The 66,534-nt window shown below is 53.8% G+C and overlaps 1 protein-coding gene and 2 long non-coding RNA genes across 4 annotated transcripts; 1 reads left to right on the top strand and 2 right to left on the bottom strand.

Annotated features, from left to right (window-relative positions):
* Positions 1 to 24,566: 24,566 nt before the first annotated feature.
* On the bottom strand, positions 24,567 to 32,611 carry LOC309850377. The gene is made up of 3 exons (XR_014304216.1): positions 30,582 to 32,611; positions 29,042 to 29,088; positions 24,567 to 24,965 (listed from the first exon to the last, which is right to left on the bottom strand). It is a non-coding gene; the product is annotated as an uncharacterized lncRNA (long non-coding RNA).
* A 6,250-nt stretch (positions 32,612 to 38,861) lies between these two features.
* LOC309850378 lies at positions 38,862 to 41,555 on the top strand. Its single transcript, XR_014304217.1, has 2 exons — positions 38,862 to 40,406; positions 40,966 to 41,555. It is a non-coding gene; the product is annotated as an uncharacterized lncRNA (long non-coding RNA).
* Positions 40,982 to 47,516, bottom strand: LOC309850371 (low affinity immunoglobulin gamma Fc region receptor III-A). 2 transcript variants are annotated; one of them, XM_082704218.1, is made up of 5 exons: positions 47,396 to 47,516; positions 46,778 to 46,798; positions 46,177 to 46,431; positions 43,108 to 43,362; positions 40,982 to 42,364 (listed from the first exon to the last, which is right to left on the bottom strand). In XM_082704218.1, the coding sequence occupies exons 1-5, from the start codon at positions 47,433 to 47,435 to the stop codon at positions 42,186 to 42,188; spliced, it is 750 nt and encodes a 249-aa protein (XP_082560344.1). In that variant the 5' UTR covers positions 47,436 to 47,516; the 3' UTR covers positions 40,982 to 42,185. The 2 variants fall into 2 exon arrangements, with proteins under 2 accessions (XP_082560344.1, XP_082560345.1); XM_082704219.1 differs by lacking the exon at positions 46,778 to 46,798.
* Positions 47,517 to 66,534: the final 19,018 nt, after the last annotated feature.

Below are 66,534 nucleotides of genomic sequence, written 5' to 3'. Positions count from 1 at the left end.
GGAAGCGCGGCGGAGTGGGAAGCACACGGGGGCCAAGTAGGGCAGAGGAAGGATACAGAGCCGCAGGGAGCGGGGTGTGTGTGTAGGGGGGAGGCTGTCCGGGGTGCGCCCTAGAGAGTTTGTGAGGGCCCCTGCGGGAGAATGGGATGTATCAGGGTGGCAAGTTCATGGCTCCTGGTTGTGCCAAGAGCAGAACCTTGGAGCCATGGGTGGAGTGATGCCGGGAGCGAGCAAGTGTGGCGAAAGGCGTGGAGGTGGGGCGTGGCGCCCGCTTGGGCGAGCTGAGCTGCGGGGTGGGTGGGTGTGTGGTGGGGCGGCGGCAGGGCCGGAAGGGAAGCGGGGTGCTGAGGGTCCTGAAGAGAAAAGGGGCAAGGAGAGCGTGTGTCGGGCCAGGGGCCAGGGGCCAGGGTCCTTGGGGAGTGGGTAGAATTTGCGCCCAGGGGGAGCCAAGTGGAGAGGAAGGGAAGGGGCGTCGGGGCAGAGGCAGGGGCGGGACTTCGCGGAAGGAGCGGAGCTGGCTGAGGCCAGCGGGCTCGAGCCTGGGAGAGAGGAAGCCGGGAGCGCGCGGGCGCGGGAGCGGGAGCGGGCGCGCGTACCCTTATGCGCGCTGTAGCCGCTGGGCCAAAAGGGGACGACGGCGTGCTGCATGGGCCGGGAATCGAACCCGGGCCTCCCGCGTGGCAGGCGAGAATTCTACCACTGAACCACCCATGCGCCGATGGTGGTACTCAACCGACGGCTCCAAACACCGGTCCGGTCCAGAGCCAGAGCCAGCGCCAGAACCGGAGCCGGAGCCAAGCCAGGACCAGGACCAGGGCCAGGGCCGGGGCCGGGGCCGGGGCCGGGGCCGGGGTCAGGACCAGGGCCAGCGCCTGCGCCTGCGCCTGCGCCAGCGCCAGTCGCGTGAGCATCCCGCTCCGCTGGTGCAGGAGGCAGCCGGGCGGTCCGGAGAGGAGGCTGCACGCACGTCTAGAGCGCTTGGGAGCGGCCGCCGCGGAGGAGACGGGCGGAGCGAGGCACAGGCGCACGGAGGCGGACTAGGCTCCTCCTGCGTTTTCTCCCTGGTCCAGGGCCGCCGCCAGACGCTGCCCTGCCGGGGTCTCCCGCGGAAGCCAGGAGCCGGAGGAAGCCGGGCCAGAGCCCCAACCCCACCCAGCGCGGGCGATCATCTGGGGCAGGTGCAGCGGAGCGCTGCCGTTCCCTTAGGCAGCTACTCTCCGCCCGTCCCTTTAAAGGCCCTTTGGCGGATGGCTTTCCCGCCCGGGCCGTGTGGGCGCGATCCCGCGGCGCTGGGGAACGGAGCGGGCCGTGTGTGCGCACCTGGGGTGCCGTGGGTCGGCGGGAGTGTGGGTGGGGGTGTGTGGGTGGTGGGGTGGGTGTCTGCGGGGGCTCGTGCGCGCCGCCCGCGTGTCGTCTGTAGGACATGGAGGCCCCCGAGCGCCGCCGGCGCCGCTGAGTACCGCTGAGGCCAGGAGAGCGAAGCGAGGTGTCTGAGCTCTGGCCCGCAGCTCTCCCTGGGGGTCCAACTCGGGCCGGTGGTGGAGAGGCAGGAGCGCTCGGCGGAGCGGCTGCTGGCTAGCTGGCGGACAGGGAGCGCGTTGAGGGAGCGCGCTGGGGTCTTCGGGTTGTGGCCGGGCGGGCCGGGCCTGGGGCGCCCAGGTGGGAGGCCTGGGGATGCAGGGCTTCCTTCCGTCCCGCCCTCAGGGGAGCAATAATGCCGGGTTGGTCTCCTTAGGCCAGGCCCACCGACGGCAGGGCCGCGTGGTGGGCCGGCCAGCAGGTGGCTGGGCCACCGGGGTCCCCGGCCGGAGGCAGGCAGGTGTGGCCAGGGTAAGGCGTCCAGGTGGAAGAGGCTCGTGGGCAGCGCGGGCCTCCTGAGTGGGGAGAGGCGAGAAGGGAGAGGGGGCCGTGCGGAAAGGACAGGGGGCCCCACCGGCTGCTCCCGGTGGCGGAAGCGCACGGCTCTGAGAGCCAGGCACTGTTCATGCGGGCACGAGCCTGCGGGAGAACCGAGGTCGGCGGGCGGAGGGCTTTCGGCACTGGTCTGCAGGGGCCGGTGGGAGGGACTAGAACCCAGCCCTCGGAAAGCACGTGAGGAGGGAGGTGCTGCCAAGCTGCCCGGGCCTGCGGGTGTGGGATCCGGTGGGAAAGGCGCGCGCGCGAGTGGGTGGAGGAGGGCGTGTGCGCGCAAAGCCTGTGGTGCGGAGGGTCGAGGTGTCGTAGCTCCGCCCTGGGCCCCTGGCAAGGACAGGGCTTGCCGTAGGGCGGGGTCGGGGCCCGCTGGGGTCCCGTGCCCCGGTAGGGCAGGGCAAAAGGTGGGCTTGTCAGGAGTGGGATTCGAACCCACGCCTCCAGGGGAGACTGCGACCTGAACGCAGCGCCTTAGACCGCTCGGCCATCCTGACGACGGGGCTGAGCGCGTCGCCGCTCGCCTGGCTGGGACCCGGCGCCAAGGCTGCCGCAGGCTGGCGGCGGTGTGTGTGCGCCAGCCAGGGGACGCGCGCCGCCGCCCAGCGGGAGGGAGCACAGCCCGCCGACTCGCCTGGCGCCGCCGCCGCCGCCGCCGCCGCCGTCCTCGCACTGCCCCGACCGCGCACCCAGAGGGCGGCGTCGGGCCTGCCTCTCTGGCCGTTCCCCGCCCCGCGCCCCCGTGCCCGCTCCTCCCCCTCGCCCTCCTCGGCCTCTGCCCTTCCCGGGCGCCCGTCCTCTCGGTCGCAGCCTCGCTTGTCCCGTGGGGTGGCTTCTCCCCGCGCGATCCCCGCCTGCCAGGCCAGAGGCCGCGGCGCCCTGGGAGTATTGGGCGGGCGTCTGGGTGCGGGGTCCGCCCCGAGTCGGGCAGGGGGGCTGCTGGGATGGCGGACGACGTTGGTTTGGGGTCGGGTCCGGTGCGGCAGGCGGCGGGCGCCCGTGGACAGCAGGGCGTCGAGGGCAGGGGTAGGCGTGGGCAGGCAGGCGGAGAGCGGTCGGTCGGCCGGATGGCCGCCGCCGTCCTCGTTAGTATAGTGGTGAGTATCCCCGCCTGTCACGCGGGAGACCGGGGTTCGATTCCCCGACGGGGAGGCGAGACGTCCTTTTTGGTCGCCGCGTGCGCCGCCCGCGCTCTCTGCGAACGCTTGCCCCGCCAGCGCGCTTGTCCTCCTTCCTCCAGCGTGCGGCCAGAGGCCGCCAGCGCCACACGGCCGGCCGGCCTGCAACCGTCCACCACCGCCACCCTTTTGCCTTCCTCAGCGTCGGGGCCGCGCGCCTGCGGGCTCGCCACAGCCCAGCCAGGGCCTTCCGTCGTCCCCAGGGCGCCTGACGAGTGGCCGGTCGCCCGGGGCTCCCCGGTGATTCGACGCTGCCCGGTCCGACTGGGGCGGGGCGTGGGACGGATGGAGGGGACCGGACGGGGCGGGACACGGCGCGGTGAGGCGAGGCGAGGCGAGGCGAGGCGGGGCGCGGGGGACGAGTGGGCCGCGGGTGTGTTGGGCCCTCCGTGGGCGCGGGATGTGGCCTTCCCCAGCACCCTGTGGAGATGGCCCAGTGGGAGCGCGTGGCCGGAGGGACGCGGATCTCGGAGGACGGGTTTCCCGGCCGGCAAAAGGGGGGTGGGTGGCGGCGGTGGGACCAGGAGAGGCCGGGCGGTGCCAGCGCCCCCCAGAGGCGGTTGGCAGGCGGGCGGGCCCACGGAGCCGCCCAGCCGCGTGGGGCTGGCGCGGGTGGGACGGCGGGCGGCCGCTGCCGGCCCGTGCAGCAGCGCGGCACTGTGGATGGGCGGGTCGTCGGGGCATGGCCGAGGCGTGCTGGGCGGCGGAGGCGGTGGCCAGAGGCGGTGACCAGAGAGGGTGCAGGCGCCGGGGCCGAACCCTGGGCGGGCGTCTGGGGGCAGCCCGGGCCGTGCAGCGTTGGTGGTATAGTGGTGAGCATAGCTGCCTTCCAAGCAGTTGACCCGGGTTCGATTCCCGGCCAACGCAGCTGGCCAACCTTTTGCGCGTCTCCAGGACCCCGGTGGCCAGGCCCCGTGGCAGCCGGGAGCCCGGAGCGCGGGAGGCCGGCGTGCTGAGGTGCTGAGGACGGAACGGGTCCCCAGGTCGAGTGGCGGTGGGAGGGGAGGAGGCGCGCAGCGTTTTGAGGGCGCTGCCGGCGGGGCAGGTGGATGGGCAGCGCGGGCGGGTGGCTTTCGGTGGCCAGGCAGGGGCCTTGGAGCCCAAGCAGAGGCGCGTGGGTGGTATGGAGGCCCCGGGTCCAGGGGGTGCGGGCCAGGCGGGACAGCCGACGCTCCCTGGTGGTCTAGTGGTTAGGATTCGGCGCTCTCACCGCCGCGGCCCGGGTTCGATTCCCGGTCAGGGAAGCCTTTCTTCTTCCTCTCGGCCTACCCAGCTCGGCAGCGCTTCGGCACACGCCCCCTTTTAGCCCAAGCTCCATGGCTTCTCCCTGGCCCCGTGGCCAGGGCAGGGCGCCCGCACCAGGCCAGCCGCCCCGTCCAGCCCAAGCCTTGCCCTGTCGCCAACGCCGGACCAAGCCTTTTGGCCTCGCAGGTGGGCTGGGACGTCCGCGCCCCCCCTTCCCCCTTCGGCCACCACCCCAGAGGCCGCGACCACCTCCGTCCCCACGGAGGGGCCACCAACAGACGCCCCGACGGCCGAGCACCACAGAGGCTTGGACTCTCCCGCGGCAGCGGGGCCGCCCGTGACGAGCGACCCCTTGCAGCTGCATCCTGAGGTGCTAGTTGGCGGCGTCAGTGCCTTGAAGTGGAGGGGGCGGTGGGAGTGGGAGTCGGGTCACCTGCTGGAGCCCCTGGTCGCCTCCCTCCCCGGCCCCCGCCCCTCGGGCCAGCCACCGCTGGGGCCGGCTTCCCCACCACCGGGCACCCCGGGGTTGGCGGCGTCTCCCCGGCACCTGCGGTGGTGGGTCACCTGGGTGGCGAGCTCCATCGGGGATGGGAGGAGAGAGGCGCACCGCGGCGCCCGGCACGTGGAGTGGGCAAAGCGAATGTGGGCGCATCCCGGGAGCCCAACCCCCGGGCAGTGGAGGTTGGAGAGCGGGGAGGTGCAGAAGGCCGCCGGGGAGAACCCAACAGCCTAGCCGCCTCGAGGGGGTGGAGGCCCACCGGACACACGCAGGGTGGCCTTGGGGCCAACACGCCCTTCGAATGGCGTCCCCAGTCGCCTGAGTCCAAGGCAAAGTGGCAAGCGTGTTCCCCGCAACGCCTCCCTTCCCCTCCAGCCCTCGACCTCTCTGGCCTTCCGAGGGGCGCCTCAAGGCACACCTAGCCCGCATCTCCTCTGCCCCTCTCTCCACCCCGGGCCCGGGGTGTCCTCTCGTCCGGGTGCTCCTCCGGCTCCGACACAGAGCACAGTCTCCTTCCCGCCAGCACCCGCACCCCCCCGTCCGCGGAGGGTTGGCCGTCTGCTCAGGGATGGTCTCCCTACAGAGCCCCAGCGGACAGCCCGTGCGCCGCCCCCAGCTGCCGCGGACGCCCACCCCCGCAGGACCGGGACGTGGTCGGAGCAGCGGTGGGAAGGAGCCCCTGTGGGCGTCCAGATGCTTCCCGTGATCCCAGCAAGGCCCGTCAGCAGCCTCGCGTGGGGGTGGGTGTGCGGGAGTGGGGGTCGAGTCGGCAGAGGTGGGGGAATGGGGCAGGATGCAGCTGTTGGCTGCCCTGGGTGGCCTCCCACGGGGGGAAAAGGATCCCAGAAAGAGGGGAGGTCCGGGGGCAGCAAGGGTGTGTGTGTGTCGGTGGGGGAGGTGCGGGGCGAGGAGTGGTGGGTGTGCTGGGACCCTGCGGAGACTGCGGCTGGCCACTCGGGCCGGGTCTCCGCAGAGGCTCGGGCAGGCAGGGGCCCCTTGCCCAGCACCTTGCCTGGCACGTGTGTGCACCTGTGCGGGAGGATGACATGGGAGGGACGGGAGGGCAAAGAAGGGGAGTGCGCCTGAGGATCCCGTGAGAGGCGGAGACTGACGGCCGCTGGCCTTGAGTGTGAGAGCTGGGTAGGGGGTACAAGGGTCGGGGTACGGGGTGGGGGCGGGACGGGTGGAGCCCGGAGGCTGGCAGGAGCACCACGCGGCGGCGAGTGGTGGGGAGTGGGCCCCGGTGCTGTGCGAGAAAGCTGGTGGGCCCCCGTGGTGGGAGAGGACCGAGGCGGAGGAGGTGTGGGGAGCGGCGAAGACCGCTCTGCTTTGGCTGTGCTGTGCTGTGCTGTGCTGTGCCGTGCTGTGCCGTGCTGCGTGGGGGCGTGGGGCCAATGGGTGGTGTACGAGGGGCGTGGGTGGGAAGCAGGCAGGCCGGCGGGCAGGCGGGCAAGGGCAACCGAGAGAGAGGGAGTGGACCGGGTCTCGGACCGGGCCTAGCGGGGGTCGGGCCGTGGGGGGCTGCCTTGGGTCCAGGCCCCGCCGGGGAGATCGCAACCGCCTGTCATCCGGTCGGCCAGTCACGTGTCAGGGGTCGTCCTGGGGTTGGGGTTCCGAGAGGCCAAAGGGACCAAGGCGACGCTGGATCTTTTTCCCTTTCTCCCCTGAGAAGGACTTGGCTAGGAGGGGGCGCGGAGCCCGGGGACAGGCGTGGGGCTCTTGGGGCAGGAGGGGCTGGTGTCGGTGGAGGCGCAGGCTGCCCTGGTCCTTGTGTCGCTGGGGGTGGACGACTGGGTGCTGCCACCGCTGCTGGTGAGGATGGTGGTGGTGGACCTCTGCCATCCATCGGTGAGGGTCCCCGGGCTGCTGTGGTGGGTGGTGGTGTCGGTGGTCTTGCCGGCGGCGGCGATTTCGGCGGTGGCGGGAACGGACATCGGTCCTGTGTGCCATGCTGTCCGTGCCGGGGGCGTGGTGGTGGTGGAGGAGGAGGAGGACTTCGGTGCTTCTGGCAACGAAGCCCATGCTGGCCCACGGGTGGTGGGCTCGGTCGTGCCGCTGATGGCGGCGGGGACGGTGAAGCACGTCAGTGCTGTGGGCGCTGGTGCCGGAGCCAGTGTGGCGACAGTGGACTAGGTCCTGTCGCCGCTGTTCCTGGGGATGGGTGGTGGACTCGGTGGGGCGCGGGGTGGCCGTACTGACCGTGGAGGACTTGGGCGCCGTTGGCAATGATGCCCGCGGCGATACGCTGGAGGTGGACGTGGTACTCTTGGTGATGGCGTCGGTGACAGTGGCGGTGATGGGGAAGGACTTGAGCGCTGTTGGCCACGGAGCTCGTGGCGGTGGACTTGGTCCTGCTGGTGGTGGCGGCGGCGGCGGCGGCGGCCGCAGGGGTTCTGGTGCTGGTGCTGGTGCCGGCAGTGGTCCAGGCGCCGCTATGCTGGTGGGCTTGGTGGCGCAGCTGCTGCCGCCAGGGCTGCTGCTATTGCCAAGAGGGGAAGGTTGGCGGTGGTGGAGGGGGAGCTTGGTGCTGGCGGTGGTCTTAGCGTTGGAAGCGCGGCGGAGTGGGAAGCACACGGGGGCCAAGTAGGGCAGAGGAAGGATACAGAGCGCAGGGAGCGGGGTGTGTGTGTAGGGGGGAGGCTGTCCGGGGTGCGCCCTAGAGAGTTTGTGAGGGCCCCTGTGGGAGAATGGGATGTATCAGGGTGGCAAGTTCATGGCTCCTGGTTGTGCCAAGAGCAGAACCTTGGAGCCATGGGTGGAGTGATGCCGGGAGCGAGCAAGTGTGGCGAAAGGCGTGGAGGTGGGGCGTGGCGCCCGCTTGGGCGAGCTGAGCTGCGGGGTGGGTGGGTGTGTGGTGGGGCGGCGGCAGGGCCGGAAGGGAAGCGGGGTGCTGAGGGTCCTGAAGAGAAAAGGGGCAAGGAGAGCGTGTGTCGGGCCAGGGGCCAGGGTCCTTGGGGAGTGGGTAGAATTTGCGCCCAGGGGGAGCCAAGTGGAGAGGAAGGGAAGGGGCGTCGGGGCAGAGGCAGGGGCGGGACTTCGCGGAAGGAGCGGAGCTGGCTGAGGCCAGCGGGCTCGAGCCTGGGAGAGAGGAAGCCGGGAGCGCGCGGGCGCGCGTACCCTCATGCGCGCTGTAGCCGCTGGGCCAAAAGGGGACGACGGCGTGCTGCATGGGCCGGGAATCGAACCCGGGCCTCCCGCGTGGCAGGCGAGAATTCTACCACTGAACCACCCATGCGCCGATGGTGGTACTCAACCGACGGCTCCAAACACCGGTCCGGTCCAGAGCCAGAGCCAGCGCCAGAACCGGAGCCGGAGCCAAGCCAGGACCAGGACCAGGGCCAGGGCCAGGGCCGGGGCCGGGGCCGGGGCCGGGGCCGGGGTCAGGACCAGGGCCAGCGCCTGCGCCTGCGCCAGCGCCAGTCGCGTGAGCATCCCGCTCCGCTGGTGCAGGAGGCAGCCGGGCGGTCCGGAGAGGAGGCTGCACGCACGTCTAGAGCGCTTGGGAGCGGCCGCCGCGGCGGAGACGGGCGGAGCGAGGCACAGGCGCACGGAGGCGGACTAGGCTCCTCCTGCGTTTTCTCCCTGGTCCAGGGCCGCCGCCAGACGCTGCCCTGCCGGGGTCTCCCGCGGAAGCCAGGAGCCGGAGGAAGCCGGGCCAGAGCCCCAACCCCACCCAGCGCGGGCGATCATCTGGGGCAGGTGCAGCGGAGCGCTGCCGTTCCCTTAGGCAGCTACTCTCCGCCCGTCCCTTTAAAGGCCCTTTGGCGGATGGCTTTCCCGCCCGGGCCGTGTGGGCGCGATCCCGCGGCGCTGGGGAACGGAGCGGGCCGTGTGTGCGCACCTGGGGTGCCGTGGGTCGGCGGGAGTGTGGGTGGGGGTGTGTGGGTGGTGGGGTGGGTGTCTGCGGGGGCTCGTGCGCGCCGCCCGCGTGTCGTCTGTAGGACATGGAGGCCCCCGAGCGCCGCCGGCGCCGCTGAGTACCGCTGAGGCCAGGAGAGCGAAGCGAGGTGTCTGAGCTCTGGCCCGCAGCTCTCCCTGGGGGTCCAACTCGGGCCGGTGGTGGAGAGGCAGGAGCGCTCGGCGGAGCGGCTGCTGGCTAGCTGGCGGACAGGGAGCGCGTTGAGGGAGCGCGCTGGGGTCTTCGGGTTGTGGCCGGGCGGGCCGGGCCTGGGGCGCCCAGGTGGGAGGCCTGGGGATGCAGGGCTTCCTTCCGTCCCGCCCTCAGGGGAGCAATAATGCCGGGTTGGTCTCCTTAGGCCAGGCCCACCGACGGCAGGGCCGCGTGGTGGGCCGGCCAGCAGGTGGCTGGGCCACCGGGGTCCCCGGCCGGAGGCAGGCAGGTGTGGCCAGGGTAAGGCGTCCAGGTGGAAGAGGCTCGTGGGCAGCGCGGGCCTCCTGAGTGGGGAGAGGCGAGAAGGGAGAGGGGGCCGTGCGGAAAGGACAGGGGGCCCCACCGGCTGCTCCCGGTGGCGGAAGCGCACGGCTCTGAGAGCCAGGCACTGTTCATGCGGGCACGAGCCTGCGGGAGAACCGAGGTCGGCGGGCGGAGGGCTTTCGGCACTGGTCTGCAGGGGCCGGTGGGAGGGACTAGAACCCAGCCCTCGGAAAGCACGTGAGGAGGGAGGTGCTGCCAAGCTGCCCGGGCCTGCGGGTGTGGGATCCGGTGGGAAAGGCGCGCGCGCGAGTGGGTGGAGGAGGGCGTGTGCGCGCAAAGCCTGTGGTGCGGAGGGTCGAGGTGTCGTAGCTCCGCCCTGGGCCCCTGGCAAGGACAGGGCTTGCCGTAGGGCGGGGTCGGGGCCCGCTGGGGTCCCGTGCCCCGGTAGGGCAGGGCAAAAGGTGGGCTTGTCAGGAGTGGGATTCGAACCCACGCCTCCAGGGGAGACTGCGACCTGAACGCAGCGCCTTAGACCGCTCGGCCATCCTGACGACGGGGCTGAGCGCGTCGCCGCTCGCCTGGCTGGGACCCGGCGCCAAGGCTGCCGCAGGCTGGCGGCGGTGTGTGTGCGCCAGCCAGGGGACGCGCGCCGCCGCCCAGCGGGAGGGAGCACAGCCCGCCGACTCGCCTGGCGCCGCCGCCGCCGCCGCCGCCGCCGTCCTCGCACTGCCCCGACCGCGCACCCAGAGGGCGGCGTCGGGCCTGCCTCTCTGGCCGTTCCCCGCCCCGCGCCCCCGTGCCCGCTCCTCCCCCTCGCCCTCCTCGGCCTCTGCCCTTCCCGGGCGCCCGTCCTCTCGGTCGCAGCCTCGCTTGTCCCGTGGGGTGGCTTCTCCCCGCGCGATCCCCGCCTGCCAGGCCAGAGGCCGCGGCGCCCTGGGAGTATTGGGCGGGCGTCTGGGTGCGGGGTCCGCCCCGAGTCGGGCAGGGGGGCTGCTGGGATGGCGGACGACGTTGGTTTGGGGTCGGGTCCGGTGCGGCAGGCGGCGGGCGCCCGTGGACAGCAGGGCGTCGAGGGCAGGGGTAGGCGTGGGCAGGCAGGCGGAGAGCGGTCGGTCGGCCGGATGGCCGCCGCCGTCCTCGTTAGTATAGTGGTGAGTATCCCCGCCTGTCACGCGGGAGACCGGGGTTCGATTCCCCGACGGGGAGGCGAGACGTCCTTTTTGGTCGCCGCGTGCGCCGCCCGCGCTCTCTGCGAACGCTTGCCCCGCCAGCGCGCTTGTCCTCCTTCCTCCAGCGTGCGGCCAGAGGCCGCCAGCGCCACACGGCCGGCCGGCCTGCAACCGTCCACCACCGCCACCCTTTTGCCTTCCTCAGCGTCGGGGCCGCGCGCCTGCGGGCTCGCCACAGCCCAGCCAGGGCCTTCCGTCGTCCCCAGGGCGCCTGACGAGTGGCCGGTCGCCCGGGGCTCCCCGGTGATTCGACGCTGCCCGGTCCGACTGGGGCGGGGCGTGGGACGGATGGAGGGGACCGGACGGGGCGGGACACGGCGCGGTGAGGCGAGGCGAGGCGAGGCGAGGCGGGGCGCGGGGGACGAGTGGGCCGCGGGTGTGTTGGGCCCTCCGTGGGCGCGGGATGTGGCCTTCCCCAGCACCCTGTGGAGATGGCCCAGTGGGAGCGCGTGGCCGGAGGGACGCGGATCTCGGAGGACGGGTTTCCCGGCCGGCAAAAGGGGGGTGGGTGGCGGCGGTGGGACCAGGAGAGGCCGGGCGGTGCCAGCGCCCCCCAGAGGCGGTTGGCAGGCGGGCGGGCCCACGGAGCCGCCCAGCCGCGTGGGGCTGGCGCGGGTGGGACGGCGGGCGGCCGCTGCCGGCCCGTGCAGCAGCGCGGCACTGTGGATGGGCGGGTCGTCGGGGCATGGCCGAGGCGTGCTGGGCGGCGGAGGCGGTGGCCAGAGGCGGTGACCAGAGAGGGTGCAGGCGCCGGGGCCGAACCCTGGGCGGGCGTCTGGGGGCAGCCCGGGCCGTGCAGCGTTGGTGGTATAGTGGTGAGCATAGCTGCCTTCCAAGCAGTTGACCCGGGTTCGATTCCCGGCCAACGCAGCTGGCCAACCTTTTGCGCGTCTCCAGGACCCCGGTGGCCAGGCCCCGTGGCAGCCGGGAGCCCGGAGCGCGGGAGGCCGGCGTGCTGAGGTGCTGAGGACGGAACGGGTCCCCAGGTCGAGTGGCGGTGGGAGGGGAGGAGGCGCGCAGCGTTTTGAGGGCGCTGCCGGCGGGGCAGGTGGATGGGCAGCGCGGGCGGGTGGCTTTCGGTGGCCAGGCAGGGGCCTTGGAGCCCAAGCAGAGGCGCGTGGGTGGTATGGAGGCCCCGGGTCCAGGGGGTGCGGGCCAGGCGGGACAGCCGACGCTCCCTGGTGGTCTAGTGGTTAGGATTCGGCGCTCTCACCGCCGCGGCCCGGGTTCGATTCCCGGTCAGGGAAGCCTTTCTTCTTCCTCTCGGCCTACCCAGCTCGGCAGCGCTTCGGCACACGCCCCCTTTTAGCCCAAGCTCCATGGCTTCTCCCTGGCCCCGTGGCCAGGGCAGGGCGCCCGCACCAGGCCAGCCGCCCCGTCCAGCCCAAGCCTTGCCCTGTCGCCAACGCCGGACCAAGCCTTTTGGCCTCGCAGGTGGGCTGGGACGTCCGCGCCCCCCCTTCCCCCTTCGGCCACCACCCCAGAGGCCGCGACCACCTCCGTCCCCACGGAGGGGCCACCAACAGACGCCCCGACGGCCGAGCACCACAGAGGCTTGGACTCTCCCGCGGCAGCGGGGCCGCCCGTGACGAGCGACCCCTTGCAGCTGCATCCTGAGGTGCTAGTTGGCGGCGTCAGTGCCTTGAAGTGGAGGGGGCGGTGGGAGTGGGAGTCGGGTCACCTGCTGGAGCCCCTGGTCGCCTCCCTCCCCGGCCCCCGCCCCTCGGGCCAGCCACCGCTGGGGCCGGCTTCCCCACCACCGGGCACCCCGGGGTTGGCGGCGTCTCCCCGGCACCTGCGGTGGTGGGTCACCTGGGTGGCGAGCTCCATCGGGGATGGGAGGAGAGAGGCGCACCGCGGCGCCCGGCACGTGGAGTGGGCAAAGCGAATGTGGGCGCATCCCGGGAGCCCAACCCCCGGGCAGTGGAGGTTGGAGAGCGGGGAGGTGCAGAAGGCCGCCGGGGAGAACCCAACAGCCTAGCCGCCTCGAGGGGGTGGAGGCCCACCGGACACACGCAGGGTGGCCTTGGGGCCAACACGCCCTTCGAATGGCGTCCCCAGTCGCCTGAGTCCAAGGCAAAGTGGCAAGCGTGTTCCCCGCAACGCCTCCCTTCCCCTCCAGCCCTCGACCTCTCTGGCCTTCCGAGGGGCGCCTCAAGGCACACCTAGCCCGCATCTCCTCTGCCCCTCTCTCCACCCCGGGCCCGGGGTGTCCTCTCGTCCGGGTGCTCCTCCGGCTCCGACACAGAGCACAGTCTCCTTCCCGCCAGCACCCGCACCCCCCCGTCCGCGGAGGGTTGGCCGTCTGCTCAGGGATGGTCTCCCTACAGAGCCCCAGCGGACAGCCCGTGCGCCGCCCCCAGCTGCCGCGGACGCCCACCCCCGCAGGACCGGGACGTGGTCGGAGCAGCGGTGGGAAGGAGCCCCTGTGGGCGTCCAGATGCTTCCCGTGATCCCAGCAAGGCCCGTCAGCAGCCTCGCGTGGGGGTGGGTGTGCGGGAGTGGGGGTCGAGTCGGCAGAGGTGGGGGAATGGGGCAGGATGCAGCTGTTGGCTGCCCTGGGTGGCCTCCCACGGGGGGAAAAGGATCCCAGAAAGAGGGGAGGTCCGGGGGCAGCAAGGGTGTGTGTGTGTCGGTGGGGGAGGTGCGGGGCGAGGAGTGGTGGGTGTGCTGGGACCCTGCGGAGACTGCGGCTGGCCACTCGGGCCGGGTCTCCGCAGAGGCTCGGGCAGGCAGGGGCCCCTTGCCCAGCACCTTGCCTGGCACGTGTGTGCACCTGTGCGGGAGGATGACATGGGAGGGACGGGAGGGCAAAGAAGGGGAGTGCGCCTGAGGATCCCGTGAGAGGCGGAGACTGACGGCCGCTGGCCTTGAGTGTGAGAGCTGGGTAGGGGGTACAAGGGTCGGGGTACGGGGTGGGGGCGGGACGGGTGGAGCCCGGAGGCTGGCAGGAGCACCACGCGGCGGCGAGTGGTGGGGAGTGGGCCCCGGTGCTGTGCGAGAAAGCTGGTGGGCCCCCGTGGTGGGAGAGGACCGAGGCGGAGGAGGTGTGGGGAGCGGCGAAGACCGCTCTGCTTTGGCTGTGCTGTGCTGTGCTGTGCTGTGCCGTGCTGTGCCGTGCTGCGTGGGGGCGTGGGGCCAATGGGTGGTGTACGAGGGGCGTGGGTGGGAAGCAGGCAGGCCGGCGGGCAGGCGGGCAAGGGCAACCGAGAGAGAGGGAGTGGACCGGGTCTCGGACCGGGCCTAGCGGGGGTCGGGCCGTGGGGGGCTGCCTTGGGTCCAGGCCCCGCCGGGGAGATCGCAACCGCCTGTCATCCGGTCGGCCAGTCACGTGTCAGGGGTCGTCCTGGGGTTGGGGTTCCGAGAGGCCAAAGGGACCAAGGCGACGCTGGATCTTTTTCCCTTTCTCCCCTGAGAAGGACTTGGCTAGGAGGGGGCGCGGAGCCCGGGGACAGGCGTGGGGCTCTTGGGGCAGGAGGGGCTGGTGTCGGTGGAGGCGCAGGCTGCCCTGGTCCTTGTGTCGCTGGGGGTGGACGACTGGGTGCTGCCACCGCTGCTGGTGAGGATGGTGGTGGTGGACCTCTGCCATCCATCGGTGAGGGTCCCCGGGCTGCTGTGGTGGGTGGTGGTGTCGGTGGTCTTGCCGGCGGCGGCGATTTCGGCGGTGGCGGGAACGGACATCGGTCCTGTGTGCCATGCTGTCCGTGCCGGGGGCGTGGTGGTGGTGGAGGAGGAGGAGGACTTCGGTGCTTCTGGCAACGAAGCCCATGCTGGCCCACGGGTGGTGGGCTCGGTCGTGCCGCTGATGGCGGCGGGGACGGTGAAGCACGTCAGTGCTGTGGGCGCTGGTGCCGGAGCCAGTGTGGCGACAGTGGACTAGGTCCTGTCGCCGCTGTTCCTGGGGATGGGTGGTGGACTCGGTGGGGCGCGGGGTGGCCGTACTGACCGTGGAGGACTTGGGCGCCGTTGGCAATGATGCCCGCGGCGATACGCTGGAGGTGGACGTGGTACTCTTGGTGATGGCGTCGGTGACAGTGGCGGTGATGGGGAAGGACTTGAGCGCTGTTGGCCACGGAGCTCGTGGCGGTGGACTTGGTCCTGCTGGTGGTGGCGGCGGCGGCGGCGGCGGCCGCAGGGGTTCTGGTGCTGGTGCTGGTGCCGGCAGTGGTCCAGGCGCCGCTATGCTGGTGGGCTTGGTGGCGCAGCTGCTGCCGCCAGGGCTGCTGCTATTGCCAAGAGGGGAAGGTTGGCGGTGGTGGAGGGGGAGCTTGGTGCTGGCGGTGGTCTTAGCGTTGGAAGCGCGGCGGAGTGGGAAGCACACGGGGGCCAAGTAGGGCAGAGGAAGGATACAGAGCGCAGGGAGCGGGGTGTGTGTGTAGGGGGGAGGCTGTCCGGGGTGCGCCCTAGAGAGTTTGTGAGGGCCCCTGTGGGAGAATGGGATGTATCAGGGTGGCAAGTTCATGGCTCCTGGTTGTGCCAAGAGCAGAACCTTGGAGCCATGGGTGGAGTGATGCCGGGAGCGAGCAAGTGTGGCGAAAGGCGTGGAGGTGGGGCGTGGCGCCCGCTTGGGCGAGCTGAGCTGCGGGGTGGGTGGGTGTGTGGTGGGGCGGCGGCAGGGCCGGAAGGGAAGCGGGGTGCTGAGGGTCCTGAAGAGAAAAGGGGCAAGGAGAGCGTGTGTCGGGCCAGGGGCCAGGGTCCTTGGGGAGTGGGTAGAATTTGCGCCCAGGGGGAGCCAAGTGGAGAGGAAGGGAAGGGGCGTCGGGGCAGAGGCAGGGGCGGGACTTCGCGGAAGGAGCGGAGCTGGCTGAGGCCAGCGGGCTCGAGCCTGGGAGAGAGGAAGCCGGGAGCGCGCGGGCGCGCGTACCCTCATGCGCGCTGTAGCCGCTGGGCCAAAAGGGGACGACGGCGTGCTGCATGGGCCGGGAATCGAACCCGGGCCTCCCGCGTGGCAGGCGAGAATTCTACCACTGAACCACCCATGCGCCGATGGTGGTACTCAACCGACGGCTCCAAACACCGGTCCGGTCCAGAGCCAGAGCCAGCGCCAGAACCGGAGCCGGAGCCAAGCCAGGACCAGGACCAGGGCCAGGGCCAGGGCCGGGGCCGGGGCCGGGGCCGGGGCCGGGGTCAGGACCAGGGCCAGCGCCTGCGCCTGCGCCAGCGCCAGTCGCGTGAGCATCCCGCTCCGCTGGTGCAGGAGGCAGCCGGGCGGTCCGGAGAGGAGGCTGCACGCACGTCTAGAGCGCTTGGGAGCGGCCGCCGCGGCGGAGACGGGCGGAGCGAGGCACAGGCGCACGGAGGCGGACTAGGCTCCTCCTGCGTTTTCTCCCTGGTCCAGGGCCGCCGCCAGACGCTGCCCTGCCGGGGTCTCCCGCGGAAGCCAGGAGCCGGAGGAAGCCGGGCCAGAGCCCCAACCCCACCCAGCGCGGGCGATCATCTGGGGCAGGTGCAGCGGAGCGCTGCCGTTCCCTTAGGCAGCTACTCTCCGCCCGTCCCTTTAAAGGCCCTTTGGCGGATGGCTTTCCCGCCCGGGCCGTGTGGGCGCGATCCCGCGGCGCTGGGGAACGGAGCGGGCCGTGTGTGCGCACCTGGGGTGCCGTGGGTCGGCGGGAGTGTGGGTGGGGGTGTGTGGGTGGTGGGGTGGGTGTCTGCGGGGGCTCGTGCGCGCCGCCCGCGTGTCGTCTGTAGGACATGGAGGCCCCCGAGCGCCGCCGGCGCCGCTGAGTACCGCTGAGGCCAGGAGAGCGAAGCGAGGTGTCTTGAGCTCTGGCCCCGCAGCTCTCCCTGGGGGTCCAACTCGGGCCGGTGGTGGAGAGGCAGGAGCGCTCGGCGGAGCGGCTGGTGGCTAGCTGGCGGACAGGGAGCGCGTTGAGGGAGCGCGCTGGGGTTTCGGGTTGTGGCCGGGCGGGCCGGGCCTGGGGCGCCCAGGTGGGAGGCCTGGGCATGCAGGGCTTCCTTCCGTCCCGCCCTCAGGGGAGCAATAATGCCGGGTTGGTCTCCTTAGGCCAGGCCCACCGACGGCAGGGCCGCGTGGTGGGCCGGCCAGCAGGTGGCTGGGCCACCGGGGTCCCCGGCCGGAGGCAGGCAGGTGTGGCCAGGGTAAGGCGTCCAGGTGGAAGAGGCTCGTGGGCAGCGCGGGCCTCCTGAGTGGGGAGAGGCGAGAAGGGAGAGGGGGCCGTGCGGAAAGGACAGGGGGCCCCACCGGCTGCTCCCGGTGGCGGAAGCGCACGGCTCTGAGAGCCAGGCACTGTTCATGCGGGCACGAGCCTGCGGGAGAACCGAGGTCGGCGGGCGGAGGGCTTTCGGCACTGGTCTGCAGGGGCCGGTGGGAGGGACTAGAACCCAGCCCTCGGAAAGCACGTGAGGAGGGAGGTGCTGCCAAGCTGCCCGGGCCTGCGGGTGTGGGATCCGGTGGGAAAGGCGCGCGCGAGTGGGTGGAGGAGGGCGTGTGCGCGCAAAGCCTGTGGTGCGGAGGGTCGAGGTGTCGCAGCTCCGCCCTGGGCCCCTGGCAAGGACAGGGCTTGCCGTAGGGCGGGGTCGGGGCCCGCTGGGGTCCCGTGCCCCGGTAGGGCAGGGCAAAAGGTGGGCTTGTCAGGAGTGGGATTCGAACCCACGCCTCCAGGGGAGACTGCGACCTGAACGCAGCGCCTTAGACCGCTCGGCCATCCTGACGACGGGGCTGAGCGCGTCGCCGCTCGCCTGGCTGGGACCCGGCGCCAAGGCTGCCGCAGGCTGGCGGCGGTGTGTGTGCGCCAGCCAGGGGACGCGCGCCGCCGCCCAGCGGGAGGGAGCACAGCCCGCCGACTCGCCTGGCGCCGCCGCCGCCGCCGCCGCCGCCGTCCTCGCACTGCCCCGACCGCGCACCCAGAGGGCGGCGTCGGGCCTGCCTCTCTGGCCGTTCCCCGCCCCGCGCCCCCGTGCCCGCTCCTCCCCCTCGCCCTCCTCGGCCTCTGCCCTTCCCGGGCGCCCGTCCTCTCGGTCGCAGCCTCGCTTGTCCCGTGGGGTGGCTTCTCCCTGCGCGATCCCCGCCTGCCAGGCCAGAGGCCGCGGCGCCCTGGGAGTATTGGGCGGGCGTCTGGGTGCGGGGTCCGCCCCGAGTCGGGCAGGGGGGCTGCTGGGATGGCGGACGACGTTGGTTTGGGGTCGGGTCCGGTGCGGCAGGCGGCGGGCGCCCGTGGACAGCAGGGCGTCGAGGGCAGGGGTAGGCGTTGGCAGGCAGGCGGAGAGCGGTCGGTCGGCCGGATGGCCGCCGCCGTCCTCGTTAGTATAGTGGTGAGTATCCCCGCCTGTCACGCGGGAGACCGGGGTTCGATTCCCCGACGGGGAGGCGAGACGTCCTTTTTGGTCGCCGCGTGCGCCGCCCGCGCTCTCTGCGAACACTTGCCCCGCCAGCGCGCTTGTCCTCCTTCCTCCAGCGTGCGGCAGGAGGCCGCCAGCGCCACACGGCCGGCCGGCCTGCAACCGTCCACCACTGCCACCCTTTTGCCTTCCTCAGCGTCGGGGCCGCGCGCCTGCGGACTCGCCACAGCCCAGCCAGGGCCTTCCGTCGTCTCCAGGGCGCCTGACGAGTGGCCGGTCGCCCGGGGCTCCCCGGTGATTCGACGCTGCCCGGTCCGACTGGGGCGGGGCGTGGGACGGATGGAGGGGACCGGACGGGGCGGGACACGGCGCGGTGAGGCGAGGCGAGGCGAGGCGAGGCGGGGCGCGGGGGACGAGTGGGCCGCGGGTGTGTTGGGCCCTCCGTGGGCGCGGGATGTGGCCTTCCCCAGCACCCTGTGGAGATGGCCCAGGGGGAGCGCGTGGCCGGAGGGACGCGGATCTCGGAGGACGGGTTTCCCGGCCGGCAAAAGGGGGGTGGGTGGCGGCGGTGGGACCAGGAGAGGCCGGGCGGTGCCAGCGCCCCCCAGAGGCGGTTGGCAGGCGGGCGGGCCCACGGAGCCGCCCAGCCGCGTGGGGCTGGCGCGGGTGGGACGGCGGGCGGCCGCTGCTGGCCCGTGCAGCAGCGCGGCACTGTGGATGGGCGGGTCGTCGGGGCATGGCCGAGGCGCGCTGGGCGGCGGAGGCGGTGGCCAGAGGCGGTGACCAGAGAGGGTGCAGGCGCCGGGGCCGAACCCTGGGCGGGAGTCTGGGGGCAGCCCGGGCCGTGCAGCGTTGGTGGTATAGTGGTGAGCATAGCTGCCTTCCAAGCAGTTGACCCGGGTTCGATTCCCGGCCAACGCAGCTGGCCAACCTTTTGCGCGTCTCCAGGACCCCGGTGGCCAGGCCCCGTGGCAGCCGGGAGCCCGGAGCGCGGGAGGCCGGCGTGCTGAGGTGCTGAGGACCGAGCGGGTCCCCAGGTCGAGCGGCGGTGGGAGGGGAGGAGGCGCGCAGCGTTTTGAGGGCGCTGCCGGCGGGGCAGGTGGATGGGCAGCGCGGGGGGGTGGCTTTCGGTGGCCAGGCAGGGGCCTTGGAGCCCAAGCAGAGGCGCGTGGGTGGTATGGAGGCCCCGGGTCCAGGGGGTTTGGGCCAGGCGGCACAGCTGACGTTCCCTGGTGGTCTAGTGGTTAGGATTCGGCGCTCTCACCGCCGCGGCCCGGGTTCGATTCCCGGTCAGGGAAGCCTTTCTTCTTCCTCTCGGCCTACCCAGCTCGGCAGCGCTTCGGCACACGCCCCCTTTTAGCCCAAGCTCCATGGCTTCTCCCTGACCTCGTGGCCACGCGCCCCCCCCCCCCCAAGGCAGGCTTCCCGTCCCTCCCACGTTTTACTTTTTTTTCTGCGCATCACGAGCATTTGGATTTGGCAGCTGTTGCGGAGGTCGTACTTATGCTCAGTTTTTCCCTCACAAATAAATAAAATGTCTTAAGAAAAATTAATTGTAGTTTAGTAAGATGGATTAGAGTATGATAAATGCAAATATATTATATATTATGTAAAATGATAAATTGCATACTTTTCATGTAAAGCTGAATTCAAAACGTAAGAATATTGTAAATGAGGGTTTACGTGGTTTGTCTATATTAATATTTGAAATTTTTTTTAGAATTTAGCGTTTAAATTGATGTATGGTTGAGGCTTATTTGTGTATTATGACATACAATAACATATTGTATGTCCAAGTGCACTATTCGGTAAGTTTTAACATATAGGACCATTGCTAGCATTAAAAATTATAGACTTTCAATTTCATAAAAGCTAGAGGGATCATCGTCATTAGAGATGAGATGATTTTTTTACTTTCACTTTTTTTACTTCTTACTTTTACAAATGAAGCTATTACATATGCGAATTTAAATATGTGGTTCACGTTGCATTTCTGTTGGACAGCACTGCGCTGAGGTGTGCTTAGCAGCAAGTTTACCTGTCAGGTTTACCAGGATGCTGTTTCTTCTCCTAGCCCTTTATCTGGTGGTGTGTGTCTACTCCATATCCTTAGTTAAAATGGAAAATCCATCTCTATTTAGCAAACAGCAAGTGGTATTGCCTTTGCTATTCACCCAGAACACTCTCCCATTTACCTGTAATGTCTTTATAACCTGCAGCCCAGTGACAATACTTAAGATAGGCAGATTGTAACATTCCCCAAGATCCTGAATCTTCTTTAACATTTTGAAAGTCCCTTCCCTTATCTTTACTTCTCCTGACCGAAAGGTATATAATCACTTGCTCCTCAGAATCCCAGGGCAGCAGGGAGCAGCGCACGACAGCTCTCCCCACCCATGGGTCCTGTTCATGTGCTTTAATAAAACCACCATATTGGGGTCCCTGGGTGGTTCAGTGGGTTAAGCCTCTGCCTTCGGCTCAGGTCATGATCCCAGGGTCATGATCCCAGGGTCATTAGATCAAGCCCTGCATCAGGCTCTCTGCCTTGCAGGGAGCCTGCTTCCCCCTCTCTCTCTGCCTGCCTCTCTGCCTGCTTGTGATCTCTCTGTCAAGTAAATAAATAACATCTTAAAAAAAAAAAAAAAAGCTTTGTACTGTCACTTAAAAAAAAAAAAAAAACCCACCATTTTGTACTAAAGACATCTCAAGAGTTCTTTCTTGGATGTCAGCTCAGACTCCACCAATAACACACCCACATTCAAAAGAACTACATCATTGTCATGAGGAGGAATTCCAGGAGAGACACAGAGCAGCTAACAAGTGACACAAGTGGGAAAGTTTATGGCGAGACAGGGGAGGGGAGGGGGAAAGGAAGAGAGAGTACGGGATGTGTGCCCTGGGGGTGGGGGGTCTATCTTTTATTCACAGTTGTTAACTAGGGGGCAGAAAATTCACTACTTGGGGCAGTTTCTTCCTTATTTGGTCAAGGGTTTCCTGTCATGGCACCTGCCATCTTGGGCCTGTCTGGTTTGATCCGGCTTCTGGTGGAGGGCTGCCGGGACAGGCCTCTGACCTTCCCAACAGCTGCCCATGGCTTCCTCACTGCTCTTCCAGGTCTCCCGTTAGAACCCAACTGTCTGCCTACGCTAATACACTGACTGCCTTTGTTTCCCGCAGTCATTTGGCCTGATTAAAACGTTAGTTTCTTTCCCCTCATCTGAGGGAACCCATCTTGTTTGTTAGCTGCTGCTGTCTAATTATTGGGGTCTTTGGGGGTCTCACTTGTGTTGATCAGTGAAGACTACCCAGTGAGTGAACCTGCTGATATGTTCTGGATTTCCCAGCTCCACGTTTTCCAAAAGCAGCTCCCCAGTCCCATAATTCCTTGAGACTCAGCTTTTCGGAATGAAGGGTTCTTTGGCCAAAATAATGCAGAATATTCTGCTACACTGTTTCTCTTCTTGTATATTCATAATGCCCATTAAAGACTCCAAGAAGCCCTATTGCAAAGAAAACTTTTAAACTAAGTTATATAAGGCATTTGCCAAAAGCTAGGTAACCACAGAATCCTTCTTCCTCTGTAACTTGTATCAGTGTCCCTCAGAACAGATGAACCCAAGGTCACCCTTCAGGAGATGCTGATCCAGTGCTTTATTTGGGAAGAGAGAGAGATGAAGAGACTCTCTGAAGACTTTCTGGGCTACCTCATGGGTCTTGGCCTTGGCCTTAGCCCCTGGCTTGGGTGGCTTCACAAAGGCTCCCCAGAGGGGACCTGACTGTTTATTCCAAATTTCTGCCTGAACAACCATCATTTCTCCCCGTCCCTCTGCATCTCCTATACATCTGGCAATTCTATTCATCTTTCCACCTTGGTATCAAATCACCTTCTGCCAAGTGATGGGACTCCCCTTTGTCTGGACACGGGGCCATCTTTGTCCATGTAGAGAGACTTTCAAAGCTCAAAGGGAGACTGGAGCAATTGCAAAGTCAATCAGAGCCAAGGCCCTCCTGGCCTTTCTTGCTAAACTGTAGCAGCAGTGGTGGCAGCAGCCTTGGTTCAGGCCGTAGCTTTCCTCCTCCCTCAGCCCCTCTCTACAGCAACCTGGCTGAGGAGCCTCCAGCTACCCTTTAGCCTCCAGGAAAAAAAGGGGGCCAGTGATCTCCAGAGCTACGTTGTAAGAGGCCGCACCCTCATTGGATTTCTGAAGGTCAAGGCCCAGAGTCAGCCCAGGCAGCTCTACAGGAACTCACAGCAAATGTGTTTTCACAGATCCCAGACAGAGGCTCCTCAAATGCATGGAAACTCAGTAAATTCTGCTTCTACTTTCAAAATAAGTCCAGCAAGCTGACCACTAGCACCTTGTCCAAGGCACTATCATCTCTCACTTGGGCCGGATTGTGCAATGGGCCCCTGATTGGTCTCTCTACACTCGTGCTTGCCGCCGAAAGTCTATTCTCACCACAACAGCCAGATTGTCCTCTAAAACGTGTGTTTTACTTGTCACTTCTTTACCCAAGGCTAAGCAATAGCTTCTCCTCGCACGTGAAAGTAAAAGCCAAGGCTTTGCAATGTTCCACCAAGTGTTGCATATGCTTGCCCCCTCCTTCTCTCTGACCTCATCTACTGCTCTGTTATCCTTCTGTTCAGGGGTCATGTGACTTCTGTTTCTAGAATATTCTTCCTAACAGATATCCACATCATGCTTCATCATGGCCTTGACCTAAATGTCACCTGGTCATGAGGCCTTCTTTTCATATACCGTAACCCCACTCCCTTACTATCCCCGTCTCCCATTTTATTTTCCATCATTGTACTCATTACCAATTGATGTACCAGGTTTTGATTTGTTTAATTGTTTTTTGCCTGACTACCCCACCTCCTATCAGAATGTGACGTCCAGGAAAGCTGGGCCTTTGTTTTGTTCACTGCCATACTTAGAGTGTAGGTCAGTGACTGGCACATGATAAAGCACTCAAAAATTCGTGGAATGAGTACATTCTTTAGCATTTGAAATCAGAATTTTATTTAATTTTTAAAAAAATTTTAAAGATTTAATTTATTTGACAGAGAGAGACACAGCGAGAGAGGGAACACAAGGAGGGGGAGTGGAAGAGGGAGAAGCAGGCTTCCTCCTGAGCAGGGATCCTGCCTGAGTGGGGCTCGATCCCAGAATCATGGGATCATGACCTGAGCCAAAGGTAGACACTTAACAACTGAGCCACCCAGGCGCCCCGCAATCAGAATTTAAAGCTTAGAAATTCCTTATAAATGACGTAGTTTAATCTCCTCATTTTAAAATTGAGGAAGGTATTGCCCAGATGGTCAAAATGACTTGTTTAAAGATATACAGGTAGTTGGCATTATCAACCTTTTATATACACTGTTTTGGATTGTACTATGCATTTTTCTTTACAGCTTGGTTTTTGCACTCAGCACTGGATCATGAGCAACCCTCATAATGCCTGTTTATGTTATCACTTTAAATTTGTTCTACTTCTGAAGGTACTCAAGCTAAGTTACTAAACATAAGTGGATGTATTTAAGTGTGAGTATGAAGTCAGCACAGCAACATAAGCTCCTCTATATTGGAAACTCTCTGAATTAAAAACTAAAGAAATGAATGGCTCTGGAAGCGTGCTTGTGTGGTTAATGTCCGGGGGGCTTGCTTTAGTTCTCCCTGGAATTCTTGGGGCCCGGGGTGGATGGGTGGGGCTTTGAGCTGCTGAGGGCTGGGAGAGAATGTTGGAGGAGCTGAGACAAGACAGTTTCTGAACAGGCCAGAGCACAGATCCCAGGCCAGACCACATTTCCTCCTGAGGTGAGGACCCTTCTCTTGCAGGCCCTTGGCTAAAATGTCCCAAATGTGATACCCAGGCCTGGCTGGCCTAGACTCCAAGAGTGAATGAATTTAAAGCTGACAATTCCTCTTTCTTCTGGGGCTATAAAATAGGTTCCTTCTTTTTGAGGACTGTTTGATTTTCCACTGTGGAAGTAATTCATTCCACACTTCTTCAAACATTCCCTTTTTTCCTGGACCCATTACCAGGACTGATTCCAGTATAGCTGAGTTCTCCAGTAGCCGACTTTGCCAGCTCCTTCTCACCAGTACACAGGGAGAGAGTGTTGATCAAGAAACCCAGTCCAGAAGCCAGGCTGACCTCTGCACCCTGACTCCTACCTACCTCCTACCTACCTACTTACCTACCTACCTTCAAAGACCCCTGAGCTTCCAAGAAGGGTTCTCAAGCCCTCTGAGGAGAAAACAGCCACTTCTGGAGAACGGGTTTTTGTTTCTCTTTTTTAAAAAATTAGTTCCTTTTGAATTAGGCCAATAACAATATATTACACAAAAGTCAACTTTAAGTTCCTTTAATAAACTACTGAAGTTTAATGTTGCAGTGGATTACATACTCTTAGGGACTGGCCTGGTGAGTGTAGGAGGGAGTGTCTTCTGCCTGCCTGGGAGACTCCGGTCCCACTCCCCAGCGGGCAAATGACAAAGGCATTTTGTTTTCTTTCTTCCACTTCCACACTCACGTCTCCGAAAAGTCTCCTCCTTTAGGCATCCCGTGTTTTCCAGCCGGCCTCTGGGACAATGCCCCTCGGCCCCTCGGAAACCCGAGAGAGCATCCGGGACGGGTCTCAAGAGCCGGTGTTTCACCGCAGGTTTTGGGCCTCCTCCTTCCAGGCCCCGCGTTCCTCAGAGGGAAGTGACTTAGTAAAGGAGGAGAAACAAAACAAAAGAAGACTGGCTCCAGCTAGCTGGTTTCGTTTAGTTCATTGTCGCAAATCCAAGAGTGGAAAAGCGCTTGGTTAAAAAGAAAAAAAAAAAAAAAAAAAAAAACCCAAAACCAAAACAGCCCTTTTTGTTTGCATTGGCCGGGAATCGAACCCGGGCCTCCCGCGTGGCAGGCGAGAATTCTACCACTGAACCACCAATGCCCACCGCTCCCTGGGTCCGGGCGCCATCCTTTAACTTCGTCGGCTTCCCCAGCTCCCTTCCACTACGGGAATCCGGTCCTTGCTGAGTCATCCTTTCCAAAGCAGTGCCTTTCTGTTCCACGACAGGAAAATGTTACGACTCAAACAAGAACAACAAAAAAGGCTCTCGGACGTCCTGGCCCTGAAGCCTCGGCTCTATCCGCTCGGCGCCACGCTTTCGGCTTTGGCAGCTTCGGGGTTCGGGCAGCACCCGCCGAGGGGAGCGTTGGCCCTCTCGGGGAGTAGGAGCCTTAGGAGAGAGATTTGGAAAAGTGAAGAATGGAGAGAAACTTTAAGTCCTGGCAAGATTCCCATGTGTGACCTTCAGATAAAAATTCATCTATTGGGATTCTAGTTTGTCTAGTGTCCTAATACCCTGAGATCATTCATATGCTAATCAGCTACCTCTAGTCAAGTGACCTTATCCCTTGTTCTTCCAGGGAACTAGCCCCACTCCCGGACACTGGACCGAAGGAGTTTCTCCGGACTCTGGAGAGAGTCCCTCGAGTGGTGTGATTAAAGTCACTGTTGCTCTTATGTATGTGAGAGAAATAGCGTGGGCCCATCTGGTTCCTGCTGCTGCTCCCTGGAGTGACTGTGATGATGATGATCGTAGTAATAATAAAATTGACCATCGTGTGTCATAATGACAATGTTGGAACCACTCTGCTTGGGTTTGCAGCTTTATTCCTTTGTATATGGTGCAAGTTAAACTCTCTGAGGTTCAGTCTCACTGTCTATATGGGGGAGGGGGTGATGAAATAGGACCTATCTCAGGAGGGCCTAGAGGGTTCAATTAATTAGTCTAGGTAAGAAGTGACGAAGAATGTTAGGCATACAGCATATGAGCAACAAATACTGGCTATTACTAATTAACTTAGTTGAGTGTCAGCTATGTAGTAAGTACCTGTCATGCATCATGCATAATCTAATTTAATCCCCATGGCAACATCATAGGGGAGTAGCTCTTCCGGAAGATGAGGATTCTGAGGTTCAGAGAGGTTAAGCACTTTACTCAAGGTCACACAGCGATTAGGTGTGCCTTGGCGGGGGAGGGGCAGGTTGGAATTGAGAATCCTGTCTTTCCCGATTCTAGAGCCAGTGCGTTGTCACCTCACAAACAGGCAGCAACTCTACTTATTATCAGAATTTCCCCCAGATGTTGTGAAATTGGATATGTTAGTCTTATAGAATACAGTTGGATGCTGAACCCTGGGAGAAAAGTGTGTATTGTATTGTACTATTTACATTATTCACTAAGCGAATATGTGCTTTTTATAGCAAATGACTGAAGCTGGGAAGTGTCCTCAGGCTCGGTGTTACTGCCAGTTAAATAAATGACACTATGAGAGCAAGGACAGACTGGTGCAAGTTAGTTCCCAGTTAACCCAGTTCACACTATATCTCTTCTGTGAGCAACGGGAGATGCATTTGTATCTCAGAAATGCAGGTGGGTTTGGCTGGGGCAAGGCTACAGTAACAGCAGCTAAGGGTTGTCTCTAGTGGGTGGAAAGAGGGTTGCAGGAACAACCCACTTCTCCTGTACCTGTCATTTTGCATTTTTAACTACTTTCTTTTCCTTGCATCTGGCCTACGTCCTCCATGTTTCTTGTATAATAGGCATCCTGGTTTTAAATTAGGAACCTGCTCTCCAAAAGAGGATATCGCATACACACTCTGTATTAATACTTTCCCCTTCCTGAGTTTCCTCCCAACTTCCAACATGGACCACCCAACCTGATCATACTTCCCAAGAGGAAGGATGGTACTTGTGTTATCTGGTGAACCAGGGAGACCCTGGGCCCTGGGGCCTCAACCCAGCTAGACCCCAAGGAGTCACTGAAGGTTCTTGGTCTTGTCAAGAGAATGAATTCAGAGCAGACAACAGAGCACTGTGGACAACAATGACACCAGCGGGGAAGTTTATTAAAGTGAAAAGTACACTCTTGCCATATGAGAGCACATGTGAGAGCGGCCAAGTGAGGGGGAAGGAGGGAGGCAGGGAGAGAGGGAGGAGGAGGGCGAGAGAGTTTGGGTTTGGGTTTGGGTGGGGTTTGTGTTTCTATCTCTTATTCACAGCTGTTAAGTAGGGGGCAGAGAATATTTATTAAGTGGGGCAGGAAGAAGGGTTTCAAGCTTTTTTCTTCCTCATTTGTTCAGGTTGGTTATAGCATCGCCATCTTGGGCCTGCCTGGTTTGGTCTGGCTCCTTGTGGGGGGCCTCTGACCTTCCCATAGCTGGTCATGGCTTCCTCGATGCTGGCTTCCAGGTCTCCTTTTGGAGCTCAACTGCCTACTCACAACACTCACAAGGTTCCTTAGCATTTCAACAACAAATATCTCATTCTCTCTTTAAAAACACATAGAGGTTGTAAGAAGGAAAGTTCTCTTGTGCTTTGTTGTGAAAACATTTCAGATCCTCTCATTTGTGTTGTATCTATTAAATACACGACTTCATCTACTTTTAAATGACTGTTGTTACCAGTTTTGTTTCTTTGGGGACTGTTTCTTGTATAATAGGCATCTTTAAAGAACAACTTTAAAGAACAACTGAGTAAATCTGAAGATCTCATTGGCTTGAGTAAGTGAGAATTGGATACTATCCTATCTAGAAAGCAAAGGGGATCTCCAATGCCTTGTTCAAAATGGAAGGTTTTTATAGGAAGAAGGGTGGGGCAAGGAAGTCACCAAAAGAAAAGAAAGGATTGTTCCAGAGAAGGTCACCTTCCTTTAGGGCTAAGAACAGGGTGGGGGAGGGGGGGTCTTACCTCTTCCTCCTTTGGGGGATGGAGAGGGCCTGGGTGAGGGATTCCCTCATTGGTACTGACTAGAACATCCCTCACTGACTGGTTAAGACTATATTTCTGGGGGAGGTTGAAACCGCAATTAGGTTAGGTATTAAGCCCCAGTTTGGTGACTTGGCCCAGCATAAGTGACTCCATCCTGGGCCTGCGGCTCTCTTTTTAACGTAGTTTGGTTAGTGTAAATACACCTATGTCACTCAGTTCCTCCTCAAAAATATTACAGCAAATTAAATCAAAATACACGCCCAATATTTAAAAATTAAATGTTGCCACAAGGCTTCTAATGAAAAAGGGAACATTTTCTTGCCCCACTTTCAATTCCTCACAGGCAGCCATTTTTAAGTTTTTTTTTTTTTTAAGGGACTTTTCATTGTGTAATGATTTTTGATTGACCAAGGAGTTATGAAGATACTACAGAGAGTCACTATTTATCCTTCACCCAGGTTCCCCTAAGGTTAAGATCTGACTTGTAAAACCTAAGAAGCTGACATTGGTATAATACAGCTCACTGAACTGTAGACTGTATTCAGATTTCAAGTTTTTCCACTAATTTTTTTTTTTTTTTTTTACTATTTCAGAAGCTGACCCAGGATCCTACGCTGCATTTAGTCATCATGTTTAACCCACAATCTGTGACGGTTTCTCACTCTTCCCTTGTGTTTCATGAGCTTGTATTTCATGACCTTGATGTTTTCAAGGGTACCAGCCAGGTATTTGGCAGGCTGTCCCTCAGTTTGGGTTTATGTGATGTTTTTCATGATTAGACCAAAGTTTTTGAGAAGAATGCCACTGGGTGAAGTGTCCATCTCCCATGAATCTGATCAGGGGTATGTGATGGCAACAGGATGAATCACTGGTGATGTTCACCTTGATCACATGGTTAAGGTCAACTTGATCTTTTTTCATGCCTCTTTTATGAATATGGTGTCACTGTCTTTCATTTAGACATAGTTTTTAATTTAACTTTTGATCTTGTGTTCTAGGCCCAGTGTCTGACATATGTGAGCGCTCAGCTGATACTGAGTAAAACGTGTCTTGGTGAGAAGCAAGGGAAAGGATATTCCAAGTTGAAGATCAACCTGTGCAAAGGCACTTAAATTAGACCAGTGCTTTCATATGTATGTGCCTCACCTGGAGATCTTATGGACTTTGGGTTTGGTGGGTCTGAGATGCAGGCTACAGTCCACATTTCTAATAAGCTCCTAGGCTCTCATCTAAGCCTCCCAACAACTCTGTATAGGTTATGCTGCAGGCAGACTTCCCAAGACCAAAGTCTAGTAAATAACAAGGAGTGCAGTTTGTTTAGCAAACTCTTGTTAGTAGACCTGAAGAATCCTTCCATCCTCACCCCCTTCACTCTCGTGAACCTCACACATCCAGCCTCTTCATCTTGACAGTTCTGTCCTCTTCCCAGAAGGGCAACGGGATTTTTTCATAACCAGTTCCTCCTACATCTGAAAGCATCTTTTTCTGTGATCGCCAGGAAAAAGTAGCTCTTGCAAAAACAAACTCTGCAAGTTTACCTTTCCTCTGTGTTACGTCTCCTGATTCGTTCTGTTGAATTCATTTTCTGGGCTTTGGTGACAAAGCAAAGGGACTGAATTAGAATTGGTGGTGGTGGTAGAGTCAGCAGCTGGTTAGGTTTTAACTGGGGGGTCTGGATGGCAGCAAAGGAGTCAGGGTCATCTATCTATCAGGAAAGCCAGATACCTAGCCTGGCAGCATTCCAAAACTAAAGCCTCAAGAAAGGCAGATCAGGCCAGACAGGTCCAAAACAAAGAAGGCCTGAAACTGACCAAGTAAGGGAGAAAAGGACGGAAACCCTGCTCCCAAAGAAATCTCCTCCCCAACTGATAAAGACTCGACTCCCTGGTTAACAGCTGTCAATAGAAGAGACCCGAACCCTGAGCGCAACTTTCCCCTGAGCACTCCGGCTCTCACATCTCGAGAGTGCGCTCTTTCTCTTTAATAAACTCCTCACTTTCACCGCTCAACCACCAAGGTCTCTCCCTGAATTTTTCTCTTGTCTTAAGACTAAGAGCCTCTGTCCACATCAGAGGGACTGCCTGGGCGGCGGCCTCTGGGCCCAGGGGTCTCCCCAGTCCACCCTGCAACAGAAGGAGTGGGCGGGGCACGATGATGGGAAGTATGAGGTCCACCACAGTTTGACACGGCTGTCTGAGCATTAGAAGACTCCGGCCAGGTTAGCAAATGAAGGGATCTGAGTTGAGAGCTTTTCCTTGTTCAGTCGGAGGACAATTTGATATCTGCCTACCTTAGTGTGCTTGGCACATAGAAAGTGTTCAAATTTTTTTTCATACTTAGGTATAGGTCTGAGTCTCAACTGCTTCTTAATTTCATAGACCTCTCCTGCCTACAATACAGGAAAAAAAAAAAAATAGATTCAGTCCCATAATCACAACGAAGCATATATTCATATACAGATACGCAGGGCAAAAAGGTGTCGATTAAGCAATGCTCCTTTCTCCATGAATTCAATTGTATTCGTTGTATGGAGCAAAGTGAGGAGGGGTGGGGGGAAAAAAAAGAGCTTTGTCAGAAGTGGGATTCGAACCCACGCCTCCAGGGGAGACTGCGACCTGAACGCAGCGCCTTAGACCGCTCGGCCATCCTGACACGAGAACCTGAGCTTTTCATATTTCACTTTCAGATTGTCCCACAGCGCTGTATCATGACGTCAGGTCATGTCGATGCCGCCTTTCTCGTTTTAACTAAAACTAGAACTCTCCCTGGAGTCCTTGGCAAAGTAGGGAAAGTAACACAGTCTCTGACTCCTCCCTTCTCCTTCTCCACCATCCGAAACTGTAAAGATTCGTTTTTCCTTGCGCCCTTTCCGGCCGGTCTCCCTCCGACCCTCGGCCGCAGATCGCCGGTACCGAATCCCACAGCGGGCGGATCCAGACTGGGGCGCGCCGCGTGCGGAGCTGGGAGCGCGGGTCAGAGCCGGCGGCGGAGGAAATCCCCCGCCAAGCGAGGCTTCCGCTTCCCCGCGGGGCTCCGCGAACCTCAACCCCAGCCCGCTTGGGTGGCTGGAGGACCTACTAGGAGTAATCTCGGGGTCCATCCTCGCCAAGGGAAGCTCCGCACACTCCGCGATCACGGAACGCTGAGGTCGGAAAAATTCGCCGCCTCCACTTTCCTTATATATGGAATGCCGAGAAGCGCCGAGCGTCAGCGTTGGTGGTATAGTGGTGAGCATAGCTGCCTTCCAAGCAGTTGACCCGGGTTCGATTCCCGGCCAACGCAAACTTCCTTTTCCTCCAGGAAGAGCGCGCGGGGCGCTTTTTTAAAAGCTCGAACCCAAACGAGGAAGGGCCGGCGCCGCTCTTCCTTGCCAGGGCTCCGCCTGGTGCCGCAGAGCCCGCTTCCCCGCCCCGCTGCGTTGGGGCGGTCCTGGACTCCGAGCGCTTCCCTCCCCGCCGCGCGTTCCCGCCTGCCTTTGAGCGCCTCCACCCGCGGAGGAACCTCCCGGTGCGGGTGCCGAGTCTCCCCGGGGCCTGCGTGCAGGGACCTGAGCGGGGCGTCCGAGGAGCCGCACTCGCGGGTCTCCGTCAGCAAGCGGACCAGTTATTTGAAGTCAATAAATGGAACGTTTTAAAAAGATGCCCGATTTAGCTGCTGGAGAAAGTTTAAGCGCGCTCGGAGCAACTTAGGATTAGGAACCCACTTTTTCAGCTGCAAACGTTATGAAACCGAAGTCCCGATCCAGTTCTGAAATCGGAATTTAACGCCCGGGAGGAAAAGGGCTTGTCTGCCAGTGTGCAATACGTACTGGCTTGAAAACTAAGGACGAAAAAAAAAAAATCGATATATATTTTTATGTTAGTTACAGGTCGAAACAATATTTTGGAAATCTTGGGTCACATAAGATGTGGTATTAAAATTAGTACATGTTTCTTTTTAACGTGGCTGCAAGAAAATTTAAATACTCGGAGGGCTCTCCCCTTGTCCGTTGTGACGTGCGAGTCGAGGCAGGAAAGGCACGGCGCTGCCGGCATCTTCCACGGAATCTAGTGTCCCGGCATCTTAGAAGTAACTTCCTAAACAATGAATTTAGGGTGCGTGCTGCGGTTATCCTCGTTAGTATAGTGGTGAGTATCCCCGCCTGTCACGCGGGAGACCGGGGTTCGATTCCCCGACGGGGAGAAAGAAGAGGCCTTTTTTTTTTTTTTTTTTTTTCCCCTTCCTTGGTCTGCATTCTTGCTTACTGAAGAAACAAAAGTTATTCCCAAATAATTTTAGGTTCTCTCTAGGAGAGAGAGTCACATGAGAGTTTCTTGGATGATGGCCAGGAGTACTGGAGGGCACGGTTATTTTGACCCTGGTTCTTAACTCTGCAAGCCAGTTTCCACCCAAGAGGCCTGCGCCTGGGCTTAACTTCTCCCATCCCCATGATTTCTTGCTGCCCGCTGGAAGACAATTTCAGGATCCGGGCCTTACCTTGAGTCTTGTACTCCAAATTGTCAAGTTCTTTCTGGTCCTCTCCTACACCAACGACTTACCTCCTTCTTTCTTTCTCCCGGGTACCTCGCTACCCAGCAGAGGCCAGCCCACGTTCTCAAAAGTTGACGCTCTTTCCGCGGCCTCACTGCAACGGAGGTGAGTCAACAGCCAGGAGCACTCGTCTGGCAATCAGAATTCCGGTCCCTTCACCACGAAGCCGCTCTGCTTTTGTTCAAGCCATTTTTTCCCTCTGAGCTTTGGTTTCTTCATCTGTAATGTGGAGGAGCCAAGAATTTTCAAGACTCTTTGGGGGCTAAAGTCCTTTGAAGTAGCGCCGCGCACTGGCAGCTGGCACACAGTAGCTGCTCATGCTTTGAAAAGATACTGATTTTCCTGAATATAAGAGTAAGATAGCCCATGTGGAAAACATGGGAGATAAGCAAACCACAAAGAAAGAAGAGGCATCCATATTTCCATCACACAGGAAGTCCCTGCTAATATTTTGCTGTGTGTTTAGCTCTTCTGCATTTTTAAAATGCGAAGCTGCAATCACATTGTGCAAATCGTTTTTTAACCTACTTGGGTGTTTACTTTAAAATGTGACTATTTCTAAATTCATTAAATGTTAGTCTAAAACACTATTTTAATGGCTTCGTTGTGCTATATTAAGGGCCACGTCATCATTTCTTTAAAGAATCTTCTGTTTTTGAGCAGTTTTGTTGTCACAGTGTTTTTCTGGCTTTTGAACCAGCTCTTGAAATCTCTGCTGGATACTCTTTCACTCCCCCAGCAATTACTTTCATGATGGCCTCCATGAAATCTGTGGTCAGTACATACTCAGTTCAAGGGTGAGCCAAAGATAGGAGGGCTTGATTTGCAGATTTGGTTTTCCTGGATGAGACTATCTCTTTTCTGCGTTTGATTTCTTCAATTTCCATCCATTCTGGCAGCCCTAAGCCCTACCTCACTGAAGCCGTGAGGAGTAAGACTAGTTTTGTGCATTCATTTACACCCCTGAGTCTGAGTGCCCTCATGATGAGGATCTCACCCATTTTGATTCCTTCTTCTGGGGCTTGAATGCTCTTTATTTTCAATCTGATTTGATTGCCTTATAGATGAATTTTTTTTTGTTGTTCCAAGTTTATAATTATTATCTATGGAGTGGTTAGCAAGCTTCTCCACCATGATGGAAAGTAGGATTGCTTTTTAATTTTATTCATAGTGTTTTTGAACTTCAGAAGTTTCTAATTTTCATGTAGTCAAATACTTCCCCTGGTAGTTTTAAAACTTTTTTCATATATAGAAAATTCCTCCCCACACCAATATCAGATCAGTTTTTGCCCTTTTTTCTTTTAGTAATTTTATTTCCTTTTGCTTTTTGATATTATCCCTTTAATTCTTCTGACGCTATTTTGAGATATAACATGGGGTAAGTCTATAACTCTATTCCCAACCCTCCACCTGATGGTTCTCCATTCAATTCATTGACTGCCCATCCCTCAACCACTGATTTGAAATTGCATCATTGACGGCTACTAATCCAAACATCCCTCTCAAACAAAGCAAAACACATAATTGACTCTAGTCCCAGTTTGGGTCCACGAGACACTAGAGAAACCAGAAAATATCAAGCTTCCTCTTGGATATTGTGAATGACTAGGCGACAACAGCTTGTGTTCTTTTTTGCTGCTGTCCCTTCTTGTCTTTTCTTGCTCATGATTTTGATATTCAATTCTGGGAATGATGTCCCACTCTGATTTCCAAGACAGTTTTGACTCCACTTGAATTATGAGCTGTTTATCATGAACCTAATAGATGGCAAACTTTCTCTTAGATACTGTGGGCCAATGGGATGATATAAATTTTCCTCGTACACCATTGGGATCTTTTCCACAGGAATTCGGGAGGAATCCGACACATAGACCTGGAGCCCTTCCTTCTCTCCACTCCCAGGAGTGAGGGATTGTCTGTTAAGAACAAAAAGAGGCACAGACCCTTGCCACAGTTTATCAGAATATGCCCACCCTAGTCCATGACAACGGATTTCTTTAGAACGTTTCATCCCCTCATTCTCTATGTTCGAGGCAGAGGTGGGAACATGCTCTGCTTATATTTTATTTGGTGTTGGATTTATTTTATTTTTACTTTCCGGTTTACTCATTGTAGTAGATATGTGGGATGGTTTGCTCAACACCTGTTCCAGTATTATTCTGGTTTACTTTCCTGTGCTGTTGAGGCTGGGGAGCTAAAAATGACATTTTCTAGATTCCTCTGCAGCTGGGGTTCTGGTTATGACTTAAGTTTCACCAACGGGATGTACTTCAGTGAGATTTTGATTTGTAACCGAGTTACATGGAGAGACACAAAGATCCAAATTTAGACCAGTAAATAGGGGCCAATGCAACTTTGTTCTAGAGCGGGAGACTGGAAACAGCAGAAACTTTGTCATTTATTTTGTAACAGTTTTGCCAGATAGCGTGGTAACCTTGTATAGAGAATATTTCCCGAGTTATTCCTGGAAGTCAGCCTGGAGTCTCTTTCTTCAGGCTTCCCAATGCCTGGTGAGTTATCTGTAGCCCTCCATAAAGGGCTAGTCTTGTTAGCCCTTTAGCCCCTTACAAAGGCTAACCCCTCCATGAAGGGCAAAGCCCTCCAGATAAGGGTTAACCCTAACCCTAACCCTAAATCCTTTCATATTTAAATAAACTAGAGTAGATTCTGTTGCTTGGGATTAAGAACCCTACTGTGTGCCCATCCTTGAATGGGAAGCGAGCTGAGTAATCTCTCTACATCTAGCGCCTCTCTCCCACTAAGGAGCAACCCTTATTCTGCATTTTATGTATATTCTTTCTTTGGCTTTTGTAATAGTTTCAATACATGTGTATGCATTATCAAATATATATATAAATTTATATTTTTACACTTTTAAAATGTATGTAACTGGTATCAGATGGTACATATTCTTTTGCAACTAGCTTTTTAAAAATTATTATGTTTTTTTTTTAGATTTTATTTATTTATTAGCGAGGTAAAGAGAGAGCACAGATAGGCAGAAGAGCAGGCAGAGGGAGAGGGAGAAGCAGGCTCTCTGCTGAGCAGGGAGACTGATATGGGGTTTGATCCCAGCACCCTGGATCATGATCTGAGCCAAAAGCATCCACTTAACCCACTGAGCCACTCAGGTGCCTTTTTTTTTTTTAACACAATATTATTTTTATAGGATTCATTCATATGACACATGTGGCCATGAATGGTATTCAGAAGATTTAACACAGTTGCAGGATTATGTATTCCATCTATTCTGTATTAGTCCTTAAATAGATAGATGATAGATAGATAGATAGATAGATAGATAGATGTGCGTTTGTGTATCTCATATAAGTTGTAGTGCAAATACTCTGTCAACCTTCCAAATCATCTCCTAAATATTTGATTTTTAATAATTGTTGCTTTTGTTTGATACAGCTCTCACTGGCTAAATGATGCCTCTATCTGAACCCTGGTTTAACATGGGGAACTATAACAACTTCCTACAATCTCTTTCCAGTAGGTTGATAGCCATTAGGTGACTTTTTTCCTGAAATTAGGGAAGGATAGGTATTAATGGTACTGAATCCTTTGTCATCTTCTGTTGAATCAGCAACTGTAATACATCCCCCCTCCCCAGCCTTTAAAATATTAACTGTGGAGCACCTGGGTGGCTAAGTCAGTTGGGTATCTGACTCTTGATTTTGGCTTGGGTGGTGATCTTGAGGTGGTGGGATCAAGCTCCCCATGGGGCTCTGAGCTCAGCAGGGAGTCTGCTTGGGGTTCTCTCTCTCTCTCTCTCGTTCTCCTCCTTCAGTTCCCCCCTGCCCCTGCCAGGTACTCTAAATACATATATATATGTATATATATATATATATAATCTTTAAAAAATATAATCTTTAAAAAATATTATATATATATAATCTTTAAAAAATATTGTCTGAGGGTTTTATACGTCTGTTTTCTCTATTACACAATGATCATTTACTGGAATGGTATGTGTAATTAGCTTGGCCAGAGCCACTCAGGCTGGCGACATAGTACAGCTGTAAGGCAGGGGCTCTGCGGAGTTGCCTGTTTTTGAATCCTGACTCTCTGTCTCAGTTTCCTCATATGTGAAAAGGAATAATGACAATAATTATAATTCTCAAATGAGTTAATAGATGTTTAGAATGGCAGCCTGCAATGAGTAAGCATCAATTATCCTTCTCTTCCTAAGACAATTATTAATGGTTCGGAGGATGTTTGAGGTTTAAAAAGAAGAGACCCTTGTCCCATGAATTGAAGGTAAAATACAGTATAGTTGAGGAAAAGGGGTGCCTGCCCCTCAGTCACCTTTGAACCCCACATTTCCTCCATGGCTCGGTTGGCCGTACGGCCTCCCTCCTACCACAGGCCGCCACCAGTGCCAGCAAAGGCCACAACACTTGGCTGATGCGCTGCTCTGTTATTTCCTGATTCTTGGTAACAAGGTTGGGTGGAGACTTCAGTTCCCACAAGTGGCCCCAAGCAAGGGTGACCACAGAGTAGTACTGAGTGGTAGTAGGCAGCCACGGTCTTGGGGGAGGGCAAATTGACATTGGGCTCTTGTTCACTGGACCAGGGTTCAGGTAGCCCTGTCCTGGGAGACTAACAGGGACAGGGACCTATAACCAGGACTCGCAGTAGGTTGGCTTAAATTGAACCTGCAGGTTGGGAGGCAATGAATGGCCCCTGGGTAGTGCCCACATAGAGTTTCCTAGAGCTGGCCCACAGTGGTATGGGGACTGGCTTTCGGGGGTCTCCAGGGAGAGCCAAAGCAGACCCTAGAAGATGACTCTTTTGGAGGGAGAGTTAGCTGGCATGGCCCTGACCAATCAGAATCTTATTGCCTGGGGGCACCTGGGTGGCTCAGTGGGTTAAAGCCTCTGCCCTCAGTTCAGGGCATGATCCCAGAGTCCTGGGATCCGAACCCCGCTCTCGGGTTCCGAGACCTCGGGCTCTCTCCTCAGCAGGGAGTCTGCTTCCCTTCCTCTCTCTCTGCCTGCCTCTCTGCCTACTTGTGATCTCTCTGACAAATGAATAAATAAAATCTTAAAAAAAAAAACACAGAATGTTATTGCCTGTACATTTCCCTTCTTGTAACAGGATTAATTGCATTCCAAAAGTTGACTGCTATTTTTTTTCTAACATATATTTAACAAAAAATACTGTTTAATACATGTGCTAAACACTAAAGGTTGGTATAATGTTCCTTTTCCCTAGAACACATGTAAAACCTTCAGCAATCCACAATATGGGTGAGTTGTATTCTTATTAGTATTCAATCTAAGTATTTTTCAATTTCCATTCAATTTCTCTTTGATCCATGGGGTGCTTAAAAACCACAAGTTTTAAATTTTCCACATATGTGAGGGTTTTAAAAGGTATTTTGTCATTGATTTCTGAGTTAAACTGCATTATATTCAAAAATTATGTTCTATATAGTGCCAATTTCATGATGCACCTTAAGACTTGTTTTACGGCCTCATATAAAGTCAAATTTTGTAAATGTTCCATAAGCATTTGAGAAGACTGTGTAACCAAAAATTACTGGTTGCAGAGTTGTAAATATATATTAAACCAACCTTACTGTGTTTATATGCTTAATTTTTTTTCTCTGCTTGACCTATTGAATGCTGAAAGTAATGTGTTGAAATCTCTCAATGTAGAATTCAGAGTCACTGTAAATAGATTTGTCAATCTTCCCTTGCAGGTCAAATAGTTCCTGCTTTTATATTTTAATGCTGTTTTATTAGATATATATGTTTTTAGAATTAATTATGTGTTCGTCACAAGTTTAATCTTTTATTATCATCTGCTGGCTATCTCAATCCTATAATGCATTATTTCTTAAACTTTATTTTGTCTGAGATGATATAGCCATATGCCAACTTTCTTTTTGTTAGCTATTCCTGGCATATCTTTTTCTATTCTTTTTCACTCAAGCTTTTTGGTTCTTTTTAATGTTTTAATGATATTTTTCTAAAACAGGATAAAATATGTTTTTTTAAAAATCCACTTTAACTGGCAAATTTTCTCCACTTCTTTATATTGTGATTTCACTGATATATTTGGACTTATTTCACCATCCCATTTTGTACTTTCTTTTCCATGCCTCAGTTTTTCTTGTTTTTGTTTTTTGGTGTTTTTCTGTGTGTGTGTGTGTGTGTGTGTGTGTGTTTTGTTTTTTGCCTTCTTTTGGGTTGCTGTTATGTGTACAGGCAAAGTGAAGCACAGGAAATGTATGTGTGTTTAGAATGAACTGCAAAGTAATTTTTAATTCCTGCTGCCAGTCCAACAAAAGAGGTGAAGGTGAGAGTAGAGGTTCCCAAAGCTGGACTTCTCAGATGAATAAAATTTCCCATAACATGTTGGTGATCAGTATAATGTTGCCAACTTTTTATTTTGCCAAATTAGGAAATCTGTAAAACAACCGCAGCCCCAACTATCATCTATCCTCACCATAATTTTATAAAGTAAAGAACACTTAAAAACAAACTTCTGTAAAATTGCAAGAAAAAAGGTAACCTCAATGCGGAGATCATCTGGAGAACTTATCGGCCACGGACACACACACACACACACACACACACACACGATGGACTTGCCCCTCCGTCTACACTCGTGTGTTCGCTCATTTCACCCAGCGTCACGGGACACTCTGGCCTGACCTAACAGGACCCGAGTAGAGGGTGTTGGTGCCGAAGGAAGAGGAGGTTCTGGGCGGAGGCCGCGAGGGGCCCCCGGGTGCCGGGGTGCGGCCCGGAACGCTGCGGGCGGGGGCGCTGCGGCCGCCACGTGCGCCGAGAAGCGGAAGAGGAGCTTCCGCGGGCGGGAGCGAAGGGGGGCCCAGCCGGGAGCAGGATCCCGGGGCTGATGGTGTTGGGTGCGGGGTCCCTGCCCTCGGATGTTTAGATCCGGGTACTTCGGTAGGAAAGTCCCCAAGTCACGGCGCTTTAGGAACTCTGCGTCCGTCCCGGGCCCAAGGCGCGCGTGGGAACCTTCGGCGCAGCCGGGGTCGGAGGTGGCCTCGCTCTGCGGCGGCTTCAAGGGTTCGTGCTGCGGGGCAGGAGCGGACGCGCGATGCCGTGTTTTAAATATTCACAGGAACAGGCTGACGCGGACACACAAACTGGCCAGATCGGGGGGGGGGGGAAAGTTGGCTGCGCCTCCCGGAGCAAAACCAAGCGAAGGCGCGAGCCCGCGGGGAGCCTCGGTGTCGGCTCCGCAGAGACGCGGCTGCTCCGGCCCCAGAGACGCGGCCCCAGGGGCAAGCCCGAGCCGGCGCGGGGAGCGCCCGGCTTCCCTGGGGCCGCCCCACCCCCACCCTGGTTTGGGGGCGCGGGAGGAAGCAGCGCGAACGTTCTCTGCGCTGAACTGACTTGGCAGAGGCGCCAGCTCCCGCCTGTCTCTGTGGCGCAATCGGTTAGCGCGTTCGGCTGTTAACCGAAAGGTTGGTGGTTCGAGCCCACCCAGGGACGGGGCCTGAGCGTTTTGAACCCCGGGGCGTGCCTCTCGGGCGGCGGAAGCCTCGGAGGCGCCGACGCTGGGGGCTTCTCACGCTCCCGCCCGCGGCCGCTGGCAAGACTTTTAGCGGCTTGAGTCGGGTTCTAAGAAAAGGGCCCCGTGAAACTGGTGGTTTCAGAATGTTTGCGAGCAAAGGAGACGCGTCCTGATGAGCCGGAGACGAATTCGGTGGCGCGTCCGAGCCTGCGGGCCTTCGTGCGTGCGTTTCCCGACTCCGGAGACAGGCGCGTGCGGAGCCTGGGCCCTCAGTGCCGCCGGTGCCCCTGCGGACCCGCGGCCGGGGAGGCCGCCTTCCGAGCCCCTGTCCGGCCGGCGCCTTCCTCCCGGCCCCGCTGCCTCACCACTGCCCCGTCGGGTTACTGCAGTCACTACCTGATTTGGGGGGGGGGGGGGTCCCCCGTCTTCAACGCCCCTCGGCCCTCCTTTCTCCACGCAGCTGCCAGAGCGCCTTCAAACCTGTTGCTAAAACGCAAACCCGTTCTGCTTAAAATCCCCCAGGACTGGCTCGGCCGGCTGGGCTCTCCTTAGCTGGGAAGGCAGGGCCTCTCGTGATGCGGCCCTGCCCTCGCTCCTCTCCCTCCCTGGCTCTCTACCCTCGAAAACAGCGAACCTACTTTCCTGAGTCCTCCTCTGGCTTTTGGACCTCTGCGCATAGACCGTCGGCGCCTGTCCCCTTTGCCTGGTAAACCCTTACTCGTCCTTCCGCACCGGGAAACCGAGCCTCTTCTCCGAGCCTGTTGGTCCTCCTCCCCGCCTTTCTCCCTGGAACCAAAGCTCCTCCAGAAATGACCCCGTGTTGTTCATCTCTCTATCTTCGGCACCTAAACCCAAGCTTGGTACTAAACCGATGTGAGTTGAAGATTGTATTTATTTATTTGAGAGAAAGAGAGTGAGAGCGAGCGAGCGAGCGGGGTGATGGGCAGAGGGAGAAGCAGACTCCCCGCCGAGCGGAGAGCCTCAGCCAAGGCAGACACCAACCTACCGAAGCACCCAGGCACGCTAGATGTGAGTTGGCCGTCTGGGGTTTCCTGATGCACTTGCCTTATGTCTGGATCTCATGTAATATTCAGACATTAAGTTTCAATCGTGTTGGGGTATAGCTCATAACCCACACAATGAGACTGACCCTATGCCTCTGTCCAGGCCCCTATCTCTTTCCTGGGGGTGTCTTCTCCTGCCCACCACCTGCAGGGAACTGACCCTAACAGCCACCCACTTGGCCACCCACCTTCCCATCCCTTCACCCAGTTGCCTCAGCAACATTGGTGAGTCCACAACTGGTTCGTTCATGTGAGCTGTGCAGACATGATTTCGTTATCCAAACTCATCCCTGGTAGATTTTCAGACAACAGAAGGAAAAATGGATTTTACCATGTGGGTCGTCTTATCACGTTTTTTCCTTCTTCAGAGAGCAGCCAGCAAGATCTTGTTCAAAGCTTTATTAGAATCAGGAAATGCTCTGTTGAAAGCTTCTAATACAGAAAGACAGCTAAGCTTTCTCCCACAGGTAAGGCTCATGACCCCACTCCCCAAATCCATAGTCACTGACAGGCCGAGGGATTTCCAAGTTTCAGAGTTCAGCACAGCAGAGTCGAGTACATTTCGTATGGTGCATCCAGCATTTGCCCGATGAATAGTGTGAAGCTGGAGCTATATATTAAATACTGAAGCAGAAAGTGGGCGATAGTCCCCTCATCTCCTCTCCCTAATTCCTACTATCCTGGCCCACACAGGTCCTCTCCCCCGGCCCATTGTCTCCCGAGCAGCTCTCATTGGCTCTTTCCCGTCATGCTTTCTCAGCTCAGACCCAGAGGGATCTCTGTTCACTGAGCTGCTTCTGTGGCAGCGAGGTGTCTCTCCTTCCTATGGACACAGTTTGTTCTGTGCTCTCTTTGCCAGAACCCTCCCATCCCTAACCCGTCTGGGAGCATTTTCTACTCATGCCATTGAGTTCATGATTCATCATTAAGTACTCACACGCTGTCCCAGTTCTGACAGGGGCTCCCCCCAAAAATCAACTCTACATCACCCCTGTGATTTTTCTGTACCTACACCGCCGCTCACGTTCTAGGAAGACAGCGCAGGCCGGGGTTTCCCCGGTCCGTCCTGGACTGCCTTGCTCTTTCTCAACCACTCCCTTCGCTGGTTGTGCTATTCTCCCCTAGACTCTCAACAGCCCCCACAATCTGTCTGGAAGGGTTTTTAGGGTGCCTAGAAGGCAACCTGTCCTGGAGCAACAGATGTAGACCACTACCCAGCTGGTCCTCGGCCATAATTCTCTTATCTCCTTATCCTATTATTTAAGAACAAGTTCATATATCGGGTCACCACCCAGAGTCGGCATAGTGGCTTTGCTGTGACAGTCGGGCAGAGAAAGTATCTGGGTAGCGTTGAGACTTCAAGTCTGAGTACTGTGCCTGCTTGCTGAGGCTTCATGGTTGGCCTCTGAGATCACAGACCTTTCCTTTCTAGCAGAGACCAAGAGAAAAATGGAGTTGAGTGGCGGACCCTCAGCCTAGACCCTGAGGTGTGGTTTTCCTGCTGCTCCGAGAGCTGCCTAGTGGGGAGGATGGGATTGTGAGTCCAGAAAGAGGCTCAGAGGTGCTGCTTTTACTAGCCTCATTTGTCCTAAGGGTCCTGTTTCCAGGAGACTTTGCTGTTTTCCCAGGCCCGCTTTGAGTTATGAAGGTGTCTCTGCATAGCAAAATACAGTCCCGTATCCACTGCAAATAGGAGTGCCATCACCACGGCGAAAGGGATATGGGGCCAAAATGGGAGGAGTGCTGAGGTAGACGGAACCGGTGGACCTAATGGGAGAAGAAGAGGGGGAGGAAAATGACGGTTGTAAAGGCAGGAAATTTGGCATCTGTCCAATTCGTTCGTTTTATCTAGTGGTTAAATAAATATAAAGGTCTGTGAATCCTTGGTGTGATCCTAGAGACCCATTAACGCCCCTCCCCTTTCCCCCACTCCTTTACAATTACTTCATCTGTAAAGGCGATAACCTCATACCGTTGCGGTGAGGGGTCACTGGGATGGTCAAACTGTGTGTGTGGAAAGAGGCACTTAGCACAGTGTCCAGCACACAGAAAGGTGCCCGATAAATGTTGTCTCGTCTTTGTTACATTACAGAAAGGGAACTTGAGATTCAGAGAGACTACTGGTTTACCCGCTGTCACGTGGTTAATGAACAGCAGAGCCAGGACCCAGTTTCTATGGTCTCTCTGTGAGCATGCGAGCGGTGCCCACCAGGTTGGCTCTTGGCTAGGACTTGAGGCTTGGAGAGGAAGGCGGGCAGGCGAAGATGGGTCAGCAGTGTAGGGACACAGAACCTTGGGGACATGGTTTGATTGGGGTAAGGAGGGACAGGTGTACTTATGGGGCAGGAAATGTGGCTTCTGTTCATGCCAAGTCAAAGACAGCCCTCAGAACCCCTGGTCAAAAAAGCCTATGGAACAGTCCAAAATCTCCTCTCTACTCGTCTTCACAGCGCAAATGCAGGCTTCCTGCCTGGGGAATCCCAGACCCTCGAGGGCTGCACATCTCTTACCTTGAATGATGATGTCCACAGCCTCTGAAGACTCATTTTTCTTCCCGATAAGCCCCCTGCAGAAGTAGGAGCCATTGTGTTCACTTCTTGCTGCTGGGATGTAGAACTCAGAATTACCATAAGAAAATTTTTTGCCTCTTCTATTCTGGAAGTATTGGACATTCCAGACAGGCTTGTTCTTCCAGCTGTGGCACCTCAGCCGAATGGGCTCCCCCTCCCGGAACACTCGCTGAGGGGTCTGGAGTAACAGCCAGCCTGAAAGACACAGAGACCACAGGCTTAGGAGGCTTCAGTGGGAAGGGGACACTCAACACCCAGATCCTAGGGCGTCACAGAGAGCCGGCCTGGGAGCCATCCCTGCAGAGCTTGCTTTGGGAGAATGCCCACGGGACCCTGCAGGAGAACTCACGTCACATCAGGACTTTTTGTTGTGTGGGGCAAAGGGATGCACATATCAAACCATAAGGGTAGGGCAGAGGGTCTAAGGGAAGAGGGTTGGGGGAAGCCATCTGCGGGGTCCTTAGGGTTGCCCTGGGGTTTGCTATGACAGGTAAGGAGCAGCCACCATAAGTTCTAGGTCAAAGAGTAAAAATTGCATTTGAAAATGATGATTTGTGGAGCACTGAAGGGTGGGGTGTCTCGGTTGGTTGAATGTCCAGCTCTTGGATCTGGCTCAGGTCATGACCTCAGGGTCGTGGGATGGAGCCCGACATCAGGCTCCGCGCTCAGCATGGCGTCTGCTGGAGATTCGCCTCTCTCCCTCTGCCCCCTCCACCCATGCACGCACATGATCTCTTTCTCTCAATAAATAAATAACTTAAATTTTAAAAAAGAGAGAGAAAATGATGATTTGCTCCATTAAAGGAAAGGTAGAGGGGCACTTGGGTGGCTCAGGGGGTTAAGCGTCTGCCTTCGGCTCAGGTCATGATCCCACGGTCCTGGGATCGAGCCCCACTTCGGGCTCCCTCCTCGGCGGGGAGTCTGCTTCTCCCTCTCCCTCTGCCTGCCACTCCCCCTGCTTGTGCTCTCACTCTCTCTCTCTGTCAAATAAATAAATGAAATTCTTTAAAAAAAATAAAGGAAGGGTAGACTTCAGAAGGAATAGATAGTTATGGGAATAAGGTCATTGGGTGTCCCCTGAAGTGGCTACAGAAACTGCGAAGCACAACTCAGAATGAAAGTCAAGGAGAGGAAAGAGGGACGTGACCGGTAGTGCTCACGGTAGCTGGTCCTTTCTCAAGGGCCCCAGGGCCTCCGCGAGGCTAGTTTCATGACTGAGTAGAATCTTCAAGACAGAAAATCCTATATCACCAGGACTGTCTTGCCACGTAACCGGAGTTCACCCCGAGAAAACACGAAGTCACGGTCAGGACGCTGACCGAAATAATGAAAGATGGCATTGCAGATACATTTTAAAATGACACAAGAAAAACATTCACGAGGCAATGATGAGTTAGAAAGACAAAATACAAGAAACGGATAAGCAGAGAAAAAAGAAAAAGAAAATGTGTTCACACATTAGCAGGACTTTTCCCCGAGGGACAGGACTACAGGCCATCTTAATTTTCTCCCTTTTACTTTTCTATATTTTAGAAATTGAGCCCAATTATATTTTAGAAATTTAGAACCCAAATATATTTTAGAAATTGAACCCAAATGACTTCGTAATAAGAACAGAACAGTAAGGACACCGAGGTGGCTCAGTTAGTTAAGCAGCTGCCTTTGGCTTGGGTCATGATCCCAGGGTCGTGGGATTGAGTCCTGCATCTGGCTCCTGGCTCAGAGGGAGCCTGCTTCTTCCTCTCCATCTGCGTATGCTCTCTCTATCTCAAATAAGTAAATAAAATCTTAAAAAAAAAAAAAAGACAGTCAAGTATTTCTCCTGGTAAAGTTAATGCTTACGGTCACATCTTAGTACAGTCTTTATTGATGGGACTTCCAAAGCCAGCTTCTACACCAAACTCTGAGGCAAACCAAGAGCTCTCGGGCTTGATTTTTCTATTGCTTCTTACTGGTAATTCTCCCTTTTATTTGGTCAAAGGGAGCCATGTCTCACCTAGTCAGAGAACACACATTCCTCCCCGTAACTCTGTAGCAGGAGGACCGTGTCAGCTACATGGTGGTCAGAGGCGAAGGAGCCATAAGAATCAGCTCCAGAGGCCCAGTTCCGTGAAATCCTTTGCAAGCCCCCCACCATCAGGGGCCCCCCCTTCCCCTCCAGACTCCTTCCACCCATACACATCGTGCACTGAGGCAGCCATTGAAGTAGCATCAGGCTTTTGAGGGGACACTGCAGGTACTGGGCCAGGTGGTGTGACTCCAGGGACAGCAGACACAGCCTGTGTCTGATACCCTTCCCTCACCTGCTTCTGAGTGGGGAGATTTACACTGAAGCTTGTTTTTTGTTTTTTGTTTGTTTGTTTTTTTAAATAAGAGAGAGACAGAGCAAGAGAGCAAACACAAGCAGGTAGGGGGGCAGAGAGAGAGAAGCAGGTGCCCCAACTGAGAAGAAAGCCCTATGTGGGTCTTGATCCTGAGGCCCTGGGATGATGACCTGAGCTGAAGGCCGACACCTGGCCGGCTGAGCCACCCAGGGGCCCCTCCACTGAAGTTTAAGTTTGAGTGTGGCCCTGATGTGGCCCTGATGAGGACAGAGAGGTGGAAAGGACCTTGGGCCGCCCAGCAGGGTTTGGAGGGTCACTTAGAACATGTGCATCTGAGAGTCAGAAGGAGGTGGAGGTCATATGGACAGATTCATTAACTACTCAATAAATATGAGAGAGCATTAAGGGCACAGCCTGACCTTCAGGTGACGCCATTCCCTGGGGTACATTCTATGGGGACGGTGATTGCGGGACTGTGCCCTGCAAGAGTCCTGGGTCCCTTAGGCGCCAGCTTAATTGACATTTGGCCTAAGGCCTGCCTGGCGGCTAAGACTATGATGGTGATGTAAGTCAGGGGGGCCGTAGGACATCTCATCTCAGTTTTAACCCCCAAGACTCAGCGCTTCTCAAGTCTTCCGTTTTCACCATTTATTGGTGAGTCCCCCCTGCCCCTTCGCCCACTCACCCATGTGGACTTCCAGCTGCACCGGGTCACTGAGCTCGGAGAGGCCCGTCTGGCACCTGTACTCGCCGCTGTTTTCAACGCTGGCAGCTTGGATGAAGTAGCTGGTCTGACTTGAGATGAGGGTCCCATTGTGCAGCCAGCGGGTGGAATGGTTCCCAGAGGGATTGGCCCCCTGGCACGTGAAAGTCACATTGTCAAACGTGAGGACCCTGTTGCCTGGAGGGTCCGAGACCACCACAGCCTTTGGGAGGTCCGCTGAGGAGCCAAGAGAAGGTGGGTTAGGGCAGGGAGGGGGGCGTCCTACACTGGCATTCCCGGGGAGGCTCAGAACCAGAGAGAGCCCACGTTGGCGACTGTGCCTTGGTCAGTGACTCAGACTTAGAGCATCTTGGCTTCAAGGGACTTAGCCCTATTTCTGGCCTCTCGCTAACCTGAGGAAAATGAACCAGAGAAGCCTAGGGCCAAGCCCGACTGTCCTGGGCAAGTGCCCCCTGACACCCCGAAGCCAGCAGTTTCCCACGCAGTGCAGATTTCCTGAAGTTCCACGGCTGTTACACTGCACACCTCCCTCCATCCATCCCAGACCACAGAGCAGACTCACCAGCTTGCGGGTGGGCAGAAGCTGCAAGACAAAACAGTGAAACAAATATTGAGCAGACGCGTAGATCAGGCAGCTGGAGTGTGGAAGGAGTGTGCGTTGCCCTGCCAGCCCCTGCCCTGAGAGTCCCCTATGTCACCAAGAATCAAGATAGGTATGGCGGCTAGCTTTCCCGCTGCCTGCCTTCTGGTCACCAGCGTCTATGCCTCCTGTCCTGCTTCCCACCCACACCCCTGCTTTCAGCACCACTCCGTTCCTCCTCAGTCCCTACTCAAACGCCCAAAACAAAGGTACAGACCGAATTTCCCTGAATCAAGAGACAGAACTTCGGGTCCATCTATCTGGTCCATGTGTACAGATAGGGAAACTGAGCCCCAGCAGCGTGAAGTAACAGAGACTTTCCAGGCCCCCTTCGCCTTCTGGTTATACCCAAATCTGAGCCGGAGTTCTTGTCTCTAGGCCCCAGTGGTTTGTCCTGGGAGCTCCAAGGCGACCTCTCTGTGCCGTGCCGTAAGGGGGTCCTATTCCTTGGTAAGGATACCCTCCCTGGCCTGAAAAGTGGGCCCTGCTGAACCCAGGGCCTCTGGGGCTTCTCTCTCAGCCCCAGGGACTCTGACTCACCTACAAGCAGCAGAGCCGTGGAGGGCAGCAGCTGCCACATGCTGCCACATCAGAGTGAACGAGTCACCGCAGATACACTGAGCCCTTGAGGGACACAAGCAGCTCCCTTGAAGAGAGGAAGTAAATAGTCTTTCTCCCCACCCCCCAGCTCATTACTCTCTAGGTTCCTTTTCCCAGAATGTCATCTGATTTCTGAACCAGAATTCTGACAAGTGAGCCCCACCATAGGGCAGGAAGGGTAAGAAAAAGGTCTGAATGAGAAGCCGAGGTGGCGCGTGTGCCCCTCCTCCCCAGTAGGGATTCAGTGACACAGAGTCTGTGAGAAGGCCTCTCGGTACATCTCAAGGTATTTCCCCCCACCTATGGATGTGCATCCACTCCGCAGCAAAAACAAGATATCAGGACCCTGGGGACCAGACTCAAGAGGGGAGAACGTTCACTGAGCGATCTCTGGTTGTACCTCAGAACTTGCCACTGCCTGGACCGGCTCCATCCAGCCAGCACTCACCTGCGTACTTTTAAATCTGCAGGTGCCAGAGAGCGTCCCGCCCTCCAGCGTTATCTGCACCAGCATATTTTTCAAAATTCAGAATGCATGTGCCTCGGGATCTGCAATGCACTTCTTAGCATGAATTTGACCAAGAGGTTCACATCCTCTGTTAAAGGAAACCCAGGCAGTGGAGGAGGAATAGGGCCCTGGGAGGGGGGGATGTCACCGGTTGCAGGGAAGGAGGAAGGGAGGGAGGGCCGCGGGGAGGAGAGAGCAGGAGCCCTTTACCTTCAACCCACCATTACCAGGGCTGAGCTGAGTCACGGCAGCTCAGGTGAGCTCGGCCCTCAGGGGCCCACTGGGTCTGGGCTAGCCTGAGCTCTTTGCTGGAAAAGGTGGAGGTGCTGTGACTGGGAACCAGTTCTGTGCTTCCCAGATGCACCCCTCCTGCCAACACATGCACCTCTGTACCCTTCCCCTCCCCACTTTGTTTAAATCTAGGTTGTAGGCAGAAAATCAAAGGGCTCTGCTTGGCTGTTGGGCTCCTGGATAGCAGGGACAGGTCTCACTTGGAAGAGCTTTGGAAATGGCCAGGAGGTAAGCAGCAGACAGATGTGACGTCTGGCAGCAGGAAAGGGGAGGAGGAGCAGGCACAGGTGTCTCCTGACCACTGCTTGGGACCAATGCCCCTGTCCACTCCAAAATCAAATAAAAACCACTTCTCAGGATTTCATATTGCTTTGTTTTGCTCCTAGTAGAGATCATTGGTGCACCCCTTAATCTACCCACTTCTTGTGGCATCCCCTCCCCCAGAGTTAGCTGTCTGGTTAGGGTCCAGTTGGACTGGGAACCAGGCATCCCTTCTAGGGCTCCCTCTTTTTTTTTTTTCTTTTTTTCTTTTTATTTTTTAAAGATTTTATTTATTTATTTGACAGACAGAGATCACAAGTAGACAGAGAGGCAGGCAGAGAGAGATGGAGAAGCAGGCTATCTGCTGAGCAGAGAGCCCGATACGGGGCTTGATTCCAGGACCCTGAGATCATGACCTGTGCCGAAGGCAGAGGCCCCAACCCACTGAGTCACACAGGCACCCTCTTTTTTTTTAAATATTATATTTATTTATTTGACAGAGAGAGGGAGAGATCACAAGTAGGCAGAGCAGCAGGCAGAGAGAGAGATGGGAAGCAGGCTCCCTGCTGAGCAGAGAGAGCCCGATGTGGGGCTCCATCCCAGGATCCTGAGATCATGACCTGAGCCAAAGGCAGAGGCTTTAACCCACTGAGCCACCCAGGCGCCCCTCTAGTGCTCCCTCTTCAGAGACGCATTTACATCCAGCAAAATCCAGACCAGCACCTGAAAACGTAAAGCTCCATGCTACAGCACAGGATGCTTCTCTGGGTAACCAAGGACCGGAGCGTGCCCCCACCCCGGGGCTGAAGGAGGACTCCCCACCCCACCCCTGCGCTCTCTGTTCTTCACAGTTCTGCGTGGTTTTCTTGCACGTGGCTCGCGGTCCGTGGCATTCCCTTTAGTTTGCCTTCTCTGCAGTTTTATGGTCTCCTCTGACTCATCTTCTGTCTGTGGTCTTCATGTACAGGGAGGAACTGTTAGCTGCAGAGGAAGGAGGGAGCCCCAGGAGGACTGTGAGAGTGGGGAGCACTCTGCAGGTTTTCATAAGGCTTACTGAGCCAGCCTCAGCTTGGGCGTGGGGTGGTAAGGGCTAATTTTATGGGGTAGCTAAAAGGCACGGTTTTTAAAGGACAGATGTTCTTGGTCTAGCTCCGCTCTCCTTTCTTTTTTCAAAAGACTTTATTTATTTATTTGTCAGGGAGAGAGCACAAATGGGGAATGGCAGGCAGAGGGACAATCAGGCAGAGGGAGAATCAGGCAGAGGGAAAAGCAGATTCCCTGCTGAGCAAGGAGCTCCAGGTGAGACTGGATCCCAGGAACCCGGGGTCATGACCTGAGCCAAAGGCAGATGCTTCACTGACTGAGCCACCCAGGCGCCCTTCCCCTCCCCCTTCTTTTCTCCCCGTACTTTCCCTTCAACACTGAAATGCCAGCCACAGCACCATGTTCTGAGATGACCAGGCCCAGTTTTCAACCCCCTGGGACTCACACCTGCATAGGGGGAGACCAGCAGATAAGCACTTGCAGTGCCATAGGGACTATGAGAGTATTTGCAAAATTCTGTGTGTGCATAAAGAAGGCATCTGTGGGACGGGTCCACTTGGGAGAGAGAAAACTTTAATTGGATCGCAAAAGATAATTGTATGTTTGGTAGGAAAGTTTTGAGAGAAAGACATTTCAGGCAAACAGAGAGGCATGAGCAAAGATGGGTTGAAGTAGGCTGGCATATTTGCGAAGCTGGGGATAGCTCCCCTAGATTAGTGAGAACTCCAAAGGAGAAGCACTAGCTAAAGGGTTAAGGATGGGGCGCCTGGGTGGCTCAGTCGGTTGGGCCTCTGCCTTCCACTCAGGCTCAGGTCATGATCTCAGAGTCCTGGGATTGAGCTCGGCTTTGCTTGACTCCCTGCTCAGCAGCGAGCCTGCTTCTCCCTCTCCCTCTGCCTGCCGTTCCCCCCTGCTTGTGCTCTCTCTCTCTCTCTCTCCCTCAGATAAATAAAATCTTTAAAAAAAAAAAAAGAAAAAAGAAAAAGAAAAAAAGAAGTGCAGGCTAGGAGCTGACGGCCTTTCTTGGTGACCCGAATGAAGTTATGAAGTTGTGACACCCCCTATCTCCTTACTCCCAAGCTTTGCTTTTCCTTTGTGGTATCATCAAATTTCAGGAAGGTCTTTGAGGGCAGGGAATCTGTTCCTCTTGTTTATGTTGTATCCCTAGCATTTGGCACAGTGCCTACAACGTACTTGGCACTTAGTATCTATGGAGTGATCATGAAGGACTTTGTATGTCATGGTGAACAGTCAATGCCTTCTTAGATTCTCTCAGAATAATTTTTATAGACTGTAAAAGCAATCATCAACATTTTGAGCTGGGGAGTGACATGATCAGTTTTACGTTTTATACAAATTACTCTGCTACCAGTCCAATAAATAAATTGGAGAGGAGAGAGAGCAAAGGTGGAGGGAAAAGTTGGGCAGTTATTTTAACAGTGTAGCCAAGAGGGGACTCCCTGTTAAAGAAGTGGAAATGCAACGGAAGCCTCTAAGAGACTTGTGAAGAAAGCAGAAAGGACAGGATTTGGATGACTGATTGGCTCTGAGTGTCACAGAGAAGGAGGGGTCTGGGCGATCTGGTTAGCAGGAGGATGGTGGTACATTTCATGGACGTAGGAAGTAAAGGAAGAGGAGCAGGCTTTGGGGGGGAGATAATGATCTTAGCTCTTGACATTATTAAGCTGGAGGTAGTTATGATCTTAGGTGGAGATTCTAAGTAGGCAGTTGGGTATATGACCTGGGAGCTCAGAAGGCAGGGCTGACAAAAGATAAGATTTAGAAGGCATCAACATGCTGTTTTAAACTTTTGATAACAGGTTTAGTCCTTTTCCTAAGAAAAAATGCAAATAAATATACACATAAATTTCCCTATAACTTAAGACATGTCATATGAAGCCCATCCAGAGAACCTAGGTTCAGATACAGTATGGGTAAGATCTCTCTGACTGTCAGACTATTGAGTGAGAGAAAAGGGGGGAGGTCCAGTGAGGGAAGGAAGTAGAGGAGATGGGGGAGGGGCAGGAGAAGAAGGCGAGCAATGGCAGAAACTGGGCACACAGCACTTCTGCAGGGTGTGAAAAGGAAGAACAGCTGACAAAGGAGATTGTGTAGGAGGGGTTAGAGAAGAGGGGAGAAGAGGGGAGCCCAGGCAGCAGAGACCTTTAAGGAGGCAGAAGTCAACATTGTTTAAGTGCTATAGAAAGTTCAAGAAGTCTTCTCAACATGGGCTTCTGGGAGCTCTTCGTGACCTTGGCTTGAACAATTCCAGGGGCTGGGCTGGGGGAGAGAAACTCATGACTTTGGGTTGAAGATTGAACAGAAGTGAGAAAGTGATTTCATCAATTACTACTATTTCTGAGAATCTCCATTATGAAGGCATCATGGACCTTGGTTGAGGTGCCCAGGATCCTTACCCACTGCCCTTCATATCAGCATCTCATTTTCCCTTGAAGAAGCCCCCACTGTGAGTAGTCTTAATAGAAAGTGGTGACTGGTTTCTACTACATAAGCCAAGTGGGCCAGAGCCCCCTTCCCTCCTGCCTTGGGCCAGCGTTATGTGCTAAACTGTGTCTCTCACAAATCTGTATGTTGAGGTTCTAACCCCAAGTACCTCCGAGTGTGACCGTATTTGGAGACAGAACCTTGGAAAGGCTGTTAAGTTAAAATAAAGTCATTAGGGTGTGTCCTAATCCAATATGACTGGTGTCACTACAAGAAGAGAAGATGAGGACACAGAAAGGCACGGACCGGACCGGAAGGCCATGTGATGACACAAGGAGAAGATGGCCTTCTACAAGCCAAGGAGAGAGGACTCAGAAAAAACCACCCTGACAATACCTTGGTTTCAGACTGTTAGCCTCCAGAACTGTGAGAAAATAAATTTTTGTTCTTTTTTAAAGATTTTATTTCTTTATTTGAGAGAGAGAATGAGAGCAAGAGAAAGAGCATGAGAAGAGGGAGGGTCGGAGGGAGAAGCAGACTCCCCAAAAAGCCCGGAATCTGACGTGGGGCTTGATGCCGGGACTCCAGGATCATGAACTGAGCCAAAGGCAGTTGCTTAACCAACTGAGACCCCTAAGCACCCCAAAATTCTGTTCTTTAAACCACCTGGCCTGTGTTACTTTATCATTAGCAGTCTGAGCTGACTCAGACCAGAAGCCAAGGACCGGGCATGTAATCTAGGCTTTGCCAACTTCTGGAATGTTGAATCCTGAAAAAGTGACACTTATTACTTAGAAGGGAGGTCCATTCACAAGGGAAGGAGATGGTTGGCTGCTGGTCATCAAGCAGTGGAGAGACCGACCTGCCTCCAATTTCCACCTGGGGAATTCCTTTCCTTTCCTTAATACACCCAGATTCTGATACAGTCGCTTCCAGAGCCCGGAGTGAGATAGGAAGGAAGGGGAATGAGAAGACGGCAGCTAGAGCGATGAAGGAGAGTCAAGGAGATTTTGTTTTGTGTTAAGGGAAAGACTTGAACTTCTCCACAGGCCATTGGGCTTTCTTAACGGCCAAATGGTGAACGGCTATGGTGAACGGCTTCACTTTCCGCGGCCGCCCACTAGCCAGAATGTTAGCGTAGGCGGTTAGGTAGGTTCTAACAGGAGACCTGGACATCTGCAAGCAGCACCAGGAGAGTCAGAGGCCTTCTCGGCAGCCCGCCACCAGAGCCGAATCAAACCAGACAGCACTCCCCCCCATGCCATGATGGAAACCCCTGACCAAATAAGGAAGAAAAAGTGCAAAACCCTGCTTCCTGCCCTAAAGTAATGAATATTCCACCCCCTAGTTAACAACTCTCAGAAAGCGCTAGAAACTCAACCCCAGGGGCTAGCAGCAATCTTTTGAGCTCACAGGCCCTCACATCTCTAGAGGCTACCTTTCACTTAAAACAACTTTCCCTTTAGGTTGCTTGCTTGTGTCTGTCCTTGAATTCTCTCTCTTGAGGCGATTGAGAACTTTGGTGACATCTTTGGGACAGGCTGGGTCGAGGGTCCAAGGCCTGGGGTCTCCCCAGTTCACCTGGCAACAAGAACAGTTAGAAGTCCCTTCCCTCCCCCAGTCAAGGGTAGGAGGCACAGACCCATCTCTTGGAGAGAATGTCAAAGAATTTGTAGCCGTGTGTCAGTAGTGCCACAGCTGGCGACTCTGGTAACTTTCGGAGGATTTCCTGATCCTTTGAGGGTACGGTGATTAAAATGAAATCTTTATTATTATTATTTTAAGATTTTATTTATTTACTTGACAGAGACATGGAGAGAGCACAAGCAGGGGGAGCAGCAGAGGGAGAGGGAGAAGCAGACTCGGGGCAGAGCAGGGGGCCCAGGGCAGGACTAGATGCCGGGACCCTGGGATCAGGACCTGAGTCAAAGGCGGACGTTTAACCTGCTGAGCCACCCAGGAGCCCCTAAAGCAAAATCTTCAAAATAGAGAGTCTCCGTGTATACATATTGGAGAGCATAGAATGGAGGGAAGGAAAGAATTTTCATCTTATTCAAGAACAATCACAGGAAGAAGGGAAGAGGTTGGTATTAACTGGAAAGAAGAAAGCCAGGCAGACAACACGGAACCCTTCCTTCCTCTCTCCCAAGAGTCTGGGTACGATTATGGCCACGAGAAAGCGGTGTACCTCATGGCATTTTCCCAGCTCAGCCCTGTAGTGCAATTGCTGAAATATCCAGGAAACAAGGACTTCTTGAACTCAGATCCATAGTAATCTCTGAGTCCTCTGCAACTCAAAAATTGCTAGGACTCCGTTGACTTAATAAGCAGAATATGGTGTACAATGAGGGAATGACACTACCCAATATCCATCCTTCTTCCTTCCCAATACAGTGCTGATTTGGTTCAGGCGCTCAGGTCATCCCACATACAGAGGTGAATCCTGACTGGTCTAAAACACGAGGGTAGAGCTTTCTCCTGGCTCTTATTGGCTAAGGGAGTGAAGAGGGGACATTGTCCAAAAGATCCAATTGGGCAGAAAGGACTGGCTTTTATATGTCAGATTTGGGCGGAACGGCATCTCTCTTCCACTGGACATGAACAAGGACTCATTATGTCTCAAGGTTTGGGGGCAGCTCTTGGTAAGACTTTGAGGGCAGCCAGCATGAAGCCAAAGCCATACCACCCAAGAGGGCAGAGAGGAAGGGAGGGGAGGGGTAGAATGTGGCCTCGGTGATATCACCGAACTTTTGAGGCAACCAGGCCAGATTTTTATAATCTGAGGTACATTTCCTTATTGTTTAAGCCTGTTTAAGTCAAGGCTTGCTGCTTGGGAGACAAAGGCATTCTAATGGATACATAGGTTATTTACAGAGTACCAACTAAAAGGATACAAAACTCTCTTTCTGGAAAGAGCTACTAGTGAATAGGAGGCCAGGAGTTCTAGACCAAACTTATGTGACCCAGAACAAGTCACCGAATCCCACCAGGTCTCAGTCTCTACAACCAGCAGAGGAGAAGGTGGCCTCTGTGTTTGTTAAGATGCTCTTTGATTAGGGGCACCGGGTGGCTCAGTGGGTTAAAGCCTCTGCCTTTGGCTCAGGTCATGATCTCAGGGTCCTAGGATGGAGCCCCATGTCGGGCTCTCTGCTCAGTGGGGTCTGCCTGCCTCTCCACATACTTGTGATATCTCTCTGTCAAATAAACGAATAGGGGCGCCTGGGTGGCTCAGTGGGTTGGGCCGCTGCCTTCCGCTCAGGTCATGATCTCAGGGTCCTGGGATCGAGTCCCGCATTGGGCTCTCTGCTCAGTGGGGAGCCTGCTTCCTCCTCTCTGCCTGCCTCTCTGCCTACTTGTGATCTCTCTCTGTCGAATAAATAAATAAAATCTTAAAAAAAAAATAAACGAATAAAATCTTTTAAAAAAAAAAGGATCCTCTCTGATAAGACAGTTCTGTCTTAATGAATGTTAACTACAGGAAAGATGTCTCCTTACTTTTCAGTAAGCATCACTGATCCAAAAAAAAAAAAAAAAAAAAAAAGAACAATGAAGGCCCAGAGAGAGGAAAAAGAAATGTAATTCCCTTTTAAAGGAAATAGTCTACTTGGTCATTTTAATAACGAAATATAGTAATCTCTGAACTTGAAATACAATCGATATCAGAGTCATTTAATAAAAATGATTCACTGTTAAACATCCAGTAAAGTGAGGAAAAGAAACAGAAAAGGAAACTGGCAGAATCGAAGAGAAAGAGGTGGCGGGGGACCAGGCAGAGAGTGAGACACAAGGAAGCAGAAGGTAGAGAAAACCCTGGAAAAGTAAAAGGTAACAGGAGAGGTACCTGGGTTCATAGACCCCCCGAGTCTCGAATGTAGTTGGAAAACATGCACAGCACAAGACATGCACACGGAAGTCTGGGAACAGATACGTGTGCAGTGGCACATACAGGGGTGGTTGTGGGGGAAAAAGAAAAGTCAACTCCAAACAACAGGAAGCCATAGATGCAGGGGCTGGGGGGAGAAAACAACACAGAAATAAAATTGGTTTTGTGGTGTGACTTTAAGTGACGGCCTGTTTACTTTGGCTGTGCTCATTAACATGATATAACTTATTGACATTAAAGAAGGCTCTAGAATTTTGAAATTCTCTGCTAGAGCAACTTATAAATGCCCTGCCTTGGTATCCCCGTGAGAACACACTTAGAGTCCCCCCCACCGCCCCGACTTGCAAACATTTAAAGTTAAAAGAAGTGTTGATGGTGTGGTTTGGGGGGCCAAGGAGGAAGGAAATCCAGGTTTCGGTTTCGGTAGGGCGATGGCTAGCTGTCAAGCCACTTCTCTTCCCTAAACCCCTGTTTCTTTATTCCTCAAGTGAGGTAATGATTATGTCTAACTCCTATCTTAAATAGGCTGGCTTCCGATGGTAATTTCTAGACATGGCAGAATGCAGTAGACTTTGTCTTCCAAAAATCCTAAAGAAAGCCATCGGGCAACTTTGGGGAACTAAAGGAATTTTCTAGCAGAGCTAGCAAATGAGTACCTCTAAGATATAAAAATTAATCATAAAACCTGAACTCATACTTTCACTCACATGCAAACTAGTCAGTATTCAGGAAAATAAAAGGTAACACCAAGAGAAGGTTTGGAAAGGAGATGGAAAAGCAGTTTGGTTTCGTTACTCGATACCATCTCTCTGGAGATGAGGGGTTTGGAGGCCTCAGCAGGAGCATGAGGAGAGCCCAGAACCAGCCCTGAAGATTCAGTCCTTGTCCCTCTCACCAGTATTTGGTCGTTGTCTGCTTTAAACATTTTCTGTTTGAAAATGTGCACATGAATCGATAATATACTCTTGTTACTAAATAACTGAAGCGCTTCAGAAGTTAATAAAACAAAAGTGAAAGTGACTCTTAATGACTTTTCTCCCTTCCCTAGAGGAACCATGTAGAACGTTGTGTCCTTCCCGAACTTGCCTGATGCATTCATATTTGTGTGAACACATAACCATCTACACATCTCTATATTCTGTTCATTTGTTGCAGATACTGTTTACATATTGCATTATGAGATTTTTCTGCCACTGGATTTTTTATGGTAATTCCACATACACACAGGCCTACACGACACAACATTTGCCACATTTTTTTTCATTGGAGAAAAAAAATGTTAAATATTTTCAAGCGATGTGTGGAAAGGAAGAGACAGTGTTACTCCTTTGACTTGGATTCTTAAAAGGCTCAGGTCATTATCGGCACCAGAACAGGGACCCGAACTCACCTGCTCCACAGCCACTTCTCCCTTGCCAACAGAACATGCGTTTGTTTGGACAGATGGAGGTCAGACCTCTTCCCAGCCTCAGGGAGTGACCTCTGGTTCATGTAAGTCAGTACTTCTTGTATCTGAGCTGCATCAGGGTCATCCGGAAGGCTTGTTTTTTTTTTTTTTTAAAGGCCCCCCTCTCCCTTTTTTAGTTTTTAAATTTTATTTATTTGACACTGAGAGGGAACACAAGCAGGGGTAGTGGGAAAGGGAGAAGCAGGCTTCCCGCTGAGTGGGGAGCCTGATGCTGGGATCAGGGCCTGGGGCCCAAAGCAGACGCTTAAAGACTGAGTCACCCAGGCCTCCCTGGAAGGCTTGTTTAAGTACAAACCAGTGGGCCTCTCTCTCAGATTTTCTGATTGTGCTGGGCCTGGGAATTTGCATTATTCTTTCTTTTTTTCCTTTTTCTTTCTTCCTCTCTCTCTCTCTCTCTCTTCCTCCCTCCTTCCTCCCTTCTTTCCTTCCTCTTTCTCTCAGTTTATTTATGTAGTTTTTAGTGATCGCTACACCCAACCTGAACTCATAATCCTGTGATCAAGAGTCACTTGAGTCTTGAGTCACTCACAACTGAGCCAGTCAGGTGCCCTGAGTTTGCATTTCTAGTAAGTTTCCAGGTGATGGTGGTCCTGCTGGTCCCAGAACCCTCTTCGAGACCCACTTCCCTTGCGCAGAGGAAAGGAGACTCCCCGTTTAGCACGGAGCGTGAGGCAAAGCTTGACCTCACCACCCTGAGATCGTGACCTGAGCCGAAATTGAGAGCTGTAAGTTTAACCGATTGAGCTGTCCAGGCGCCTCTTGCAATCTTTTTATTAAATTAATTCCAGTATCATCAATGCACAGTGTTATATTTGTTTCAGATGTGCAATAGAGTGATTTAACGATTCTGTACGTCACTCAGTACCCATCACCTGTCCTCCCCCAACTTCCTCTCTGGCGACCAGCAGTGTGCTCTCTGTAGTTAAGAGTCTTGCTTGGGTTAGGGTTAGGGTTAAGGTTAGGGTTAGGGTTAGGGCGGTGAACCTTAAGGAAGGCACGTATTGTGTGGAGCACTGGGTGTGATGCATAAACACTGAATCTTGGAACACTGAAAAAAATAAAATTAAATTAAAAAAAAAGAAAATGGGGTTTCATCATTTTTACTTGCATTTCTTTGATTACTATTATGGCTGAGCACTTCCCATGGATTGTACTGGCTGCATTTCCTCTTTTATATTTCTTTTCTTTTTTTTTTTTTTAAGATTTTACTTATTTATTTGACAGACAGAGACCTCAAGTAGGTGGAGAGGCAGGCAGAGAGAGAGAGAGAGGAGGAAGCAGGCTTCCTGCGGAGCAGAGAACCTGATGCAGGACTCGATCCCAGTACTCTGGGACCATGACCTGAGCTGAAGGCAGAGGCTTTAAACCACTGAGCCACCCAGGCACCCACCACTCATACTTCTATTAGGTGGGAAGTACTTAAGACACACTCTGGCACACTCAGACATTTAAGGTCTGTTTATCCAAATGTCTTTGGATGTCTGTTTGTACACCCGCCCCTGCCTATTGCTCAGGACTCTATGTTTTTCTCTTTACACTTGATCGTAGCCAAAAGGCAGAGAAGCAATCTCTATTTTTCTCCTTGACGGCTTGTATAATAAAAATACCTCTTTGGTGGGGGGGCATAAGTAAAAAAAAATTTTTTTTTTCAAAATTTGCTGTTGGTGGTTTATTTTGAGCTGATTTTAGTTTTGTATTACTCAGAAATTTTATTTATTTATTTTTTTAAAAGATTTTATTTATTTAACAGAGAGAGATCACAAGTAGGCAGAGAGACAGGCAGAGAGAGAGGAGGAAGCAGGCTCCCTGCTTAGCAAAGAGCCCGATGCCAATGCCGATGCGGGGCTCGATCCCAGGACCCTGGGATCATGACCTGAGCTGAAAGCAGAGGCTTTAACCCACTGCGCCACCCAGGTGCCCCTACTCAGAAATTTTAAAATGTAAAAGTTTTTCCCTCCTTCTATCTTACACCCCAGGCTTAGAAATCTTTTTCTTCCTTGAGGGAATTTGATCACCGTTCAGTTCTATTATAGTCTGGGTTTCCAATGGCTTGTTTCTTCTGGCTCACCCTGTGGTCCTTCTGAAATATATTTGTGAGTTTTGATGTTTGTCTAACAGCTTGCTTTATTAAGCTCCCTACTTCAGAAGAAACTGTGGTTAGAAACACACAGCATCGATTTACCGCCTTAACCATTTTGCAGTGTACAGCAGTGTTTAATCTGTTCACATTGGTATAAAAAGGTTTCTAGAATTTTCCCATTTTGTAAAACTAAAACTCTTTATCCGTGGAACACTAATTCTCCCTTTCCCCTCCCCCAAACCCTTGGCAACCACCTTTGTACTTTCTGATTCTATGGTTCTGATAACCTTCGATACTTCTTTTCAGTGAAATGGTACAGTATTTGTCCTTCTGTGACTGACCTTTTTTGCTTAGTTTAATGTCCTTGAAGTTCATCCATGAGGTAAAATGTGAGAGGATTCCCCTCTTTTTAAGGCTGCCTAATATACTACCGGATGCGTATGTCACATTTTCTTTAGTATTTGTCTCTCTCTCTCTCTCTTTTTTTTGTTTTTTTTTTTTTTGTTTTTTTCCCCCACTATTTGTCTCTTAATCTGTATTTATCTGGCCATTTGTGTTGTTTCCATGTCTTGGCTCTTGTGAATAATGCTACAAGGAACACAGGGGGGCAGATAAAACTTTACAATCCTTTTTTGGATTCTTTTGCTAAGGTGATGGTGGTGGGGTTGAGATATTTAACAAGGAGAACTAGCAAAGTTAGATGTGGATTACGAAAAAGAGGGTGGAAGCCACAATGATACCCAGATTTCTGGCTTAGGAGATGCCTTTTCCTAAGGTAGGAAATATGGAGGGAAGGAATTTAGGGGGATGCAGCTGGGGGAACATGGTAAGTCTAGGTTTGGAGACTCTGGGCTTGAGGTACTCATGGGACATACCGATGAGTGATCAGGGTCAGTTTAACATCAGGAAGAAGAAGGCAGACTCGAGCTGAATTGTGCTTTAGGAAATTAACTGGAAGCCATAAAAGCAATTCCTTTATTTGCTGAGGCCTTGAGGTAGATGTATTTCTAGTGACAGGAAGACAATGTTGACTCACTTAGATCTCATTTACAGTTAGTTCTTCAAGTGTTCCGGTGGAATATTACTTGCTACTGAGCAAGCCAGCTTCGCTTTCCCCAGAAGCAACCTTTGACATGCTTGGCTTAGGATGGTGTTCCTACCCCCCGAGCCCCCGAATCTTCACCCTCGCTGAAGACCCACGCTCTTGGTACAGTGGACAAAGGACAAAGCAGGACTGAGAGGGAGGTTCTAAGCTAGATGAACTGCACACCTTAAATGCTGGGATCTAATTCTTAGTTTTCTGCTACAACTTCAAATCCTACCCTTGCCCCTAAGGACCCAAAGCCAGGGTGCAGATGAATGAAAGCAAGACTGTTTCTGAATGTCATTGTCTGATGTCAAGAGTCACTCAAGCAGAAGAACAGAGCAAGTGGCTTAAAGTAAGTATTCTCAGGTTCTTCTTGCTCCTGAACCTGACTCATTCCTACTTTCCTAGTCCTTTAGACTGTGGTTTTTTTGTGTTAAGCCACTCACTCAGATCTTTCTTTAGTTGTTTTTTAAAAAAATATTTTATTCATTTATTTGAGAGAGAGAGAGAGAAAGAGCGAGTGAGCGAGTGTGCATGAGCAGTGGGAGAGGCAGAGGGAGAAGCAGGCTCCCCGCTGCGCAGGGAAGCCTGATTTGGGGGGGGGGCTCCATCCCAGGACCCCAGGATCATGACCTAAGCCACGCAGGCGCCACTTTGTTTAGTTTTCTTGAAAACTGAGTATCTTTGTCAGGCAGCCTAGACTCACATTGCCCACTTAGTTTCAACAGAGGGCAGTAGAGAGCAGCTAACAGCTTCCGTTTCTAAGCTCAGAGAAAAAGTCGGTTTACATTATCCCAATGTCCAGGTCCCTATATATGGCACATCCGGCTTCATGTGTTCATGAAGGAGAGATCTCTATGGTGAGAGGGAAATCCCTGGAGAGTCAGCAACTATTTTCTGACTCCTCCTCTTACAAACAACAGTTTAGCTCTGTGTAACTCACAGAGGGCTTCATGAAGTTTGACCCTGAAGAATGAGTATGAGTTGGCAAAATAGCTTTGTTCACAGAAAATAGCGTGGGCAAAAACATGGCAACACATGGTGAACTTAGGGAACAGCAAGGAGGTGGGTATTAGTGGAGCACAGGATTGGGGTGCAAACGGCTGTGATAGATGTGTCCTCAGATGCTATGTGCCACCCTGATGGGTACAGATGCCATCTTGAAGCATTGAATATCATCCTGGAAGTCGCTGAAGGACTGGGGGGCAGGGTGGTAATGTGATCTGTTGGCCAATTTTGGTTTTGTTTTTAACTGAGTTATGTAATGGTATTGTCATTTTCCATTTTAGCCTGTCAGGGGGCATATAGCTATAACGCATTGTATTTTTAATTTGTATTTCTCTGGTAAGTAATGATGTTGGGTGTTTTCTCATGCGCTTTGGCTGTTTGGATATCCTCTTCTGTGAGGTGTCTGTTTGAATCTTTTGTTCACTTTTTAATTGTGTTGTCTGTCTTCTTACCGATTTGTAGGAGTTCCTTATGGCTTCTAGATATAAGACTCCTTCGTCAGATACACCCGTTGTAGATATCTTCTCCTCATTCATGGCTACTCATTTGTTAAATGATGTCTTTTGATGAAAAAACTTGATAAGACTTTTTGAAAACAGTAGAGAAGATGGATTGGAAGGAAGGAAGCTTGGTTAAGATTCTCTTTCAGGAATTTAGGCTGACCACTGACCAAGACAGCCTGTGCCCCTCTCAATTCTTGGAAGTCCATTCGCAACCCTTTTAAACGTAAACATAAAAATTTTTCATCTTTCTTTAATTATATCTTAAATTTCAAAATTGGTTTGGCAAATGTACAAGTATAAAAGTATTATAATACTGAATAAGTTTTCTAAACTCTCTTTTCCTTTCCTATTCTGATACATGCCCTGGGGGGGGTGTCTCTCCCCACTTAAGAAATCAGTGGAAGTGGGGCATTTGGGCGGCTCAGTCGTTAAGCCTCTGCCTTGGGCTCAGGTCATGATCCCAGAGTCCTGGGATGGAGCCCCCAATGCTGCTTTCTGCTCAGCAGGAAACCTGCTTTCCCCTCTGCACTCTCCCCCTGCTTGTGTTCCCTATCTCGCTGTGTCTCTCTCTGCCAAATAATACATAAAATCTTTTAAAAAAATGAAAAAAAGACATCATTGGAAGAGAGAGAAGTATGTTGAGGACAGAAAGCTGAACAGACACCAATATTTAATGGGTGGGTAAAGATAGATGAGCATTGAGGGGAGTAACAAGAATTGTCAGGGAGGCAGCAAGGAGGAGGACCCTAAGTCATGAGGAAAGAGGTAATGAACAACATCAAAGTATTTGGGGCCTGAAAAATGCAATGGTACATCACACAGGACTATATCCTGTCCCTGGGGTTCCAAAGCCCCTTCTTAGACTAGGAGGACGATTCTGAATAGTCCCTGTGCTTCTGGCGGAAGGAGCTTTTCCTATAAGAACCCAAGGCAACATCTTGACAACTCAGTGGGAGGAAACTTTGAATTTTAGAAAGAAAAGGGACTTCCCCTCCAAGGGAAGAGGGAAGGCAGGCAGCCTTTTGCTGCCACCTGGAGCTGGAGAAGGTGACCTGAGGTCTCCATCTCGAAGGGAAGTCTGGAAAACAAGATCCGGCTAAACGGAGGTTTCCACCTATTCTGGAAGGAGACTACTGTTGTGTGGCATCCTTTAGAAACCCGACTCCGCCATTCTCCTTTTGCTCATTTCGATTTCTTAATTTTTTTTTTTTTTCCATTTTAGGGGCGCCTGTGTGGCTCCGTTGGTTAAGCGGCTGCCTTCAGCTCAGGTCATGATCTCAGGGTCCTGGGATTGAGCCCCACATCCGGCTCCCTGCTCAACCAGGAGTCTGCTTCTCTTTCTCACTCTCCCTCCGTGCTCTCTCAAATAAATAAATACAATCTTTAAAAAAATTTTCTATTTAGCTGTGTTCATCTCTATGATAGCCTCGGAGCAGTTACGTTATTGGTGGCTGGCTAAGGTGGTGGCACGGAAATCCCAGTTCTCTGGGATTTTTAAAAAGAAAGGTCCATTGGTATTTTGATGACTTTCTCTTTCTCTTTGGTTTTCAGGACTTTGGATAGGATGTGTTTAGGTGGCGTGTGTGTGTGCTTAGCCTGCTTAGGGTTCTCTCAGCTTCTTGGATCTCTGGTTTGATCCATTATCTCCTCAAACGTTTCCTCTGCCCATCCTTTCTTCTTTGGAATTCCAATTACACTTCTGTTAGACCATTTTACATTGGTCTACATGTCTTAGATGCTCTGTTCTATTTTCTTTTTTTCACTTTCTTTTCCCTTTGAATTTCAGCTTGGTTAATATCTATGAATCCTCCCTTCAAGACACTGATTATTTCTCTGATATATTCTCTGATATATTTCTCTTGAAATATATATGACATCTGACAGCATATAAATTGAAGGTGCACTTGTTGATTTCATACATTTATGTATTATAATATGATTGCCATTGTAGTGAGGATTATCACCTTTGTCACATTACATAATTGTCCTTATTAGGGTAATTTTTAGGGTACCCCCTATTTAGGGTGCCTTGGTGTCTCAGAGAGTTAAGCATCTGCCTTCAGCTCAGGTCGTGATCCCAAGCCCCGTGTCAGGCTCCCTCCTCAGGGGGAGTCTACTTTTCCCTCTGCCTCTGCCCCTCCCAATTCATGCCCGCTCTTTCTCTCTATCAAATAAATAAATAAGATATTTTAAAAAATTTATCCTTTCTTTAGTAGAAATAATTAAGTTCTAGACTTATCAAGTTTCATGATTATGATACAATATTTCTATCTAAATTCACTGTAGAGTGCATTAGATCTCTAGGGCTTTTTTACTATTGATTGTAAGTTTGTACCCTTACAACCTTTTACTATTGATTGTAAGTTTGTACTTATTGATTATAAGTTTGTACCCTTAAATCTGTCCCACCTCTGACTTCTGATAACCATCATTTTACTGTTTGTTTTATAAGTTTGGCTTTTTGAAATTCCACATATAAAAGATATCACATAATACTTGTCTTTCTCTGTTTCACTTAAAATAATGTGCTCACGGTCCATCCATGTTGTTACAAATGGTTGGATGTCCTCTTCTCTCATGGTTAAATATCATTCCATTGTGTATGTGTGTGCGTGTGCACATGTGTGTGCATAGCACATCTTCCATTCATCCACTGATGGGCACTTCAGTTGTTCCCATGTCTTGCCTGTTAATAATGCTGCAGTAAGCATGGAAGCGCATATATCTCTTCAAAATTCTTCTTTCATTTCTTTTGGGTACTTGGCCAGAGTGGAATTGCTCAATGTAGGGTAGATCTATTTTTAATGTTTTGAGGAACCTCCATATTGTTTTCCATAGTAGTTGAAACAATTCCCATCCCCACCAATAGTGTATAAGTGTTCCCTTTTCTTCCCATCCTCAGCAATACTTGTTACCTCTTGTCTCATTGATGAAAGCCATTCTGACAGGTATATGTGATGTCTCTCTACGGTTTTGGTTTGCATTTCCCTGATGATGAGTGATGGTAAGCATCTTTTCATGTCCCTATTGGCCATTTGACTATCTTCTTTGGAAAAACATGTGTATAGTTCTTCTGCCCATTTTTACATCAAGTTTTTCGGGGTTTTGTTTTGTTTTGTTTTTGCTATTGAGTCGTATGAGTTATTTATATATTTTGGGTATTAACCCTTTATCTGATATAAGGTGTGCAAATTTTTTGTCTCATTCTGTGGGCTGCCTTTTATTTTGTCCATTGTTTCTTTTGCTGTACAAAAGCTTTTATGTTTGATTCAGTCCCCCATTTGTTGATTTTTTTTGCTTTTGTTGTTTGGACTTTGGTGTCATATCCAAAAAATCATTGCGAAGGCCAATGTTGAGGAGCTTCTAAGTTTTTTTCTAGGAGTTTTATAGCATCAGGTCTTATGTTTAAGCCGTTGATCCATTTTAAGTAAATTTTGGGGGGTGGTACAAGATAGGGGTCCAATTTCATCACCTTTCATCTGTTTGTCCAGTTTTCCCGCACCATTTATTGAAGATACTACCCTTTCTCCATTGGGTATTCTTTTTTTTTTTTTAAAGGTTTTATTTACTTATTTTACAGAGAGAGAGAGACCACAAGTAGGCAGAGAGGCAGAGAGGGGGAAGCAGGCTCCCCGCTGAGCAGAGAGCCCAACGTGGGGCCCGATCCCAGGACCCTGGGATCACGACCTGAGCTGAAGGCAGAGGCTTTAACCCACTGAGCCACCCAGGCGCCCCTCCATTGGGTATTCTTAACTGGGTTGTCAAATATTAGTTGGCCATACAAACAAGGTTTAATTCTGGACTCTCTTGGTCTATGTGTTTATTTTTAGACCAGTACTATTCTGTTTTTATTACTGTAGCTTTGTGGTATATAGTTTGAAGAGAGGAACTGTGATACTTTCAATTTGGTTTTTTCCCTCAGGATTACTTTGGCTATTCAGGAACTTTTGTGGTTCTATACAAATTTTAGATTTCTTTTTTCTTTTGTAATTCCTGTGAAGAATACCATTGATATTTTGATGGGCATTGCGAATCTGTACATGGCCTTGGGTAGTATGGATTTAAAAAATATTAGTTCTAATCTATGAACATGGATGTCTTTTCATGTTTATGTTTTCTTTGATTTCTTTCAGGAAAATCTTGTAGTTTTAGTTGAACAATATTTCACTTCCTTTGTTAAGTTTACTCCTAAGTATTTTGTTGTTTTTGATGCTAACATGAATAGGATATTTTTCTTTATTTCTTTTTCAGATGTTTCATCATTGGTATGTAGAATTGCAACTAATTTCTGTAAGTTGATTTTGTATCCTGCAACTTTACTGAAATCATTGATTAGTTCAAATAGTTTTATGGTTGAGGCTTTAGCATTTTCAATTTGCAAAATATCAGCTGCAAATAGCAACAGTTTTAATTCTTCCTTCCTGATGTGGATGCCTTTTATTTCTTTGTCTTGACTAGTTGCTGTGGCTAGGACCTCCAGTACTACATTGAATGGGAGTAG

This window comes from Mustela nivalis (assembly GCF_964662115.1).
Source record: "Mustela nivalis genome assembly, chromosome: 16".
Taxonomy (NCBI): Eukaryota; Metazoa; Chordata; class Mammalia; order Carnivora; family Mustelidae; genus Mustela; species Mustela nivalis.
The sequence above is the reverse complement of the archived record's forward strand: the minus strand, read 5'-3'. Positions and strand labels throughout refer to the sequence as shown.

Excerpts from the sequence above, each read along its gene's own strand:
- LOC309850371 (XM_082704218.1), bottom strand. The coding sequence starts at position 47,435 with ATGTGGCAGCTGCTGCCCTCCACGGCTCTGCTGCTTGTAG. Across the intron at positions 46,432-46,777 it reads TTCTGCCCACCCGCAAGCTG|CGGACCTCCCAAAGGCTGTG; the intron begins GTGAGTCTGCTC and ends TTGGCTCCTCAG. Across the intron at positions 42,365-43,107 it reads TGTGGACATCATCATTCAAG|GTCCACCGGTTCCGTCTACC; the intron begins GTAAGAGATGTG and ends TTCTCCCATTAG.